The sequence below is a fragment of the Hordeum vulgare genome, chromosome 2H, assembly GCF_904849725.1.
Source record: "Hordeum vulgare subsp. vulgare chromosome 2H, MorexV3_pseudomolecules_assembly, whole genome shotgun sequence".
NCBI classification, from domain to species: Eukaryota; Viridiplantae; Streptophyta; class Magnoliopsida; order Poales; family Poaceae; genus Hordeum; species Hordeum vulgare.
This window is the reverse complement of record NC_058519.1, coordinates 425,078,731-425,150,819: the sequence shown is the minus strand read 5'-3', so window position 1 is coordinate 425,150,819 and position 72,089 is coordinate 425,078,731. Positions and strand designations below refer to the sequence as shown.

Sequence of the window (72,089 nt, the reverse complement as noted above, 5' to 3'; positions counted from 1 at the left end):
CACGGAAAAAAAAGGAACTGGCACTTGGCACTGAGTTAATAAGTTAGTCCCAAAAAAGATATAAAAGGCATACAAAACATCCAAAGTTTGACAAGATGATAGCATGGAATCATCAAAAATTATAGATATGTTGGAGACGTATCAAGCATCCCCAAGCTTAACTCCTGCTCGTCCTCGAGTAAGGAAGTGATAAAGACTGAATTTTTGATGTGCAATGCTACCTAGCATAATTGTCCTTTGTAACTTATTTCATGTGACATGAATGTTCAGATCCGTAAGATTCAAAACAATAGTTTGCTATTAACATGAAAACAATAATACTTCAAGCAAACTAGCAAGGTAATCCTGAACTTTTGAAATAACAAGGCCAAAGAAAGTTATCCCTACAAAATCATATAGTATGGCTATGCTCTATCATCCCCACACAACTAATTTAGATCATGCAGAACCCCGGTATTGGCCAAGTAATTTTTTTCGCACTCTTACTTTCTCAAACCTTTTTCAACTCTCATGCAATACATGAGCGTGAGCCATGGACATAGCACTACAGGTGGAATAGAGTGTGGTGGAGGTAGTGAGGCAAAAAGGAGGAGATGGTCACATTGACTCGGCATATCAAAGGGCTATGGAGACGCCCATTAATAGATATCAATGTGAATGAGTAGGGATTGCCATACAACGGATGCACTAGAGCTATAATTATGTGAAAGCTTAAAAGGAGAACTAGTGGGTGTGCATCCAACTTGCTTGCTCAGGAACACCTAGGGCAATTTTGAGGAAGCCCGTCATTGGAATATACAAGCCAAGTTATATAATAAAGATTCCCACTAGCATATGGTGGTGACAAAATGAGAGGCTCTCAATCATGAAGAACATGGTGCTATTATGAAGCACAAGTGTGGAAAAGATAGTAGCATTGTCCCTTCTCTCTTTTTCTCTCTTTTTTCTTTGGGCTCTTTGGACTCTTTCCATATCTCTCTCTCTTTTTTTGTGGGAAACTTTGGACTCTTTTTTTATATTTCCTCGCATGGGACAATGCTCTAATAATGATGATCATCACACTTTTATTTACTCACGTCTCAAACCTTTAAACGATGATGACTCTATAGGAAATGCCTCCGGCAGTGTACCGGGATGTGCAACGATCTAGCTTGGCGTATGACGTTCAAACATCTCGCTAGCTATCTTACGATCATGCAATGGCAATATGAGGGTGACGGCACAAGTAATGAGATGGAACGGTGGGAGTTGCATGGCAATATATCTCGGAATGGCTATGAAAATGCCATAGTAGGTAGGTATGGTGGCTGTTTTGAGTAAGGCATATGGTGGGTTTCTGCACCGGCGAAAATTGCACGGTACTAGAGAGGCTAGCAATGGTGGAAGGTGAAAGTGCATCTATACCATGGACTCACATTAGTCATGAAGAACTCACATACTTATTGCGAAAGTTTTTATTAGTAATCGAAACAAAGTGCTAAACGCATACTCCTAGGGGAAGGGTTGGTAGGTGTTAACCATTGTGCGATCCCGACCGCAACACAAAGGATGACAATCAATAGATCAATTATGCTCCAACTTCCTAACATAGCGGTTCACCATGCATGCATGTTACGGGAATCACTAACTTCAACACAAGTATTTCTAGATTCACAACACCCTACTAACATAACTCTTAATATTACCGAGTCCACGTCTCAAAACTAATTGAGAGGAATCAAACTTCTCTTTCTAATCAATGCACATGAAGATGGAAGTTTTATTGTATCCTCTTTGGGTGCCTATCACCTTTGGGACTACTTTCATAGCACAAGCCAACTACCAAGTTACGCACCGCCATGCTCTAAAAGATGTAAGTGAACCACATAGAGCAAAATTGTCTAGCTCAAAAGATATAAGTGAAGCACAATGAGTATTCTAGCAAATTCACGATGAGTGCATGTCTCTCTCAAAAGGTGTGCAGCAAGGATGATTGTGACACAACAAAAAGAAAAGACTCCTACGATACAAGACTCTCCAAGCAAAACACATATCATGTGGTGAATAAAAATATAGCTCCAAGTAATGTTAGTGACGAATTGAAGACGAAAGAGGGGATGCCTTCCCGGGGCATCCCCAAGCTTAGGCTTTTCGGTGTCCTTGAATTTGGCTTGGGATGCCTTGGGCATCCCCAAGCTTGAGCTCTTTCCACTCTTTATCCCTTTGTCCATGAGAACATCACCCAAAACTTGAAAACTTCACAACACAAAACTTAAACAGAAACTCGTGATATCATTAGCACAAGAAGACAAACTACCACCTCTTGAGGTACTATAGCAATCTTGATTTCTATTTATAATGGTGTTAGATTACTGTATTCTCACTTTTCCATGGCTAGTACCCCCCCGATACTATCCATAGTTTCATCAAAACAAGCAACCAACACAACAAAAACAGAATCTGTCAAAAACAGACCAGTCTGTAGAAATCTGTATACTTCGTATACTTTTGGTACCTCAAAAATTCTGAAAAAATACGACAGCCTGGGAAAAGGCATATCAACCAGCATCAAAAAGAATCAACTCAAAATCTCTTTCTGGATAAAAACGAAAAAATATTTCATGAGCGAAAAGTTTCTGTCTTTTTCCAGCAGGATCAAACAACCAACACCAAATTAGTCATAAAGGTTTTGCTTGGCTCAAACACAAAAAGAAACTCAAAAGACACAATCATAACATAATTATGATGGTGTGGACACAACAAAACAGAAATAAAAAGATAAATTCATTGTGTTGCCTCCCAACAAGCGCTATTGTTTAACGCCCTTAGCTAGGCATAAGGTGATGGAATCACGTATCGTCGTCTTTGGTACTCAAACCATAAGTAGCCCTCATCATGGATTCATAAGGCAATCTTATTTTCTTTCTAGGAAAATGCTCCATGCCCTTCTTTAAAGGAAATTGAAACCTAATATTCCCTTCCTTCATATCGATGATAGCAGCAATAGTCCTTAGGAAAGGTCTACCAAGAATGATAGGGCATGTAGGATTGCAATCAATATCAAGCACAATGAAATCCACGGGTACATAGTTCCTATTTGCAATAATAAGAACATCATTGATCCTTCCCATGGGTTTCTTGAGAGTAGAATCCGCAATATGCAAATTAAGAGAGAACTCCTCAATCTCATTAAAGCCTAGAACATCACATAAATACTTTGGAATCGCGGAAACAATAGCACCCAAATCACACAAAGCATTGCATTCATAGTTTTCGATTTTGATTTTGATAGTAGGTTCCCACTCATCATGAAGCTTTCTCGGAATAGAAACTTCCAACTCAAGTTTCTCTTCAAGAGATTTTATCATAGCATCGACTATATGATCGGTAAAGGCCTTGTTTTGGCTATAAGCGTGTGGAGAGTTTAGCATGGATTGCATCAAGGAAATGCATTCAATCAAGGAGCAACTATCATAATTGAATTCCTTGAAATCCAAAGTAGTAGTTTCATTACTACTCAAAGTTTTGATATCTTCTACCCCACTTTGAATGCTTTTAGCATCAAGATAGATGGACTCCGAATCATTGGGGCGTTTTTCAACCAAAGTGGATTCATACCCAGCCCCATCATCATTAGGTTTGACACTATAAAACAAGGATTCAATGGGAGTCACACCAAGCACTTTAATATCTTCATGATTCTTATCACGAGAACACGCCTGTTTAAGCCATTCATGTCTAGCACGAATTTGGGCAGTTCTTTCTTTGCTCTCACTCATGGAAACACGCATAGCTTTCAAAGTTTTATCCATATTGATCTTGGGAGGAGCACATCTAACTTTCAAAGCATCAATATCAATAGACATTCTATCAACGCTCCTAGCCAAATCATCAATTTTGAGTAGTTTTTCTCTATGGATGCATTGAAAATCTTTTGCGAGTTGATAAACTCTTTGATATTACTCTCTAGATCAGAGGGTAATTTATTGCAATTTCCATGAGTATTGTTGTAGGAGTTGCCAAAGTTATTAGAGGGATTACTAGGAAAAGGCCTAGGAACATAGTTTCCTCTAAAACCATTGTTGTTGCCAAAATTATTCCTACCAACAAAATTAACGTCGAAGCTCGCATTGCTACTCTCAATCAAGGAAGACAAGGTCATATCATTAGGATCTAAAGGAGCACCTTTACTAGCAACCAATTTCATTAACTCATCCATCTTAGCACTCAACGAGTTAATTTCTTCTATAGCATGTACCTTTTTACTAGTAGGTGACCTTTCAGTGTGCCACTGAGAGTAGTTTGTCATGATATTGTCTAGGAATTTTGTGGCTTCTCCTAATGTGATTTCCATGAACGTTCCACCTCAGGCAAAGTCAAAGATATTTCTAGAAGCAAAATTCAAACCAGCGTAGAAGATTTGTATAATCATCCAAAGACTCAAGCCATGAGCGGGACAATTTCTAATCATCAATTTCATTCTCTTCCAAGATTGTGCAACATGTTCATGATCAAGTTGCTTAAATTTCATGCTATCATTACGGAGAGAGATAATCTTAGCCGGCGGAAAATACTTGGATATATAAGCATCTTTGCACTTGTTCCAAGAATCAATACTATTTCTGGGCAAATATGAAAACTAAGTTTTTGCTTGATCTCGCAACGAGAACGACAAAAGCTTCAATTTAATCACACCATTATCCACATCTTTCTTCTTTTGCATATCACAAAGCTCAATGAAGGTATTAAGATGGGATGCGGCATCTTCACTAGGAAGTCCGGAGAATGGCTCTTTCATAACAAGATTCAGCAAAGCAGCATTGATTTTGTATGATTCTGCACAAGTGGCGGGAGCAATCGGAGTACTAATAAAATCATTATTATTAGTATTCAAGAAGTCACAAAGTTTGGTGTTGTCAGTCATGGTGACTTCAGCAAGCAAACAAGCACACAAGCGAACAGAATGCAAGCGAGAGAAAAGGGTGAACGAAAAAGGCAAATATTTTTGTAAATTTTTGTTTTTCAGAAGTGGGGGAGAGGAAAACGAGAGGCAAAAAAGTAAATGCAAGAGATGAGTTTGCGACACTTACTTGGATGAGCTTCACCTAGAATAATCCCCGGTGCCAGAAATTGACACGTTGACGGGAGACTATTCTTGACTTGATCCTCCCCGGCAACGGTGCCAGAAATCCTTCTTGCTACCTCTTGAGCTTGCGTTGGTTTTCCCTTGAAGAGGAAAGGGTAATGCAGCACAGTAACAGTAAGTATTTCCCTCAATTTTGAGAACCAAAGTATCAATCCAGTAGGAGAATCAAGTCAAGTGTCCAGAGTACCTGCGCGGACACAAACAAGCTTGCACCCAACGCTATAAAGGGGTTGTCAAGATTGATTGCAAAGTGAGATCTGATAGCGGAAAGTGCAACAAAGTAAAAGTGTAAGGCTGAAAATAAGATGTGAAGTAGACCCGGGGGGCATAGTGTTCACTAGAGGCTTCTCTCAAAATAGCAAATATTACGGTGGGTGAACAAATTACTGTCGAGCAATTGATAGAACCGCGCAAAGTCATGACGATATCTAAGGCAATGATCATACATGTAGGCATCACATCCGAGACAAGTATACCGGTACTTTTTGCATCTACTACTATTACTCCACACATCGACCGCTATCCAGCATGCATCTAGTGTATTGAGTTCATGACGAACAGAGTAACGCCTTAAGCAAGATGACATGTTGTAGAGGGATAAACTCAAACCAATGATGTAAACCCCATCTTTTTACCCTTGATGTCAACAACATGATGCGTGCCTCGCTACCCCTTCTGTCACTGGGTCAGGTCACCGCACGGTATGAACCCAAAACCAAGCACTTCTCCCATTGCAAGAATCATAGATCAAGTTGGCCAAACAAAACCCACAAATCAAAGAGAATTACAAGGATATGAAATCATGCATATAAGAGATCAGAAGAAACTCAAATAAGATTCATAGATAATCTGATCATAAATCCACAATTCATCAGATCTCGACAAACACACCGCAAAAGAAGATTACATCGGATAGACCTCCATGAAGATCATGGAGAACTTTGTCTTGACGATCCAAGAGAGAGAAGAAGCCATCTAGCTACTAGCTATGGACCCGAAGGTCTATGGTGAACTACTCACGCATCATCGGAGAGGCCATGGTGTTGATGAAGAAGCCCTCTGTATCCGAATCCCCCTTCGGCAGGGCACCAGAACGTGCCCCAGATGGGATCTTGCGGAGACAGAAACTTGCGGCAGCGGAAAAGTATTTTCGTGGATCTCTCGCGTAGTTTTGGATTTTTCGGGAATTTCTAGGCGGAAGAGGTAGGGCAGACGAGCCATAGGGGGCCCACAAGCCTGCTAGGCGCCCCCTTGGCCACGCCTAGGGGGCTTGTGGCCTCCCCTGGTGGCCTCTACCTTGGTTCTCACATCCCCTGCGTATCTTCTGTTCCGGAAAAAATCTTTTCGGAAGTTTTATTCCGTTTGGACACCGTTTAATATTCTCCCGTGAAAAGGGCCAAAAACACGGAAAAAACAGGAACTGGCACTTGGCACTGAGTTAATAAGCTAGTCCCAAAAAAGATATAGAAGGCATACAAAACATCCAAAGTTTGACAAGCTAATAGCATGCAAGCATCAAAAATTATAGATACGTTGGAGACGTATCAAGTCTCCATCTTCTCTTATAAGCACCAACTATGGAACACTATGATCGTACTTGAGCATTGGGCATAGCTAATATTTGAGTGTATTTCATGAATGGATCAATGATGGAGCATGATGGGCTAGGGATAACTTTCTTTAATGTTGATATTTTGAAAGACATGGTTGCTTGTTGACATGCTTGAGTATTCAAGTCATTATGTTAAAACTAGACTATTGCTTTGAATCACTTACAAGTCCAAATGTCCATGCTATACAAAGAAGAAAAGAATTTGATGAACATGTTACGCAGCATTCCACATCGAAAATTCTATTTTTATCATTTACCTACTCGAGGACGAGCAGGAATTAAGCTTGGGGATGCTGATACGTCTCTAACGTATCTATATTTTTTGCTTGTTTCATGTTGTTATATTATCATTCTTGGATGTTTTACAATAATTTTACTACAACTTTACATTTTTTGGGGGTACTAACCTATTAATGGTTGCAAAATTGCACAAGTTCTTGTTCCACACTTTGAGTTGTAGGAATTAATTACAAATTGTAAAAAAACCGCAAAAGGAGCCTTGTTGGAGGAGAACTCTCACTCTCCTGAAATCTGTCCACAAATAGTTTTTAGAGATCGTCAGTTTGACCCCCGAAGACAGCATCAAATGGAAAATTCTAAAACTAGTAAAGTGTGGGGAATCTTATGTCAATGATTCTGTACTACAAATTCGTCCAAAACGGAGTTCGTATGCGATATGAAGACCTGTTTTACTGAAGTAAAATATATGATTACGGGATCACGAGAATTGTTGGCGTGATTGAGTCCAAGTCTTAACATATCTGATATATTCGTCCAAGACACGACTTTGGAGACTCATGAGGACTGTGAGGAGCCCCTAGGAAGGTTCTAGAGGTTCCCGAGAGTCATTGGATCAAGGGTTCATCCATCGGAGGGCCATAGAGCACCACAGAGGCACATATAAGGAGAGAGAATTCCTAATTCTGATGGAGACACCAAGAGCCACGAATTTGCCTCTCCCTTGGCAGCCGCCAAGAAGGGGAGAGGCTCCTCCATTGAAGCATCAAGACCAAGGAATAAGGAGGGGGCAAGGGGCCGCCGCCCGTCGCCACCACCGCCACCCGTCACTGGTGTCGTGGCCGCCATCGCCTCCATCTCTTCGGGGTTGCACCTCTCCATCAACAAATCTCTCTTTCTCACCATGATAATGTGTGAGTAATCCTTCTCGGGGTTGAGGGTATGTACTAGTAGATATGTGTTCAATATCTCTCTCTCTCGTGTTCTTGAGATGGCACGATCTTGATGTACCGCGAGCTTTATTAATATAGATGAATCATATGGAGTTTTCCCCTCTCTATCTTCTTGTGATGAATTCAGTTTTCCCTTTGAAGTTTTCTTATCGGATTGAGTCTTTAAGGATTTGAGAACACTTGATGTATGTCTTGCGATGGGATATCTGTGGTGACAATGGGATGTTCTATTGATCCACTTGATCTATGTTTTGGCGATCAACTTGCGGGTTCCGTGACCTTGGGAATGTATGCATCGGGGTTGGCACATGTTTTCGTCTTGACTTTCTGGTAGAAACTTTGGGGCACTCTTTGAAGTTCATTATGTTGGATTGAACATGATGAATCTGAAATTATGTGATGCATGTCGTATAATCATGCCCATGGGTAATTGTGGTAACATTGGGGTATCTAGGTGACATTAGGGTTTTGGTTGATGTGTATCTTAAGGTGATATTTTAGTACGAACTCTAGGGCTGTTCGTGACACTTATAGGGATAGCTCATAAGATTGATCAGAAAAGATAACTTTGAGGTGGTTTCGTACCCTAAAATAATTTATTCGTTTGTTCTCCGCTATTTGTGACTTTGGAGTGAACTCTTTGTCGCACGTGAGGGGTTTATATATGATTCAACTATGTTAGTATTGTTGGGAGAAGTTGCACTAGTGAAAGTATGGACCCTAGGCATTGTTTCCAAGAATTTATACAACATTTTTCTCGATGTTTACTATTTTTTACCTTTTTGTTTTCATATTTTCAGATTACAAAAACCTATATCTACCATCCATATTACACTTGTATCACCATATCTTCGCCGAACTAGTGCACCTATACAATTAACCATTGTATTGGGTGTGTTGGGGACACAAGAGACTCTTTGTTATTTGATTGCAGGGTTGCTTGAGAGAGACCATCTTCATCCTACGCCTCCCACGGATTGATAAACCTTAGGTCATCCACTTGAGGGAAACTTGATATTGTCCTACAAAACTCTGCGCTTGGAGGCCCAACACGAGTCTACAAGAAGAAGGTTGTGTAGTAGACATCACCCCCCCCTCTAGTCGATATAACGCACTTTCAAACTCCATGCATAATAGAGGACATGTTAACCTCACTAAGGAGGACAAACAAGTTGATCAAAAGGTTTATCGATTAATGATCGGTTCGTTGCTATACTTATGTGCCTCCCATCCCGATATCATGTTGAGTGTTTGCATGCGTGCCTATATCAAGCGGCACCTAAGGAGTGTCATCTAAAGGCTGTGAAAATAATTGTTATATACTTGATACATACACCAAACTTTGGCATATCGTATCCCAAGGGATCTTCTTTTAATCTTGTTGGCTACTCCGACTAGGACTATGTCGGAGACAAGGTTGATAGACAAACCACCTCAGGTACATGTCAATTTGTTGGCTCTTGTGTCTTGGTTATTTAAGAAACAAAACTCAGTATCTTTATCTACCGCCGAAGCGGAATACGTTGTCATCGGATCATGTTGTACGAAATTACTATGGATGACGCAAACTCTTAAGGATTATGGCATTCATGTGAAATATGTTCCGTTGTTGTGTGACAATGAAAGTGCTATTTAAATTGCTCATGATCTCGTGCAACATTCTCGAACTAAACATATTCAAGTGCGACGTCATTTCATTTCTGATCATGTTGGTAAAGGAGATATTAATCTCAAGCATGTTCGTGCCGACAAACAATTGGGTGATATCTTTACCAAGCCACTTGATGAGAAAGTATTTTGTCATTTGAGGAGTGAGTTGAACATGATTGATGCTTCAAACTTGAGCTAGACTCACTCAGATGCATGCAAGGGCATGAGCTTACTTGATTATTCCATGATGCTATTGATATGACACTATCTTATATCTTGGAAAACTATGCTCCCTTGTATTGCATCTAACCTTTTGTAGGTATTTGGAAGAACTACACTCCACAAGATTGACATCAACTCATATCAAAAGCAATCTTGTCATGGCCATGTATCAAGAACCCCTTCTTGAGAGATGAAGGAAGAAGATAATGAGATCATATCATTGACAACTATCTGATGATAAATTCACTCTTGACATTTGGATATATCATGTTCTTCCTTGCATGACTAACCAATGTAGGTTAAGAGTGAACCAAAACAACTAGGATAGCTCCCAACACAAGATGATCTTCATCAACATTGAGCATCCACAACAAGTTCACCTACATGCCATGTCATCAACATCATTCGAAGGCACGTACTCATATCCTTGATAAAGATTTACACCAGGTCATGAGGTAAAGCAACTCAAGTGATATGAAGACATTAAAATGCTTAATCGAAAAAGGGTAACCCCATTTTGCGTTAAACGATGAGTATGACCTATGATCAAGCATTCTTGCTTGACTCCTCAAGTTAATATACTCTAATACATGTGACCTAGTCACCTCCCAACATCTAGATGAAGATTCATGTATGGTCCATATTTTTGGTTGCAAGATTTCTTGGAACCATTCAAATCTCCATCTTCTCTTATAAGCACCAACTATGGAACACTATGATCGTACTTGACATTGGGCATAGCTAATATTTGAGTGTATTTCATGAATGTATCAATGATTGAGCATGATGGGCTAGGGATAACTTTCTTTAATGTTGATATTTTGAAAGACATGGTTGCTTGTTGACATGCTTGAGTATTGAAGTCATTATGTTAAAATTAGACTATTGCTTTGAATCATTTACAAGTCCAAATGTCCATGCTATACAAAGAAGAAAAGAATTTTATGAACATGTTACGCAACATTCCATATCGAAAATTCTGTTTTTATCATTTAGCTACTCGGGGACGAGCAGGAATTAAGCTTGGGCATGTTGATACGTCTCTAACGTATCTATAAGTTTTGCTTGTTTCATGATGTTATATTATCATTCTTGGATGTTTTACAATAATTTTACTACAACTTAATATTTTTTGGGGGGACTAACCTATTAATGGTTGCAAAATTGCACAAGTTCTTGTTCCACAATTTGAGTTGTAGGAATTAATTACAAATTGTCAAGAAAACGCAAAAGGAGCCTTGTTGGAGGAGGACTCTAACTCTCCTGAAATCTGTCTGCAAACAGTTTTCAGAGATCGTCAGTTTGACCCCCTTAGACGGCTTCAAATAGAAAATTGTAAAACTAGTAAAGTGTGGGGAATCTTATGTCAATGATTATGTACTACAAATTCGTCCAAAACGGAGTTCGTATGCGATATGAAGACCCGTTTTATTGAAGTAAAATATCTGATTACGGGATCACGAGAATTGTTGGCATGATTGAGTCCAAGTCTTAACATATGTGATATATTCGTCCAAGCCACGACTTTGGAGACTCATGAGGACTGTGAGGAGCCCCTAGGAAGGTTCTAGAGGTTCCTGAGAGTCATTGGATCAAGGGTTCATCCATCGGAGGGCCATAGAGCAACACAGAGGCACATATACGGAGAGAAAATTCCTAATTTTGATAGAGACACCAAGAGCCACGAATTGCCTCTCCCTTGGCAGCTGCCAAGAAGGGGAGAGGCTCCTCCATTTAAGCATCAAGACCAAGGAAGAAGGAGGGGCAAGGGGTCGTCGCCCGTCGCCACCACCGCCACCCGTCGCTGGTGTCGTGGCCGCCATCGCCTCCATCTCTTCGGGGTTGCACCTCTCCATCAACAAATCTCTCTTTCTCACCATGATAATGTGTGAGTAATCCTTATCGGGGTTGAGGGTATGTACTAGTAGCTATGTGTTCAATATTTCTCTCTCTCTCGTGTTCTTGAGATGGCACGATCTTGATGTATCGCGAGCTTTATTAATATAGATGAATCATATGAAGTTTTCCCCTCTCTATCTTCTTGTGATGAATTGAGTTTTCCCTTTGATGTTTTCTTATCGGATTGAGTCTTTAAGGATTTGAGAACACTTGATGTATGTCTTGCGATGGGATATCTGTGGTGACAATGGGATGTTCTATTGATCCATTTGATGTATGTTTTGGCGATCAACTTGCGGGTTCCGTGACCTTGGGAATGTATGCATCGGGGTTGGCACATGTTTTCGTCTTGACTTTCCGGTAGAAACTTTGGGGCACTCTTTGAAGTTCTTTGTGTTGGATTGAACATGATGAATCTGAAATTATGTGATGCATGTCGTATAATCATGCCCATGGGTAATTGTGGGGACATTGGGGTATCTAGGTGACATTAGGGTTTTGGTTGATGTGTATCTTAAGGTGTTATTTTAGTACGAACTCTAGGGCTGTTCGTGACACTTATAGGGATAGCTCATAAGATTGATCAGAAAAGATAACTTTGAGGTGGTTTCGTACCCTAAAATAATTTCTTCGTTTGTTCTCCGCTATTTGTGACTTTGGAGTGAACTCTTTGTCGTGCCCGAGGGGCATCGGCGGATCTACTTCGTGTTCGTCGGGCCGGGGCCGTGTCCACCGCCTCCACCGGTGCAAGGCAGACGGCTACGCTGCCCCTAGAGGTGACTGATCCACCGGCAGAGGAGCAGGCGGCTCCACTGCCGCTGGAGATGGCGGATCCACCGGCAGAGGAGCAGGCGGCTCCACTGCCGCTGGACCAGGCGCCTCCGACGCAGGAGGAGGCGCCGCCAGTATCCAACAGCGACGAGGAGTACGCGATGGCGGCGACGGGCGCGTCGGCAAGGCGGCAAGGCGACGATGGGAGCGGCGGTCAAACTAGTATAGGGATCGCGTTTTGTTTATATATAGCGTAGGGTCGCGCTATTACAATGCATTGTAATTTTACATTCCGCAAATTTTGCCTTATTTCATATGTAAAAAGAGACCGTAAAAAAATATAATCAACATAAAAATATTTTATGTCACGTAAAATTACGAACATACAAAAAAAGTGCAAAAAATACAATAAATTCAATTTTTTTCTGATCTTGTGACCTATGTTATTGTTTTTCTTTTGTCAAATTTTACGTAGTGATTCAATATAAATGTAACTATTTGTGTTTCAAATGTAATTTATTTGTAAATTGATCGTAAGATTATCTCGGGTGAAAAATAAACTATTCTGCACCCTGGGTGATAAATAGAGTTTATATATATATACGTTGTTTATTTTGGTTTTAATCGAACTTTCTGTGAATCGAAATGAAGTTAGTTAAATGCGTACGTTGTTTCTATATATTTGTACGTTTTTTTACCTTCGTACTAGTTAAAATCCCTATTTTTGAGCTTCTTAACTATATTTCAACAAAGTTTATTTGTTTAGTGTCAAAATCCCTATTTTTTGAGCTTTTTAACTATATTGCATGCATTATATGAGTTTAATAGTATTTACCAAAATGCCCATTGTGGAGGAAATCAAGCTTCTTAGTAATCTACGTAAAATAAATTTACTCATGTTCTTCATACCCAAAATATTGTTAGTGATTATTTGGCTAAGTTTGCTAGAACTGAGAGTAGAACTATCGTATTGCTTAACTCTCGCTTGTGAGAGGCTATTGATCTTTGTAATACGAACCGTGGTTGTACCACTTGAGTAATACAAATTTCATTCGCAAAATTTTAGCATTTACTGACAGTAATGAAATGATTTTCTATTCTTTTACAAGTTAAATAGGAGGGTTAACCAGATAAAGGATGTCTACTCGGCATTGTGCACGATCGACTCAAGAAAACTATGGTCATTTCGGTCCGAGACAAAGAGAGTGTATGAAGCCAAGAAAAATAGGCCCCAAAAAACGAGGGAAATACACTCGCATTAATTAGGCCATGTTTGGATACTCTAACTCGATTAGAGGTTAGAGTTAGATTCTTGGGTGAGTTAGTTACATCTAATAACAATACTTAGCATATGATCCATCACATTAAGCTTACATGGATTAAGCTACACAAATAATTGATCCATCACATTAGTCACAATAAGTTACATTTAATAATCTCTAATGACTTATGATAAGAAAGTAAACAAATCCTAGAGGAACTATACACAAATAAAATGTTGCAGCTACCAGATTAGCCTGCTTCGTCAGATCATTCATCTGCCTTAAGTGATTGTTCAACTTCTTCAGTTCCCCTTTGAGTTCTGCATCCCCCATCGTCCGAGTGACGCTGTCATAGAGCAAAATCTCAGCAGCCCATGTCGTCTTCCGAGCTAACCGCGGATCGAGCACCATCTTTGCTGCCCCTGTCGAATCAATTAAGCCCTCCATTTGAAGCATCTCAATGTATTCATCCATCCACTCAAAATGGTTGAATGGAGGCAGGTCCTAAAAAGGTAAACATGAATCCTAAATCCCAAATATGAGCAACAGAAACAAATCTGGACAAATCTGGAGAGATCTTACCTTCCCCACCTCTGGCATGCTCTCGCATGTCACAAACTCGCGCCCTTTGTTCCCATTCTCCTTTTTCCGAGTAACACGACGTACCAGTGGCCTGATGCGTGGGCAATCCGTACATCACGTCAGCGTCACTTCACCATACCATGGCCATGAGGGGTTGGAGGTTGATGTAGAGCTCGAGATCTCTCATTGGCCGGCGTTTCTGCACACTGCGTAGCTCGAGAAGAAGAAGAAGAATGGGTGGGGGGAAGGGGAGGAAATGGTGAGCGAGCACCGGGAGAAGAAGAAGAATGAGTGCTCTGTTTGTTGGGGGAAAGAAGAGGCAATGGTGAGCGAGCTTATGGACCCACGTGTCATTGGGGCAGCCGGACCCACTAGTCAGCGGCAGCGCTTGGACACGGAATTTCCTTCAGCACCGCTAGGGTATGATCGAACGGCTATAGTTCGGCGCTAGGGTATGATCGAACGGCATTACTTCGGCGCTAGGGTATGATCGAATGGATGTAGTTCGGCGCTAGGGTATGATCGAACGAATGTAGTTCAATGCTAGGGTTAGCGTGGTTTTGAGACGATCAATGGGGTTTTCTGAGGTTTGACCAACATTCAAATTAGCATAACTAATTAAAAAAATTGAAAAAATACAATGCATGCACGAATTGTCGTTTTATGTGATATAGTAACCTTCCTTCAGCTCCATCTGGAAGAGTGCGGCTTGCTTCCGCGTACGCCTATCTTCACGATAGGCGGCTTGCTCTGCCCTCCTCTTTGTTGGAAATATGCCCTAGAGGCAATAATAAAATGGTTATTATCATATTTCCTTGTTCATGATATTCGTCTATTTTTCATGCTATAATTGTATTGACAGGAAACAGTAATACATGTGTGAATAAATAGATCACAATATGTCCCTAGCAAGCCTCTAGATTGGCTAGCTCGTTGATCAATAGATGATCATGGTTTCCTGATCATGGACATTGGATGTCATTGATAATGGGATCACATCATTGGGAGAATGATGTGATGGACAAGACCCATTCCTAAGCATAGCACTAGATCGTATTGTTTGTATCTTTTCCTTCGACCGTGAGATTGTGCAACTCCCGGATACCGTAGGAGTGCTTTGGGTGTATCAAACGTCACAACATAACTGGGTGACTATAAAGGTGCACTACGGGTATCTCCAAAAGTGTCTGTTGGGTTGGTACGAATCGAGATCGGGATTTGTCACTCCGTGTGACGGAGAGGTATCTCTGGGCCCACTCGGTAGAACATCATCATAATGAGCTCAGTGTGACTAAGGAGTTAGTCACGGGATGATGTGCTATGGAACGACTAAAGAGACTTACCAGTAACGAGATTGAACAAGGTATAGGTATACCGACGATCGAATCTCGGGCAAGTTCTATACATACAAACAAAGGGAATTGTATACGGGATTGACTGAATCCTTGACATCCTGGTTCGTCCCATGAGATAATCATGGAACATGTGGGAGCCACTATGGGTATCCAGATCCCGCTGATGGTTATTGGCCGGAGAGTGTCTCGGTCATGTCTGCATGATTCCCGAACGCGTAGGGTCCACACACTTAAGGTTCGATGATGCTAGGGTTATAGGGAATTGTTATACAAGGTTACCGAAGGTTGTTCGGAGTCCCGGATGAGATCTCGGACGTCACGAGGAGCTCCGGAATGGTCCGGAGATAAAGATTGATATATAGGATGGATGGGTTTGGACGCCGGAAATGTTTTGGGCACCACCGGCAAAGTGTTGGGACCATCGGAAGGGTTCCGGAGGCCCACCGGGAGGGGCCACAAGCCCTGGAAGTCTACATGGGCCAAGTGCGGGAGGGAACCAGCCCCTAGGTGGGCTGGTGCGCCCCCCTTCCTCCCCCCCCCACACTCAGCCCAGGCGCACCAGAGAGGGAGGGAGGGGAAACCCTAGGCGCTGGTGGGCCTAAGGCCCACCTAGGGGTGCGCCACCCCCTCTCCTCCCTGGCCGCCGCCCCCCTCTCCCATCTAGGGCTGCCCCCCCCCCCCCCTCAAGGGGGGAAACCCTAAAGGGGGCGCCACCCCTCCCTTCCCCCTATATATACTGGGGTTTTGGCCTTTGGAGATACAGTTTTCCATCTCTCTCTTGGCGCAGCCCTGCTCTTCTTATTCCTCCTCTCCCACGGTGCTTGGCGAAGCCCTGCCGGGAGACCTCGTCTCTCCATCGACACCACGCCGTCGTGCTGCCGGAGATCTTCCCCAACTTCTCACTCGTCCTTGCTGGATCAAGGTGCGGGAGACGTCACCGGGCTGCACCTGTGTTGAACGCGGAGGTGCCGTGGTTCGGCACTAGATCGGAATTACACCGCGATCTGAATCGCCGCGAGTACGACTCCATCAACCGCGTTCTAGCAGCGCTTCCGCTTAGCGATCTTAAAAGGTATGAAGATGCACTCACCCCTCTCTCGTTTCTGGTCTCTCCATAGGAAGGTCTGAATATGGCGTAGGAAAATTTTGAATTTATGCTACGTTACCCAACGGTGGCATCCGAGCCAGGTTTTCTATGCGTAGATTCTATGCACGAGTAGAACACAAAAGGTTGTGGGCACTGATTTGTCAATTGCTTGCTGCTACTAGTCTTATTCTTTTCCGGCGGTATTGTGGGATGAAGCGGCTCGGACCGACCTTACACGTACGCTTACGTGAGACAGGTTCCACCGGCCAACATGCACACCGTGCATAAAGGTGGCTAGCGGGTGTCTGTCTCTCCCACTCTAGTCGGATTGGATTTGATGAAAAGGGTCCTTATGAAGGGTAAATAGCTTTGGCATATCATCGTTGTGGTTGTCACGTACGTAAGAAGGCGTTCTTGCTAGAAACCCAAATCAGCCACGTAAAACTTGCAACAACAATTAGAGTACGTCTAACTTGTTTTTGAAGGGTTTGACGTGTGATGTGATATGGCCAAAGTTGTGATGTTACATGTGTGATGTATGAGATGATCAAGTTATTTTAATAGGATTCACGAGTTGCATGTCGTTGAGTATGACAACCGACAGGAGCCATAGGAGTTGTGTTAATTTATTGTATGAGATGCAACGCCATGTGTTTACTACTTTTACTTCATTGCTAACGGTTAGTGTAGTAGTAGTAGTAGTAGTAGTAGTAGTAGTAGTAGTAGTAGTAGTAGTAGTAGTAGTAGTAGTAGTAGTAGTAGTTGGCGTGACGACTTCGTGGAGACACGATGATGGAGATCATGGTGTCACGCCGGTGAAAATGATGATCATGCGATGACCGAAGATGGAGATCGAAAGAGCAAAGATGATAATGGCCATATCATGTCACTATATGATTGCATGTGATGTTTATCATGTTTTTCATCTTATTGCTTAGAACGACGGTAGCATAATAAGACGATCCCTAATAAAATTTCGAGAATGTATTCCCCTAAGTGTACACCGTTGCGAAGGATCGTTGTCTCGAAGCACCACGTGATGATCGGGTGTGATAGATTCTAACGTTTGCATAGAACGGGTGTAAGCCAGATTTACACACGCGAAACACTTAGGTTGACTCGACAAGCTTAGCATGTACATACATGACCTCGAATACAAGAGACCGAAAGGTCGAACATGAGTCGTATGATTGAATACGATCAGGATGTAGTTGCTCACCATGACGACTAGTCCGTCTCACGTGATGATCGGACACGGGTTAATCAACATGGATCATGTATCACTTAGATGACTAGAGGGATGTCGATTTAAGTGGGAGTTCACACTTAATTTGATTAAATGGACTTAATTGTCATGAACTTAGCCTAAATGTTGTCTTTACAAATATTGTAGATCCAATGGCCAACGCACCTGTCAACCTCAATTTCAACGCATTCCTAGAGAAGAACAAGCTGAAAGATGATGGTAGCAACTATGAGGACTGGGTCCGCAACTTGAAGCTCATCCTCGAAGCAGCTAAAAAGGCTTATGTCCTTAATGCACCACTAGGTGACCCTCCTGCTCCCGCAGCGGCCCAGGACATTCAGAACGTCTCGCAGACGCGGAGTGATGACTACTCTCTGGTTAGGTGTGGCATGTTATACAGTTTGGAAACGGGGCTCCAATGGCGTTTTGAGCAACACGGAGCATATGAGATGTTCTAGGAGCTGAAACTAGTTTTTCAAGCTCATGCATGTGTCGAGAGATATGAAGTTTCCGACAAGTTCTTTAGCTGTAAGATGGAGGAGAACAGTTCTGTTAGTGAGCATATACTCAAAATGTCTGGGTTACACGGTCGTCTAACTTCGCTTGGAGTCGAACTTCTGGATGACGCTATAATTGACAGAATCCTCCAGTCTCTCCCACCAAGCTACAAGGATTTTGTGCTGAACTACAACATGTAAGGGATGGAAAAGACCATTCCCGAGTTGTACTCGATGCTGATATCTGCAGAAGTAGAAATCAAGAAAGAGCATCAAGTGTTGATGGTCAATAAGACCACCAGTTTTAAGAAGGGCAAGGGTAAGAAGAACTTCAAGAAAGACGACAAAGCCGATGCCGCGCCCGGTAAGCCAGATACCGGGAAGAAAAAAAGAATGGACCCAAGCCTGAGACTGAGTGCTTCTATTGCAAGGGAAAAGGTCACTGGAAGCGGAACTGCCCCAAATACTTAGTGGACAAGAAGGCCGGCAACGTTAAAGGTATATGTGATATACATGTTATCGATGTGTACCTTACCAGCGCTCGTAGTAGCTCCTGGGTATTTGATACTGGTGTTGTTGCTCACATTTGCAACTCAAAGAAGGAACTGCGGAATAAGCGGAGAGTGGCCAAGGACGAGGTGACGATGCGCGTCGGGAATGGCTCCAAGGTCGATGTGATCGCCGTCGGCACGCTGCCTCTACATCTACCGTCGGGATTAGTTTTAAACCTTAATAATTGTTATTTAGTACCATCTTTGAGCATGAATATTGTATCAGAGTCTTGCTTAATGCAAGACGGCTACTCATTTATGTGAGAGAATAATGGTTGTTCTATTTATATGAGTGATATGTTTTATGGTCATGCTCCGCTTGTGAATGGTTTATTCTTGATGAATCTCGATCGTGACGTTACACATATTCATAGTGTGAGTACCAAAAGATGTAAAGTTGATAATGATAGTCCCACATACTTGTGGCACTGCCGCCTTGGTCATATCGATGTTAAGCGCATGAAGAAGCTCCATACTGATGGACTATTAGAGTCTCTTGACTTTGAATCATTTGACACATGCGAACTGTGCCTCATGGGCAAGATGACTAAGACTCCATTCTCAGGAATAATGGAGAGAGTGACCGACTTATTGGAAATAATACATACTCATGTGTGTGGTCCAATGAACGTTGAAGCTCGCGGTGGCTACCGTTATGTTCTCACTCTCACCGATGATTTGAGTAGGTATGGGTATATCTACTTGAAGAAGCACAAATCTGAGACGTTTGAAAAGTTCAAGGAATTTCAGAGTGAGGTGGAGAATCAACGTGACAGAAAAATTAAGTGTCTACGATCTGATCGTGGAGGAGAATATTTGAGTCACGAGTTTGGCACACACCTAAGGAAGTGTGGAATTGTTACACAACTGACGCCGCCTGGCACACCGCACCGCAACAGAGTGTCTGAACGTCGTAATCGCACTTTATTAGATATGGTACGATCTATGATGTCTCTTACCGACTTACCGCTATCATTTTGGGGATACGCATTAGAAACTGCAGCATTCTCTTTAAATAGGGCACCATCTAAATCCGTTGAGACGACGCCGTATGAGTTATGGTTTGGCAAGAAACCTAAGCTGTCATTTCTCAAAGTTTGGGGCTGCGATGCTTATGTGAAGAAACTTCAACCAGAAAATCTCGAACCCAAAGCGGAGAAATGCATATTCATAGGATACCCTAAGGAAACTATTGGGTATACCTTCTATATTAGATCCGAAGGTAAAACCTTTGTTGCCAAGAAAGGATCCTTTCTAGAGAAAGAGTTTCTCTCGAAAGAAGTAAGTGGGAGGAAAGTAGAACTTGATGAGTTAATTACACCCCCTCTCGAAACGGAGAGTAGCACGGCGCGGGAAATTGTTCCTGTGGCCCCTACGCCAACTGAAGAGGAAGATAATGATGATGATCATGAAGCTTCGGATCAAGTTACTACTGAACCACGAAGGTCCACAAGGGTACGATCCGCACCAGAGTGGTATGGCAACCCTGTGATGAAAATCATGTTGTTAGACAACGGTGAATCTTCAAACTATGAAGAAGCAATGGCGGGCCCGGATTCCAACAAATGGCTTGAGGCTATGAAATCCGAGATAGGATCCATGTATGAGAACAAAGTATGGGCTTTGGTGGACTTGCCCCATGATCGGCAAGCCATACAAAATAAATCGATCTTTAAGAAGAAGACTGATGCAAACCGTAATGTGACCGTTTACAAAGCTCGACTTGTCGCAAAGGGTTTTCAACAAATTCAAGGAGTTGACTACGATGAGACTTTCTCTCCCGTAGAGAAGTTGAAGTCAGTCCGAATCATGTTAGCAATTGCCGCTTTTCATGATTATGAAATTTGGCAAATGGACGTCAAACCAGCGTTCCTTAACGGGTATCTTAAGGAAGAGTTGTATATGATGCAACCAGAAGGTTTTGTTGACCCTAAGAGTGCTAACAAGGTATGCAAGCTCCAGCGCTCCATCTATGGGTTGGTGCAAGCATCTCGGAGTTTGAACATTCGCTTTAATGAGGTGATTAAAGCGTTTGGGTTCATACAGGTTTATGGAGAAGCCTGTCTGTACAAGAAAGTGAGTGGGAGCTCTGTAGCTTTCCTCATACTATATGTGGATGACATATTATTGATGGGGAATAATATAGAGTTGTTGGAGAGCATAAAGGCCTATTTGAACAAGAGTTTTTCAATGAAGGGCCTTGGAGAAGCTGCATACATATTAGGCATCAAGATCTATAGAGATAGATCGAGACGCCTCATAGGTCTTTCGCAAAGTACATACCTTGACAAGATATTGAAGAAGTTCAATATGGAAAACTCAAAGAAGGGGTTCTTGCCAGTTTTGCAAGGTATGAGATTGAGTAAGGCTCAGTCACCGACCACGGCAGTAGATAGAAAGAAGATGAGTAATGTCCCCTATGCTTCAGCCGTAGGCTCTCTAATGTATGCCATGTTGTGTACCAGACCTGATATAAACCTTGCCATAAGTTTGGTAGGGAGGTACCAAAGTGATCCCGGTATGGAACACTGGACAGCGGTCAAGAATATCCTTAAGTACCTGAAGAGGACTAAGGAGATGTTTCTCGTTTATGGAGGTGATGAAGAGCTCGTCGTAAAGGGTTACGTCGATGCTAGCTTCAACACATATCCGGATGACTCTAAGTCACAGACCGGATACGTGTATGTTTTGAATGGCGGGGCAATGAGCTGGTGCAGCAGCAAGCAAGAAGTCGTGGCAGCATCTACATGTGAAGCGGAGTACATAGCTGCTTCAGAAGCGGCTCATGAAGGGATTTGGATGAAGGAGCTCATCACCGATCTTGGAGTGGTCCCAAGCGCGTCGGGTCCGATGACACTCTTCTGTGATAACACTGGGGCCATTGCCATAGCCAAGGAGCCCAGGTTTCACCGGAAGACCAAGCACATCAAACGCCGCTACAACTCCATCCAAGACCATGTCCAGAGTGGAGTAATAGATACTTGTAAAGTTCACACAGATCTGAATATTGCAGACCCGTTGACTAAACCTCTTCCTCGAGCAAAACATGATCAACACCACAATACTATGGGTGTTCGATACATCACAATGTAACTAGATTATTGACTCTAGTGCAAGTGGGAGACTGTTGGAAATATGCCCTAGAGGCAATAATAAAATGGTTATTATCATATTTCCTTGTTCATGATAATCGTCTATTGTTCATGCTATAATTGTATTAACACGAAACAGTAATACATGTGTGAATAAATAGATCACAATGTGTCCCTAGCAAGCATCTAGATTGGCTAGCTCGTTGATCAATAGATGATCATGGTTTCCTGATCATGGACATTCGATGTCATTGATAACGGGATCACATCATTGGAAGAATGATGTGATGGACAAGACCCATTCCTAAGCATAGCACTAGATCGTATTGTTCGTATCTTAAAGCTTTTCTAATGTCAAGTATCTTTTCCTTCGACCGTGAGATTGTGTAACTCCCGGATACCGCAGGAGTGCTTTGGGTGTGTCAAACGTCACAACGTAACTGGGTGACTATAAAGGTGCACTACGGGTATCTCCGAAAGTGTCTATTGGGCTGGTACAAATCGAGATCGGGATTTGTCACTCCGTGTGACGGAGAGGTATCTCTGGGCCCACTCGGTAGAACATCATCATAATGAGCTCAGTGTGACTAAGGAGTTAGTCGAGGGATGATGTGCTACGGAACGAGTAAAGAGACTTACCGGTAACGAGATTGAACAAGGTATAGGTATACCGACGATCGAATCTCGGGCAAGTTCTATACCGACAGACAAAGGGAATTGTATACGGGATTGATTGAATCCTTGACATCGTGGTTCATCCGATGAGATCATCATGGAACATGTGGGAGACACCATGGGTATCCAGATCTCGCTGATGGTTATTGGTCGGAGAGTGTCTCGGTCATGCCTGCATGATTCCCGAACCCGTAGGGTCTACACACTTAAGGTTCGATGACGGTAGGGTTATAGGGAATTGTTATACAAGGTTACCGAAGGTTGTTCGGAGTCCCGAATGAGATCCCGGACATCAAGAGGAGCTCCGGAATGGTCCGGAGGTAAAGATTGATATATAGGATGGATGGGTTTGGACGCCAGAAATGTTTCGGGCACCACCGACAAAGTGTCGGGACCACCGGAAGGGTTCCGGAGGCCCACCGGGAGGGGCCACAAGCCCCGGAAGGCTACATGGGCCAAGTGCGGGAGGGAACCAACCCCTAGGTGGGCTGGTGCCCCCCCCCCACACACACACACTCAGCCCAGGCGCACCAGAGAGGGAGGGAGGGGAAACCCTAGGCGCTGGTGGGCCTAAGGCCCACCTAGGGGTGTGCCACCCCCCCTCCTCCCTGGCCGCTGCCCCCCTCTCCCATCTAGGGCAGCCGACCCCCCCCCCCTCAAGGGGGGAAACCCTAAAGGGGGCGCCAACCCTCCCTTCCCCCTATATATAGTGGGGGTTTTGGCCTTTGGAGATACGGTTTTCCATCTCTCTCTCTCTCGGCGCAGCCCTGCTCTTTTTCTTCCTCCTCTCCCACGGTGCTTGGCGAAGCCCTGCCGGGAGACCTCGTCTCTCGATCGACAACACGCCATCGTGCTGCCGGAGATCTTCCCCAACCTCTCCCTCCTCCTTGCTGGATCAAGGTGCGGGAGACGTCACCGGGCTGCACGTGTGTTGAACGCGGAGGTGCCGTGGTTCGGCACTAGATCGGAATTACACCGCGATCTGAATCGCCGTGAGTACGACTCCATCAACCGTGTTCTAGCAACATTTCCGCTTAGCGATCTTCAAAGGTATGAAGATGCACTCACCCCTCTCTCGTTGCTGGTCTCTCCATAGGAAGATCTGAATATGGCGTAGGAAAATTTTGAATTTATACTACGTTAGCCAACACTCTCCACCCTCTCCGCCTTCCTTTGCGCGAAGAATTCGCGCTCGTTGAGGATGCCATGCGGTAACTATCGGCGCCACTCCGCCATGGCATGCTCGTCCATCTCAGCAATGCTGAGGTGGCGCTCCCGCCTCCGGTTCCGATGACGTTCCTCTTTGGTGACAACTCGTGGACGAGGCGCAACACTCTGCGCCCACTCCATCGTCATCACCACGGGGAAATTCATCTCCCATCGAGGCCTCTTGAAGCGCCACGCCGCCACCGCCGCATCGTACGCACGGGCGGCCTCGTGGGCGGTCTCGAACATGCCGAGGCCGAGGCGCATGTCGCCGAATCGGATCTCGGTGTAGAACGTGCCAGAGGGGCACGCGCGGACGTCGCGGTAGCCCAAAGTTCCCCGGCGACGAGGCCAGAAAAGAGGCAGACGGGCGCGTGGCGAGGCGAGGGAGGGCGTGTGGCAAGACGAGGGGGCGACTAATTCGGTGGAAGGGCGCGTGGCGGGCGCTGCATTTTATAGGCGCGCTGGACGCCGCGCCCCAAATCTAGCGTGCGCTCGCCGCTTTTTCACCGCACGCGCATCCATTTTCCGTGCGCCTGACTTTCCCGTTTTCGCTGGAGCGCGCGAAACACTCCTGCGCACGCTAAAACGGCGTTTTAGCACGCGGGCCTGTTTTTGATGTGACTGTTGGAGATGCTCTTAACCCCTTCCAAAAAGGTGAGTCATTCAGTTGTGTCGTTACTTCGGAGAGGCTCTTGAAGTGTAGGTATTTGTTACGCAATAACTATATCCAAACGTCCTCGTCCTCTAGAGAAAGTCTCGTCCTCTAATCTGTATAACCATTTGTTAAGTAAGCATGTGTTTTTTATCTCAACGTTTTTTATACCCAAACCCTTTTGTCCCTTCGGTGTGCAGATTATGTGCCACCTTGCTAGCTTATATTTTGATTTAGTCTCATCGGTCTGTCATAAGAGGCGTGAAACGAAGAAATCAGACATGATTCTTTCGGTTTGGCAAGTTTCAACGGACAAAAATTAAGAGTTAAAGCGGTATAAAATAGAAAATAAGAAAAACAAGTATCATACAATGTAACTTAAGAAAACAAGATCTAATAATTTATGAGTAAGAATATAATCAAATGAAAGAAGACAATGCGGGTGGAAGAATTTAATTGCAGTGGTATATGTAACTATAAAAGGTTAAAATAGAACGACGATTACGTGCAAGATGGCATAATGTGTCATACCACAATAAGGAAGTGGAATAAAGAGTCAATGAATTTGCAATCTGGAGAATCATGGCAAGAATTTAGAATGTGAGAGAACAGGAGGACAATGATAGTTGGACGGATATAAAGTGAATTGACGAACAATAACATGAAAGGAGTGGAAGGGCAAAAACATATGATGGGACAAACAAAAGTATTGGAACATGACACAGCAACACATCAAATGGCGAAGAAGAAGGTGGACATGAATCTTTACCTACTAATAAAGCAATTAGTGCTTCTGTCGTCCGTCATTAACATTGCCCATAAAGTTGATGAAAATTACCCACAATTACCACTTATAAGTCATTGAAAACGTTTCAAACAGAAAAATCTCCGGACTGGGCAGACCCATGTAGGCACCTCCTATATTACGCCCTCCGCATTGCAAAAAGATGCAGCACACCTATTTGGGCCGGCCCATGCGTGGCCGCCTGTTCTTTTGGTTTAGCTTTTTTTTTACTTTTCAGTTCCATTTTTTCTACTTTAAATAATTTAGAACTTCAAATAACTTTTCTTAAATTTAAGAAACTGAGAACTTTGAAATAAAATATTAAAAAAACATTTTTTTGAGAATTCAAAAAACTAATCACGAGTTTTAAAAAATGTTTGCATATACAAAAAATGCTTAAATTTTTAGAAAATGTCTGTAAAATGAAAAAGTCGATAATTTTAAACAAAAGTCCGTGTAAAAATCTTAAAAACATTTCGTGCCTCTCTTTTTAGTCTCATTTTTTATTTTCATTTTCTGTTCCATTTTTTTAAATTTAAATAATATCGACTTTTGAAAAACTTTTGCAACTTATAAAACTGAGAATTTTGAAATAGAATTTTGAAGAAAACATAAAATATTTGTGAATTCAAAAAATGCTCGGGATATTTGTAAAAGCATTCCCATATTCAGAAAAATGTTCATAATTTTGAGAACAATGTTGGTGAAAACAATAAAAGTCCATGATTTTGAGAAAAAAGTTTGTGTATTATTTTTTGAGTGCAATTGAAAAAATGTTTGCTAATTCAAAAAATGTTCATGCATTTCAAGAAATGTCCTAAAATTTTAAGGACGTAATATGATCAGCATCCTTGAAGATTATAATTATTTTTCTCCCGTTGCAACGTACGGGCCCTTTTGCTAGTCTATACCTAATAATAAAGCAAATAGTGCTTCTTCCGTACGTCATTCAAATTACCCTTAAAGTTGACTAAAATTACCCACCAATGTCACCTATAAGTCATAAAAAACGTTTCAAACAGAAAAATCTCCAAACTGGGCCGGCCCATGTAGGCACCTCCTATATTACGCTCTCGGTGTTGGAAAAAGATGCAGCACACCTGTTTGGCCGGGCCATGCGTGGGCGCCTGTTCTTTTGTTTAGTTTTTTATTTTTATTTTCAGTTCCATTTTGTTTTTCTACTTTAAATAATTTAGAACTTCAAACAACTTTTCTCAATTTTAAGAAACTGAGAATTATGAAATAAAATATTCAAAAAAACATATTTTTTTGTGAATTCAAAAACTACTCGGGAGTTTTGAAAAATGTTTGCATATAAAAAATGTTAATACTTTGAGAAAATGTCCATAAAATAAAAAAGTCAACGATTTTAAACAAAAGTCCGTGTAAAAATCTTAAAAACAGTTCGTGCCTCTGTTTTTATTCTCATTTTTGATTTTCATTTTTCTGTTGCATTTTTAGTTTAAATAATTTAGAACTTTGAAAAACTTTTGCAATTTATAAAACTGGGAATTTTGAAATAAAAATGTGAAGAAAATATAAAACGTTTGTGAATTCAAAAAATGCTCAGGATTTTTGTAAAAATATTCGCATATTCAGAAAAATGTTCATAATTTTGAGAACAATGTTGGCGAAAACAATAAAAGTCCATAATTTTGAAAAAAATTGTGTGTTATTTTTTGAGTTCAATTGAAAAAAAGTGTTTGCTAATTTAAAAAATGTTCATGCATTTTAAGAAATGTCCTAAAATTTTAAAGACATAATATGAGCAGCACCATTGGAGATTATAATTGTTTTTCTTTCGTTGCAACGCACGGGTCCTTTTGCTAGTCTATACCTAATAATAAAGCGGCTATTGCTTCCGTCGAAAAACCCACCACGATATTTTTTTTAAAAAGCCCGTGTAATTTTTGTTATTCAACCCGCACTCCATCATTTATCTGCAACGCAAAAGGAAAAAACGATTCGCTGCAAAAATTATACCCGTACGCATCGTCTCCTCCCGTCGACCCTAGGCCACCCTGGCCTGTGCCCAGGCCGCCGCCACACCACTCGCCGCCGCGGCCGACCTCAACCTCCACCGCTGCCGATCTCAACCCACCCGCCTCCGCGGCTGTACCTCTCCCCGCTCACTGCCCCCGTTGCGACGCTCGAGCGCATCGCGTCGACCCTGGTCCACCCTGGCCTGTGCCCAGGCCGCTGCCACACCACTCGCCGCCGCGGCCGACCTCAACCACCACTGCTGTCGATCTCAACCCACCCGCCTCCGCGGTCGTACCTCTCCCTGCTTGCTGCCCCCGTTTCGGCGCTCGGGCACAGCTTCTGGATCAAATCAATACGATAGCTACAGCGACTTGGGATGATGCGTCCGCTAGATGCAGAACGGCGGTGGCGCGCGGATAAGGCACGACGGAGCGAAGTACTTGCAGGTGGAGGCGGGCCTCCATGGCTCACACGGGGAACTCCGAGGTTATGGCGCGTCAACGACGACTCCTTATGGCCAGATAGAGGCGTCTAACCCTTGCTCCCCTCAATGTATCCCCTCCTCTGGCAGGAACTCATCATCTGGTGAGATCCCCTCCCCATGCCTCCAACCGTGTGCCAAGCACCGGCAAGAAAAAAAATTTGTGGGAATTTGTTTGCTGATGAATGAATGTATTTAATGTAAGATTGCATTGTTGTAGAGAGAGAGAATGGAACACCACCTTCAGTTTGTCATCTGATTCCACATTCTCTACCCCATGAGTGAAATAAGATAACAGTCCATTGATCAATTCAGGTGGCCTCTTTGTTTTCTTTGCTTGTCCCGCTCAATTTCTCATCATGATGGAATTGACAATGGACGGGTTGATTTTTCAACAAAATAAGATAGGACTTACTACATTAGTTAGTTAGCTTATTATTTTAATAAATCAAAATGATTACAAAAACTAAAAGCGTGTGATATTTTTTTTCCGTTGCAATGCACGGGCCTTTTGCTAGTAATGTATAAAACCCGAACGAAGTGAAGCACGGACCGAGAAAAAGGGAACGAAGATTGGATGGAAAGTACAAAAAAATTGACGTACAAAAATGGTAGGATAAAGTATTACAACACTCCCCTTCTATATCATATCTTTTTTCGCATGAGTTAATTACAGAAAACATCAACATTGAAGGTTAGGATTGCAGAAATCACAAATCTACGAAATTGTGTCCAAAAACACTAATTCTGAGGCTAATTTTTTTGCAAAAAACACTAGTTGATGACTTAGACCATTTTAAGCGTGATTATGACAGGTGGGTCCCGCTGAACAGGGTGATGTGGCAAAAACAAAAGCCAATTACATCCGGTCACGATTTTATTTTGCAAAAATACATGTGGAAAAAAGCAATCGGGTCCTTAATCCTAGAAAAAAAAACAATCGGGTCCTTCTCCCATCGGTCTGGTGGGATTCCTCCGGTGAGCGTCGGACGACACCAGCACGCGCCCTCTGCCGCGACAACTCGAGCCCGCCGCCACACGCTCGCACACGCCGTTGTGCATGCTCCCGCGCGCTTGCGCCCGCCTGTTGCTGCGGCTGGTTGCGCCTGTCGCCACGCGCTCGTGCCTGCCGCCGTGCCTGTCGCCGCGCGCTCATGCCTGCCGCCACTGTTCGAGACCGCCGCCGCCGCTGTTGCCGTGCATGTCGCCACACCTTCTCGCGCCCGTCGTTGCTCCTTCCTCGCCCGGCGATGGGCCTAAGGAGCACGAGCAGTCGAGCACGGACGTTTACCGTCGCGAGTGCCGCCGCCGCGCCTGCTCGTGTCTGCCGCCGCTCCTTCTCTGGTCACCGACGCGCCTGGGGAGCACGAGCACGGACGACCACCGCCATGCCCAGCATCTCGGCCGGACGGCCAAGTCAACGACGAGGGTGCCGCTGGTTCTTCCTCGAGGCAGCCGGCGACAAGTGGTCTTTTTACACTTTGGTCTTTGTTATTTTGTCTATTTTGTGATTCATTATGTCATGCCACTAGACCCTGTTCAACGGGACCCGACTGTCATAATCGTGCTTAAAATGGTCTAAGTCATCGACAAGTGTTTTTTGCAACAAAAAAAAAAGCCTGAAAATTAATGTTTTTAGCAACAATTCCGTAAACTTGTGGTTTCTACAACCTTAATCTTTAATGTTGATGTTTCAATTAACTCGTTTTCGCCCCCAATTACAATATAAGACAATCATGTATCCAGGATGATCACCCGCCTTGGTCTGGCATGCGTGCATGATCGCACGCCTTACATATTTTCGTACGGACGTACGGACGTGCACAATCAAAGTCAAGTCGCCAGCAGCGGCGCATCCACATGATCCCCGTCTTTTATTTGCCATTCGCGGTCGACCTTCTGATCTCTTGGCTTAAACAGTATCCATTCATACGTGTATATAGTCGCACCAGGTCGGAAGATTCTATGGTGTGTGCGCGTGCGTTTCTACCGGACGACAAAATGGTCATCGGCAGCTTTGTTTGGAGCATATCCAACAAGAGTCCAACGCGTGCCGCATAAGAGCATGGTTAATAGTATAGCCAACTGCTGTGTATAAGCCATCTTATAGCTAACTTGTACAATAGTTAGATATAAAAAAGTACTACTTTTATCATAAATGGCCCACCATACATTCTCACAAAGCATCTAGGAGCACGTGCTAGAGCTGGCTCTTCACGAAGAGTCCGCTTCCCTTCTCTCTCCTCTTCTCTCTCATCCAACTCATTAAAAATATAGTATTTTAATTCTTACAGCCTGCTGACTGTACCTTATTATACTTGCTCTAAGAGCAAGTACAATAAAGTTGAGTCAGCTGGCTATAAGGAATAAACTAATATATTTTTATTTAGTTAGAGGAAAGAGAAGAGGAGAGAGAAGGTAAGCGGGCTCTTAGCTAAGAGCCAGCTCTATCACGTGCTCCTACGCATTTTGTGAGTATGAAAGGTGGACCATATAATAAAGAAGTAGTACACTTTTGCAATGAACTATTGTACATGTTGGCTATAAGATGGTTATAGATGACATGACAATGGCTTATAGCCAGCAGCTGGTTATACAATTGTACTTGTTCTAGAAATTTAGTTTAGAGCGTGCACCAAGCAAAATTTAGCGCATAGAATATTTTAAAAGATACATAACATAATTGCACAGATAGCCTAGATAGATAAAAAAACTACATAACATAGATAAAAAAGGATAAAAAACTACTCTTCATCGTCGTCGTCGGACTCCGACGCGCCGGTGTCCGGTTCCTCTGTCGTGATGAAGCCGTCAGCACAACGTTCATCATGGGAGGACCAAGTCGACGCTTCCTTCAGCTCCATCTGAAAGAGTGCGGCTTGCTTCCACGTACGCCTATCTTCACGATAGGTGGCTTGCTCCGCCCTCCTTCGCGCGAAGAATTCGCGCTCGTCGAGGATGTCCTGCGAAAACTGTCGGCGCCACTCCGCTATGGCATGCTCCTCCATCTCAGCAATGCTGAGGCGGCGCCCCCGCCTTCGGTTTCTGCAACGGTCCTCGTCGGTGACAACCCGTGGACGAGACGTGACGTTCTGCGCCCACTCCATCGTCATCATCTCGAAGAAATTCATCTTCCTTCGATGCCTGTTGAGGCGACATGCCGCCGCGTCGTACGCACGGGCGGCCTCGTTGACGGTCTCGAACATGTCGATGCCGAGGCGTGTGTCACCGGATCGGATCTCGACGTAGAACGTCCCAGAGGGGCGCGCGCGGACGGCGAGTAGCCCAAAGTTATCCGGCGGCGCGGTGGCATGGTGACGTGACGGCGGCGAGGCGAAAAAAGAGGCAGAGGGGCGCGTGACGAGGCAAGGGAGGGCGCGTGACGAGACGAGGGGGCGACTGATTCGGTAGAAGGACGCGTGGCAGGTGCTGCATTTTCTAGGCACGCGCGCCCGTCCGCTTTTTCCCGCACGTGCATCCATCTTTCGCGTGCCTGACTTTTTTATTTTTGCTGGAGCACGCGAAACCGTTCTGTACTTGTTAAAATGGCGTTTTTTGATATGTTCGTTGGAGATACTCTTAGATGAGAGTTATTATTCTGACTAGCTACTTGGTGATACTCTTAGATGAGAGTTATTATTCTGACTAGCTACTTGGTCGAGCACAAGGGTTTGCACATACTCCAGTAGCATTTTCTTTTCTTCATTCAGTCTAGAACCGGACCAAACTGGTGTATGCTGACCGTATTTCCAAGCTTTGAACGACCGACCCTACATGTTCATATCAAAGCATCCACCCAAGTCAGCTGCCATGAGGTATGCCACGCTTCTTTCGATCGTGGGTACGTCCTAGGAGCCGATTCATCGTACAGGGATACTTTATGCTTTATGCTACCTCCGTTTTCATAATTGTTGGTTGCTGTCATGGTCTTAGTTCAAAGTGGTTCCCTAGATCAGGATAGTTTATACTGTGAGAAAACCGACGTTGATCCAACCCTTTCAGTTTGCAAAGAGGCAGCAAGATATTAAACTTGCGAGTGTTTTTGACTGGTCAAAATCATCCAAAACAATTTTTGTCTTAAGAAAATTATATGTTCCCCTCCCTGCAAAAAAAAAAAGTCAGTATCACCCAGGTTTTTGTTTGACGTGGCAATCTTTGTTTGCATTGTTTACCGGGGCTTCATTTCTCTCGTCTTCATAATCAAGTCATTAACTCCGTCAGCATCATCCTTTGTCTCAAAATGGTTGAGGCCGTTGGAGCCGGCGAATCCGCGATTATCAATCCGTCATGCTCATCCATAGGATGTCCGACATTTTGTATGAAAGCTCGTGGCCAACTGCTTTACTCCACGAGAGTCAGACTGATTTCACCAAAAGATGGGACATTCTACCAACTCAGCATACAAGCATTTCCTCGGAAGAGCCGTGCGCCCTCTGGTCCGCGCCGCCTTTTCCGCAACAACATGCCTCCGCTCGTCGCCTCTTTGCCCATCCGCCGGGTGTCTGCCCCTCCAAAGAGTCGTGCGCCCTCTGTGCCATCACGACACAGCGCTCGACATGTGGCCAATGCATCCACCGTTTCGGTGGCACAGCGCGCGTCCCTCCGCATCGTCAAGGAGCTGGGCCTGCTTGGCCCACGGGAGAAGATGACTACAGAGGTTGCCAAAGCTCTCCTGTGCCGTTTCGACGAGCCATTGACTGATAGCGACATTGCGGTTATTGCGAAGCTCACGCGCCTCGACAACGAGGCCCTGTGGATCATGGCACGCATGGCCGGACCCGATGAGATGCGAGGAGGCCGTAGTTTAGTCATGTTAGCTATTTTCAGTTTCCCCCTCCGGTGGCGGCCGACGATGAATCGGTCTGAGTTAGGTTTGTTTCCAATGTGTAGTAGTAGGATGTGTTTAGCTAGACGTCGGCATGTCTTGGGGCTTGTTGGTGGACGCCGGCGTGCCCCTGTTAAGATGGAGGTGTACCTCATGGGCCTGAGGCCAATTAGTATTTTCAGTCAACAGAGCTACATATGTTTTCTTCATGTGTGACAAACTGCCTACAATCATGTGTTGGAACGTCCGTGGCCTCAACCACCCTGCCAAACGAGCCTCCGTCTGCGAGATAGCCACAACGCACCGCGTAGCTGTCCTGTGCTTGCAGGGGACGAAAATTGTTGATTGGTCTCCTAGCCTAGTTTGTGAGATTGGGGGCGCGTCCCTCATTGACTGCATTGCACTGCCGGCAATCGGCGCCAGTGGCGGGGCAGCGATCCTCTGGAACATAAACCTCACCACTGTTGCCTCCCATGTCGTTGGCGTTTTCGCAATCACGGCAAGGGTCACCCTGCTTGGGCGGCCCCAAAGTTTCTGGCTCTCCTCTGTTTACGGGCCTGCTGACGACGCCAGAAAGGAAAATTTCCTCCTGGAATTGTCTCGCTCGGCTCCGCCTACAGCAGAACCATGGTTATTCAACGGAGACTTCAACCTCATCTAGGAAGCGCGCGACAAAAACAACCTCAACCTAAAACGTAGACTTACGGGTAGGCTTAGAACAGCCATCGACGCGGCTGGCTTGAATGACATTAAATGCAAAAACCGCCGATACACTTGGAGCAACGAGTGTCAAGATCCCACCCTAGTCAGCATAGATAAATTCTTCTGTAACCAAGCCTGGGAATCCAACTTCCCCTCTGCTTCACTAATGGCGGCCTCCACGGCTACGTCCGATCACTGCCCGCCGGTCCTTGCCGACACCAGCGCTGCACCTCGCCCTGCACTCTTCAAGTTCGAGAGCTTATGGCCTAGCTTCTCTCGCTTCCACGACACAATAGAAAATGCCTGGAACAGACCGGTGCAATCCACATGCGCCTTTCAGCATCTCCATACAAAAATGATGCGCACGGCGCGAGACCTGAAAATTTGAAGCAAATCCTTTTTCCGCAGTGCAAAGCTACAATTTTATATAGCTACTGAAATTGTGCTTCACATAGATGTAGCGCAGGAGACCCGTCGGCTGACTGATGCAGAATACAACCTTAGGAAGCTGCTAAAGCTTCGCCTTGTGGGCCTCGCGGCGGTCGAGCGTGCCCGCACGAGCCAAGCTTATCGCCTCACTTGGCTACGAGTAGGAGATGCGGGAACAAAATTCTTTCATGCAAAAATGAGATCGCGTAGGCGAAAGAACTACATCCACAACCTCCAGTTGGGCAATGCGATCGCCACGGCGCACGAGGAAAAAGAAGCGGCCATATATCAACATTTCAACGACAGTTTGGGGTCCAAGGCTATTCGTCCGCTAGGCATCAACTAGCGACTCTTGGACATGCCCTCGGTTCAAGGAAGAGGCCTCGACAACCCTTTCTCTGAAGATGAAATCTGGGAGGCGATCAAGGCTTCCCCATCAGAGAAGGCCCCGGGCCCCGACGGCTTCACTCGGACTTTCTTCAGAAGTTGTTGGCCGCTGATCAAGACAGATGTACTACAAGCTTTCAACAAGTTCTACCACATGGCAGGAGGTGGCTTCAGCAAACTAAACACTGCCATGGTGGTTCTCCTTCCCAAAAAAGATGGCGCTACAAAGGTCCAAGACTTCAGGCCAGTCAGTCTGATACACTCATTTGCAAAGCTTATAGCCAAGGTGTTCTCCATGCGGCTAACTACGGTGATCCACAACATCATCTCGCGTGTGCAATTGGCCTTCTTGCGCTCCAAGTGTACGCAGGATAGTTTCCTGTATGTACAGAATGCGGTCAGATCTCTCCACCGAAAAAAGACACTCGCACTGTTGTTTAAGTTAGACATCGCCCGAGCCTTCGACAACGTCTCTTGGGAATACCTACTGGAGCTCCTACAAATGCTTGGTTTTCCGGCACGCTGGCGAGATTGGATTGCGCTTCTTCTCAGCACGGCGTCGTCATCCTTTCTGCTAAATGGGACTGTAGGACAGCAGATTCGCCACCGTAAGGACCTGCGACGGGGAGACCCGCTCTCGACCCTCCTCTTCATCATCGCCATCGACCCCCTCCACAGGCTGCTACAGAAAGCGACATAATTAGACATGCTTGCCCCCCTACCTGGCAGAGACATCTCTCTTTGAGTTAGCCTTTATTCTGATGACGCGGTAATTTTTGCCAAGCCTGATAGAGCGGAGGTCAACGGCCTACTCGACATCCTCCGCGACTTTGGACAGGCAACTGGACTGTAGGTGAACCCCTCAAAATCAACTGTCTCCGCTATCCGTTGTGAGGCGATCAACCTGCACGAGGTTCTACTCAATTTTGGTGGGGAGACAGTGGGTTTTCCGGTGAAATATCTGGGCCTCCTGCTAACCCTATCTAGATTGTGCCTGGTCCACATCCAATTCATATGGGACTGGATTAGGGCAAGACTTGCGGGGTGGAAGGGCAAACTCATGACTATCACTGACAGACGGGTTTTGGTCCGCAGTGTACTAACCGCGTTGCCGACCTTTGCCTTATCTGTGCTCCGAGTGTCGAAGAAGTTTTTAGGTGAAGTAGACACGGTTAGACGGCGTTTTCTATGGGCACAAGAAGAGGAACTCAATGGAGGAAAGTGCAAAGTCAGCTGGCCTGTAGTCTGCTCCCCAATTGAAAATGGAGGCGTGGGAATATTGGACATGAACCGCTTGAGTAGAGCACTCCGGCTACGCTGGCTTTGGCTTTCCCGGACAAGTCCGGACACGCCATGGAATGGTATGCAACTGCCATGCGACGACGGCGACATGGCCTTGTTCAGCGCCTCCACCTTGGTCACACTGGGCAATGGTGCAACGGCCTCCTTCTAGCACTGCTCGTGGACCGGCTCAGGGAACCTAAAGACAGCTTTCCCAACGCTTTTTAGGCACTCTCGAAGAAAGAACAGATCGGTCACTAGCAAACAATACTTGGATAACAGATCTCACTCACGGGGACACACAACATTTGTGGGATGAGGCGATTAGACTGCACAGGTGGATTTAAACAAGAAATATTCAGATGCAAGACCAAGTAAGAGACACCATTAAGTGGACACACGAGACATCAGGAGTGTACACAGCCACTTCTGCATACAAGGCCCAGTTTTAGGGCTTCATGAAATCAGATTTCAGGAATCTAATTTCGAGCACTTGGGCACCTGCTAGGCTGAAGATTTTCACATGGTTGCTTCTTAAGAACAGACTATGGTGCAACGACCGGCTACACAGAAGGGGGTGGCCGAACAGATACTTCTGCCAATTATGCCTCCGAAATTTGGAATCCTCTGTACATTTGTTTTGGCAGTGCGCGGTATCACTGGCAGTGTGGACTACCGTTGCAGCAGGCAACAGTTGTAGCTCCCTCCACCCAAGCAAGTGGCAAAGTAAGACCAAGCTGGCAACCATCATGGCTGAAATGATAAGTACTGCAAGATCTGAACACAAAAAAGCCATCAAAACCATGATCATCCTGATTATATCCGAGCTTTGGAGGGAGAGGAATGAATGTACCTTCAGAAACAAGGTAGTGGCACTCACAAACATTAACACATCCATCAGAAGAACTCTTGAGTTTTGGCGCCAAGCAGGAGCAGTTTTTCTGGAGCACCCCTTTGGGGACCCTCCGTGAAAATATTACTTAGCAAGGATGTTGTATCTCCTTTTTAGTCTTCTTTTTATTTCCTTGATCCTCTGATCAAAAACCACCTTTTGTATTCCCATTTGCTATCTGCTATAAATCAATACAAGCCAGCCAGCAGCTGGATCTTTCAAAAAAATGGAACCTACTCCAACTTCTCAACAAAAAATATATGAAAAGCACTCCTAGAGATCCGAATCGCACTCTTTTGATGCTCTGCATGCACATAATTCTTGCAACAGATCATCTAGGCACCCCTTTCACCTCCAAGGCCCGGCAACTCGCTCAGTTGGGGGATGATGACCATCCATTGGTGGTGCCTTCGCACAATTCATGTGTGGCCCAATGTTGCGTTCGGGTATATGGCTAAAGGGCAAAGTTACTACAAGCATAGCTTCATCTACACCATGTGATTTTTTTAGCAACCGGCAAGAGCTCTGTCTTTTCATATAAAAAAAGAGAATTGGCCAGTTTTTAAGAAAACTTGGCCAAAAGCCAACATATGAGATGTTTAGAAAGAACAGGTCGTCACACTTCAATGGCACAAGAATGACTTATGATGAGGTTGCACACCTCGCCTTTGAAAACATATGGACAAAGTGTAAAAGGACATGGCCTTCAATTTAGATCCTCAAGAGTGTTGTTTAAATCAACAGGGTGTTTTGGCCTTACACGGCTGACACCAATTCTAAATGAAACGATGAGAGAATGGTGGTGCTCCATGGATAGAAGAATCAATCAGATGAAAGAAAAGGTTGTTGGCCTTCAAAAACTATGCCTGGAAAGAAATGCCCGAGTCTGACAACAAATCATCGTCGGTGCAGTGGGTGGTGGACGAGCACAAGTTGTGGATCAGAGCAAAGCAGCAACAGGAAGCTCACCATGAGGAGTAGGCGTAAGTGTTGGTATGTGTGGCGGTGTTAGTGTCTCTGTTGGGGTAACAAGAGCATGTTCTTGTGGTTTATCTGTAAGTGCATCTAGTACCTTCTTAGTGGTTTTAAAGTATTAAAGATAAATGGGTTAAGGGACTAATATGTTTGTGAGTGTACACAGGTAATATAGACCGTGAGGAATTTGATTTAACCGACGAAAGACAACCCCTAAAAATGTATGCCCTCATTTGAAGACTTTGACGCTCTTATTGAAGACTTTGAAAGTGAGGAATTTTGCGTGACCTTGAAGATATTGATGCGAGGACTTTGAAACTTGAAGACTTTGTTTCATAATTTCTTTTTCTTTTATTGAGTCATAGGAAATATTGTACTGTTAAAGAAGGTTGAGGTAATACTAAGGAAAAAAATAACTGATGCTCATCTCAAAACCTATACATATCCAATCCTTCGAGTGAAGTCTTTGGAAATCTCTAACAGTGCAGTCAAATTCTTCAGTAACACAAACGAAGTTCTTCTGGTCTTTGAGGAAATTGGTCTCACTGAAGAGTTAGGATTTTTTTTCCAGTGCGAATTGTCTACCATGAGGAAATTGATGGCCCTGAAGAATTCAATAAATTAATGATCGTTATTGTGTTTAGCGTCAGCTGTCCAAAGGATCTTATCCTTACAACGGCCATATCATTAGGGGTATTTATGTCTTATCATGTCGGGTTACACCCTAGCTGTAAATAGTGTTCCCTACAACCACTAGTTGGTTGGCTGCTCCTAGACAGATTGATAAATGTCATTTAGAGCAACCCTTCCTCCGACGACTTTGAAAGAATTATATGCGAGGAAAAACCCCAACACCCAAAGCCACAGTGCTTGAGCATCACTGAAGAGATTGTTCTGTGTGGTACTGATGCTTCTTACCTTTAAAGATTGTGCATCTTCTAGACGGTTAGGCGTCATGACCTAGAGCATTCAAGAGTGATTGTTGATCGCCGGTCGAACTGATGCTTGTTATTTTTGAAGATTGTGCATCTTCCAGACGGTTAGGCGTCATGGTCAGAGTATCTAAGAATGATTGTGGATCGTCGGGTGACCAAGTTTATGAATGTTTGGAAATCTACCTTGAAGACTTATCACGAGTGATTGAACGAAGTATGTGTGACTAGCTTAAGGAGAATACGGTAAGGACTATGAGGGTGCTTGGATACGTTTTAGTCCCATGACTAAAAGTAGTGAGACTAAAACTTGCTAGCCTCACCCATGCTTGGATGCAAATACTAAAGAGACTAAATTAAATTAATGAGCATTTATTATCCTGCAAACCATCCAATCCAGAACTCGTCTGAGGGGTTAAATGAGGAGAGAGAGGACTAATGCACATTTTAGTAGGGGTACCCCTGACTAAAAAAAAATTAGCCTCAAGACTAGTTTTAGCCTCTCTTTAGTCAGGGGTGCTTGGAACTTTAGCCTCTTAAAGAGACTAGTTTTAGTCAGACTAATTTTAGTCCCTTGGATCCAAGCACCCTCTATGTGTCCTGGGGTTGTGTGTCCTTTGATTTAAATACCAAGTCGCTCGAATCCAGACGTATTACTGTCACAACAGTTGAAACTGATAGACCAAATCATTATCTTCACCGAGCAACTGATTCAATTTCTTCAACCCTTTCATTTCCTCATTTATTTGTTGATGAATTTGATCCATACTGTTGGAAGACTTTGACTTAAAACTTTTTCAATTTACTCAATCCAAATTTTTCAGTTACCTTGTCTTTCGCCTGTTTATCCTGATTACTCGCTACTTGTACTTTGTGTATACTTCACTTCATCATGAACTTTTCTACTCCCATGTTTCGCATGCATTTGAGTATTTTATCCAATGTTTCATTTTCGTCACTATGATAATTCTTCATCTAGTAATTTCTCAATGACGAATTTATAAAAATCGCCCAATCACACACCCTCACCCCTCCCCTCTCCGATCGATATAACGCACTTCCAATATCATTGGATGAACTACATTTCTGATATTGATTCCAAGATAAATATAAGTCTTTTAAGCGATTTCACTAAGGGTCTACATACGAAACAAAATGATTGAATCTATATTCTAAAGTATGTCTATATACATCCGTATGTAGTCTACTAATGAAATCTCTACAAAGACTTATATTTAGGAACGAAGGGAGTAGTAGGCACACCTAGTCCATGAATAGCAGCCATCGCTCCAAAAAAATAGGATAGGGATCTATGGTCTTGAGGGCCTCCTATTGTTACCTTAGCTTGTAAGTATATGAAACTCTTTTCTTCTTCTTTTTTGAATTTTGAAACTCTCTTCTTAATTGAAACGACACGCAACAATTGTTGCTTTATAAAAGAACAAAAAAAACAGATCAGGAGTCAGCGTGGGGGTTTTCTGTGGGTTTGGGCATTTTCCGTCACAAAGCATCACTATAGGTTTGTCTTGATGAAATGGTCGCTCCTGCCAGCTCATTAAAAAATTATTTCGACTTTCTAAACTGAGCCTATCTTCTCCAAGTTGGCAGCAGCTTGGTTTAACTTTGTCGTGGGGGAACCGAGCTTGCGGTCCCTAGCGTCGTCATTTTCAATAGACCTAAACCAAAATGCGAGATCCCTCTTCTCTTGTTCACAGGAGTGTTCTGGCAACATGATCCGCTCCCCCCGATTCTTTTCATTAGTCATTGACCGGTCTAAGGGAGGCCATTGTCTTTGATTTCTGGCCCACTATGCTGATCCGCCTTTGGGGTATAATAATAAAGAAAACAAATTGCAATTCATCATGCTTGGAAAAGATAGATTCCACATACACTGCATCCTCTGCAATACGGAAGCCCGCACCTACTGGCTACCTCATCCTCTGCGGATTCTTCGTATCAGAGCGCCTGGAGTAATGGATGGTGCCTCACAACACAGAAGCCTATACTACTGCAGCCTCTGCAAATTCTTCATATCTGATTCCACGTCCACCGAGAATTTCAGCATAGCGTTCAGTTTAGTTGCAGCCTCATCATGGCGATCGACTTCCAGGTATCTTTTGCTTGGGGACGCAAACAGAACTTCGTTCACATCTTCTTCGAGTTGCAGTGAGTATAGGGTTTCAAATACCTAGATAAAAAAGAAAACCGTTAAATCTAATAGGTGTACTTACACTTATCCAGTTAGGAACACATGCGTGCCCTATACCCATCTTACCGCTTTCAGCCGTGAAATGACCATTTCCCTGACTGCAGATGATCGTGCGACTAGATTGATGATGAGTAGGCCCCCAGCTGAAAGGAACTTTTTTGCTGACATAAGGAAAGCATCTTCGACGAAGTTTGCTGGGGGGCAAGACAACCCAGAACTGTAACCAGGACTTTGAGTTAGAGTCTATTGATGTGAACTGTTTGGCAGAAAGAACAGCAATTCAACGGCGGATGACAACATGGAAAAGTTAAGAGACTGCACCTTAGATCAGATGAATCAACATCAACAATAAGAATTCTAACTGCATCGCTGTCTTTGCCACTTGGTTCAGAATGGGCATTTTCCTCAATGAATTTGATTCCATCGCCCAAATGCACCTAATACAAGGAAAATGTAATGAGGCCCATTGCTACAAATAGCTCATTATCATGCTTAGTAGTTAGCACAGGTACTACTAAACTCCTAAACATGAATTCCTAGAGGAGGAATGCAGTATTACATTACTTTGAGTACAAGAAAAACGAGCGTCCATCATGCTTTATCAATAGGGAAATGCTGCTTCCGAAAATCATCATAGAGAACGTACGATCAGCTTTCACACATTAACAGTTGCAATAGACCTTGCTACGCTTTTATGGTCGTATCAATAATAAGAACATCACTAAGAACACTATGTATGTTTCAAAGAAAAGAAAGTGTCTGAAATGTAACGTGTACTTATTTCGCATAGTTCAAAATACACCTTCAGTTGCTCATCCATTGAAAAGCCAAAATATTTCGTTGCTACCTCCTCCATCATGGGGTCCAACTCAACAACCTGTAAATTTTGGGAAGCATGATCGTCCAGTTCAATCAATCGACCAAGAATAGGAAATGTTTCTCTTTACCTCAATATTAAGATGAGGGAGGCATCCACGAAGAAACATTGGTAAACTCCCGGCCCCAAGGCCTACAATAGTGGTACTGACCTACAAAATGAATTGCAGGAGTCATAAAAGCTATATTCTTCATGCATAATGATATCATATTACTTACCCTTTCTCCAGATGATGCCGCAGCACTCAGAGCAGATGCAACTAAAGAAAGCCCGCATATGATACTACTGTGATAAGAGCTACCAAGATAGCTATGGTCGACCCTCAGACTGTCCTTGGATCCTACATATTACAAAAGACCAACCAATTGTGGACTTACAGTAAGATAAGCATTAAAGTCGTGCCTAATTTTGATTGTCTTATTGCATAGGTGAAGACCAATAATGTCAGTAGGTGTAAAAATATAAAAATGAGGTAACGACAGTTATGCAACCAGGGTTTGAAATTCTAGATTCACAAACAGTCCAATACCACAGACGCTATCAATTCTGGACAGTTACAGCAGAAACTAGTTTTTCCCAGGCAGTTTGATTTCAAAAGAATAAAGGTCAAATTAGAATACGAATGGTTCCAAAAACAATTTTCACTTATTTGAATCAAAAATCTGACAAAATGTTTGCAATTCATGATTTGTTTCCCAGGCAACCTCTAGGAAAAACAGATACCTGTGGTAACCTTTTTTACTCTCAGGGTTTTGAACCCTGCTTCCAACAGCAAAACAGAATGCTAGGGAACCGGTCAGTTTTTTCTCTCATTGACAGAAAAAAGGAGAGGATAGGCACATCAATCATGCATCTCAGTTGAGAACAACTAGTAGGATCAACAAGCATTATAAGAGAAAATGGAATGGAGTAAAATCATAAAGAATTCGGAGTTATGCCATTTTTGAAAGGTTCAGAACTACTTTGTCAAAAAAAAAAACTCCGCAAGTACCCAGATCAACATGCATCAACTAGTATCAGATGAATAACTAGACCAATATTCCCAAAGTAAACATGTAGAACAAAAAAGTTACAGCAACTGGAAAGAATTCAGAGCGCAACTTATACAGAATAATGCCATGCGTGAAATGCTCTCTTCATTGATCTTCTCCCTTTGTACCTAAATACTTGTAGTTGGGGAGAACTAATCAGGGGAGAACTAGATTAGTTCTCCCCAACTACCTACTTGTAGTTGGGGAGAACTACTACAAGTATTTAGGTACAGAGGGAGTAGAAATTAACTGTATTTAAAATGCGAAAAGGTTGTCAACAAATATAAGTGTTTTGATTGGAAACCTATTGTACATGTTAAGAAAATCAAAAATCCGCAACAACACTATCAGAATACATAGACATAACACCAAGAAGAGACCTAATGCCGAGAAAAGTAAGCTCAAACCAAAGCCATCAAGGGCATGGATTATTCCTGCCAACAAGGAAAGCAAACAACCACACCATAGCAGTAACATTGGACATCTAGGTTAACATTAAATAGGAATATACCAGTGAATCCCTTTTTCTGGCTCTTCTTTTTTGATGATGCAGATGAGTTCTTGGTCTTACTGTCCGTCTCGTCACTTGGTGATTCTCTGATTAACAATGCTTCAGATTGCACTAAGCCAGAACTTCTTTTAAAAATAAGTCGTCGGAACATTTTTTCAGACAAGCAGCTTTGGTCTCCATCAACATTTTCATAAAGAACATCTTCCACAACCATAGGACCTGTTATTTCTGATGTTACCTTCAAATGGACACAAGGAGGTCAGCCAAGGTATTGGATGTGTGTGATCCAACATTACAGCAAATTAGAGAATCAAGCGGCTTTGAAAATTCAAATAAAAGCATATAGACGTATTAGTCCAGTTTCAGTTGCCTCCCTAACTATTACAGTCCTATCTATACAGAATCAAATACATGTCAAACTCTCCAAGGCCAGCTAGGACGAGGTTGATTCTTCATAGGAGGCAGAGACACTTGCTCCAGACCCCAAACTGAATCAAGCCATCCACAAACAGATTATATCCACACAGCTTTCCGAATCAGTGCAGGAACAGTCAAGATAGGGAACCTAATGTATGTTTCCAGGGAATCAGCATCTGGTTCTTAGGATATATACTCCAAGAAAATTCATTAGATAGGTCCTCCCAAGCAATTACACAAGTTTACAAATATCTGACAGTAAATTTAATCCAGCCAAATGATGACAATCTCATTCTGTGTTAACTCGATCCAGTGTCCTGGGAAGATCAGTTGGATAAAATCACCGAAAGAAATTGAACAACGCACCAAGCACTATATATATATATTGTACATATAAGATACCATCTATGGAAGGAAGCATGTCTGTTCAACTTTTTGGAGAGGGTAACATAAACCTTGGTTTCTGGGAGTAGTTATTTTTTTGATAGGTTTCTGATAGTAGTTACCATGCAATAACAGCTTGAAGGGAGGGACAATAGGTGAGAATGAATTCGAGCTGGCTAATTCATCATTTTTGGGTTGCATGTGACACTTTTACTATGCTCGTGCTCAAAGAGGATATAATAGCAGTCAACCAAACCATATCTTAAGAAACTAAGTGATATTACAAATAACCAATCCATAGCCTGGTAAACCAATCAAATGTTTAGGAAACCTCGATTCATGAGGTAAGGCCTTCTGAATCCTGGAGCTACAATACTGATCCTGTGCACGACAGCATGGCACTGTTCATACAGCATCAAGGCAGTGGTCACCATGACCAATATGTACGAGACTTCATCGTCAGTCTTCTAGTTTCCAAAACATCTGATGAGTTTTCCTAGGATACAATCCAGTTATTTGGAGTATCAATTATTAATTGCTAAAGATAGAGCTATTTTCCTATTAATTTCCTACTCAACCTTGGTACAAGTACAAAAAAATTCTCTCAATGCATCCTGGGCCCTTCGAGTTTTGCCATCCGGCCTCTCTCAAGCCAGTATTTACCCCTATGAACTGAAGTTCATAACAATGTGAGCTACTATGATCAGTGAGAGTCCAGCGCAGGAGGTATACTAGTCATCAACGGTAAACTGCAACCAAAGTAGTCCAGAAGACAATATGACAAGCCGACGAATAAAGGTGAAACCAAAGGTTCTTATCAAGCAACAACTGAACAAGATGTTCAGAACTAGACGTTAGACGACAACACTAGAACAAAAAAGCTTTAGCATGACAAGCACCTAAACTGGTCCTGGACTTCTGGTTAAACGCGAAATCTTATCAGCTCACAGCTTGAAACAGTTTGCTCAAGTGACATACTTCAACTTCAAAGGTCTAAACCCCACATGGAATTGTACGCTTGCACCAATTTATTTGACAATTGTAATCATGTAAAGACATTCACTATGTGCCCGTGAATCTATAAAGGATAAGGCTGCAGCTGAACATATGTTGGATGAGTTGAAGTGGTTTTGACTGTTACGATCTAGCAGTAATGAACTTGATGGGAGAATATTAGAACGGTACAATCATTAGTAAAAAACCAATTTATCGAGAAACAAATCCAATTCGGACCATGAAATATATCTAGAAACAAATCCAATCCAATTCTAGATCTTCAGGTTTCAAGGCCAAATAACTTCAAATGTCAATGTGATGTCGAGGCATATGCCGGTTTCGTGAAAGTGGCACATCCTAACAATGTGGATTATTATATGATTTCCAATGATTTAATCTAAAAGTTCAGCTTACTAAAAAATTCAAACTAAACATGACAGGACACTCACCCACCCCCAAACGCGGATTTCTGAAGAAAAATATCTGATTGGGCCTCCAAAAATTTATCGTCAAATTTTCCAACAGTTTTTCAGTTGTTCAGCCATTCTCTGAACTCAAAATTAGTGGAATCATTATAATAATCTACACTGTTAGCCATCTTTGCACCACTTTGGCCAAACCATCTACATCATACATCACAGCAATGGCATAACCCTCAAAACCATGTTAGGATTCAAAATGGTCAGGTTATGAAACTGAGGGTAAAAAACACTTGGTATATTGTGTAGTTGGGGGTTCAGCTGTCCAAGATAGACCTTTCCACCAAACTTAAGCTAATTTGGTAATGTTGACCCTAAGAAGAAAGGGCAAGAGTCATTGCCACTGGACTAGATTTCCTGATAAAATTGAACAGTTTTTTTCGAGGTAGAGTTTTTTGTAGACATTAACAATACCTCCTGCAGAATATCTCTTTGTTTCACACCATCACTAGCCATCATGAATCTGCATAGGTTTGATGCACCAACACCCCAAGATAAAAAAAATTAAGTAACAAAAATAGTTAGAACAAAGCCAATTGAATAAGGTGTTACAATACATAGTTAGAAAAGAGCCAAATGAGAGAAGTTCAGTAGTGATCAATGCACAATGGGATATTCGGTTGTCATGTGTCAGTGCATTAATTGTAGACCACACACTTACAAGCTTGCTTGCACATATTACTATCAAATGTAACAAGAAACCAAACATAATAGTGCAGATTTTGCTGAATTTCAGGTCAATGTTCAGAACAAAGACGAACATAATTGAGAGACTGCATCATAATGTACATCTGCAACTATAATATACTCCCTCCATTCCTAAATATAAGTCTTTTAAGATATTTCATTAGGAGTCTACATACGAAGCAAAATGAGTGAATCTACATTCTAAAGTATGTCTATATACATCCGTATGTAATCCACTAGTGAAACCTCTTTAAAGACTTATATTTAGGAACGGAGGGAGTAACTAGTTACAGAGAGTTACCCATTTGATAAAAAAAATAAAAACCAGAACAGGGACAACCACATCATTTACTCCGTGTTATTTTTGAGCATTGACAAATATAAAATTAATCTAACCTATGGTAGCTAGAATGCACACGGCTGAGCAAAAGAAAAGGGTGTGCCGGTAATTAAGGGATCCAATTGGTGTGGGTTGTCATAAGCAAAAAAGCATGGAATCTCTACCTAAATACCTAATATATATATATATATATATATATATCCCTAATAATAAAGCAAATAGGGTTTCTGGTCGTCCGTCGTGGCAATTTTGCGAAAAAGCCCCTCCGTTTTCGAGGATTCAACCCGCAGTCCTTCTGTAAGTCAAGTCGAACCGTTATTTTACGTTTTGCACAAAAAACCCTATATTTTATCCGAACTAACCCGTCCCTCCTTTTCCCCCTCTCTCCCCACAACCCCTCCGCCGCTGCTGGCTCCTCCCGTGCTCCCGGCGGCTGTTGGCCACGGCCCCCGCGGGCCGCCGCGCCCACCACACGCGGCTCCCGGGCCACCAAACCACCCACGCCGGCAATGGTGACGCGCGCCGCCCTCGACCTGGATCTGAAGACCCCAGCCACCGTCGCCTCCCGGATCCGCCGCCTCCTCCCCAACAACCGTCGCCTCCCGCCGCCGCCTCCTCCCCAACCACCTTCGCCTCCCAGATCCGCCGCCTCCTCCCCAACCACCTTCGACTCCCAGATCCGCCGCCACCAGCTCGCCCTCAAGGAGCTGACACCCGTCAAGGAGCGGTCCTCGCCGGCCACAGCTCGCTGTCCGTCGGGGAGAGCACCAGCCGGAGCTTCATCGCCGACCGGGGTGACCCTCTTCCTCCTCCCATCGAGATCTCCCCCATACTACTGCAGGTCAACTACGCTTCCACATGATGTTCATCGGTCAGAGCTATAGCCAAATCCCTTACTTTTTCTCGGCATGGAGTGAACCTGTAATCTTAAATCATGATTAGGAAATTATTTCAAGGTTTTATGTGTTGATCGACATACTGTTTGTTACAGGAGCACCATAACTCGTGAAAAATTTGAAGAGCTTTGTGAAGATTTATGGGAGCAGGCTCTCACTCCAATTAAAGATGTGCTTGCGCAGTCAGGCATGAAAATTAGTGACATCTATGCTGTAGAGCTAATAGGAGGAGCTACCAGGGTACCGAAACTGCAGGTGATTATTACTCTCTCATTCAAGACTTACACTTAACTTGCCATTGAAGGGCTGTAATGAAATGCAGGACTGTTGCATTGTTGAATTTTGTAAACTTTTGTTGTATATCCTCGTACAAACTAAACTGATTTTATAACCTGGGTGCATGCGGTTGCCTGCTTCTTATTTCACCTTTTTACCTCTTAAGAAGGTTTCATCGTGAATGGAATTCAGTATTTGGCACGTCTCACATTTGTATTCTCCTGTTCCAGGCTAAGCTGCAGGAATTCCTGGGACGGAGTGAGCGTGAGACTAGCAAGGTTATATATGTAATAACAATACTGGTTTAAGTTGACAATGTGATTTATATGCAACTTGCACTCAGTTTGCAAATTGTTTTTTCTTTCCCAGATTTGGGTTCTGCCAGAAAGCCCGAAGCTACTGAGGCCTGTGCTCAGCAAACTGCAACATGTGATTCTGGACAAACTTCCTGAAGAATGTGATTTAGCTTGGACAATGTTTATTCTTGAAGCTGCACCGTCCCTCAAAGAGTTGTGCATCACAGTATGGGATCATTCGTGCCACATGTTGATGAGAGACAAAGAGTTTCGGAAGAGAAATGGCTACTGTAAAAAGGCAGACATGGAGTGGAAGCCACATGCCCCTGATTTCAAGCACAAGAATCTGGTTAAGCTCACCATCTATGGCTTCCAACCTGACGACATCTTTGTGCGATTCATCAGGTGTGTCATGGAACATGCGGTTAATATGGCAGAGATATTTCTGCACGACAGGAAGGTATGTCTGTGCTGTGATGACTTGGATCCCAAGGTGAAGTCCCCATCGAGATATCCATCGAACGCTGATGAGCGCAAGCAGATCATCTTTTGACATTTGTGAATGCTTCCTTTGGGATAAGTTCACTGCTACGTGGCTCTGTTTAGAGGTTAAAACCGAGTGCTCTTGATGTGTTGGAAGAAGCTGCCATGCTCACTTCATCTTTATCCATATCACTGTAGAAATTATAGTGGGATAATGCATTGCAATGATTTGCGCTGTGATGTCTAAATCCCATCTTTTAGGAGCAATATCAGATATTTGTGTTTTACAATGTTTTGCGCTTTGACTAATAAAGTACTATATCAAAACATATGGATTGTGGCCAAGGAGAGAATATTTGAGCATGGTGGTGATGTCGCGGGGATCCCTGCGGCGCCCAGGGGAGGCGAGAGGGTCCGGGTGGTCTGACGACGCGCGGGAGGGTGGGGATGAGGCGATGCGTGCGGGGATCTGCTGGCGGCGATGGATGCACACGACGGCAGCGGCGTCTGTGAATGTGCTCATGGAAATCGAGAAGCTCTGGATGGATAACTTGTAGCTTTCTTGCGATGGATAACTTCTAGAATGTGCGAACGTGTTAGCTAGCTACATGAAGATGGCAGCCACGTGTTGTCATTTCTAAAAAAAATCAGCCGACGTAGCTAGCTCTCGTGCACGCTTGTTTAGATTTTTTTTATTTCTACTATATAAGGGTTCGCTCTCAGTTTAGGTGTTTGTTTATTCTCCGCCGCCGCCTTCCAGATCAACACCTCGAAGGATCTGTGACGATGCACGCCTCAGATCACCGTTCAATTCGGATGCCAACAGCTTAGCAAGACCCGGCTACCGTTAGATCTGATGGACTAGCCGTGACCAAACAATACTAGGGCAAGACTCCTGACCTGGCCCGAGGCACACGCACGATTAACCGACCGATCTACCAGAATGCCGCCACGAGCGTCTGGGTCACCAGATGAAAGCGAACAGGAACATCAACGCGTGGAGGACAGGAGGTGCCACGAGATCAAGTGAAAAGGGAACCAGCAGCAAAAGGAAGGAACGCCATTGAGCATACTAGGAAGCGACTAGGAAGCCGCCGATGGCAGCGGCAAGGGGATGAGCGCGCGTGGAGCATACTCCCTGTCACGGCGGTCCGGAGTCGTCCAGTGAGTCATGACTTATAAATTTTTTGGGCCGGCCCACGTCCGGGCGGCCTTTATTTTTCGTTTTCCTTTTCCATCTTCGTTTTTTCTACTTTAAATAATTGGAGAATACAAAAAAGATCTAAATAAATAAATGAGAATTTTGAAATAAAATGTTCAACAATTCATAAATGTCTGTGGATTCAGAAAATGTTCGCTATTTTTAGAAAATATTCGCACATTCAAAAAAATCGCAATTTTGAAAACAAATATTCCAGAAGTCAAAAAACGTTCATGATTTTTGTAAAAGTTTGGATATTACAAAATATTAATGAAATTGAACAAAATTTTGCCAATTCAAAAAATGTTCATGAATTGAAAAAAAAAATGTCCGTAACTTACAAAATAGTTTATTAATTTATAAAATATTCACTTATTCAAAAAAAATCATGAATTTTAAAAATTGTTCGCCGATTCAAGAAAAATGGTTTAAGAAATGTTCATGATTTAAAAGAAAATGTTTGCAAATAGTATAAAATGTTCATCATTTCAGAAAAATTCAAAAATCTGTAAAAATGTTCGCAAATTTAAAAAACAACCACGATTTTAAATATGTTCACCGATTCAAGAAAAATGGTTTAGGAAATATTCACAATTTAAAAAAAATGTTTGCAAATAGTATAAAATGTTCTTCATTTCAGAAAAAAATCAAAAAATCTGTAAAAAAGTTTGTGAATTTGAAAAACAACCACTATTTCAAATATATTCATGAGTTATTTTTTTCATGATTTTCAAAAATTGTTCACGATTTCAGAAAAATGAGCCAATGACAGGAAACTCTTTCGCCCGAATATATGATTTTCATGATTTTGCTGTATCTTGGTGATGCAGCAAAATATGGCCATGGCAATTGAAGATTATGATTTTTTTTCTCCCGTTGCAACGCACGGGCCGTGTTGCTAGTAATAATAACGATGATATATCTTTTCCTAAATAGGGTAATGAGCAGAATAAACATATCAAAGTTATTTGGCATCAGCATAATATTTTTAAAATAAAATCAATTTTTCTATGGGCCAATGACAGGAAACTCTTTCGCCCGAATACATAATGCAATGTTTGACTTAGTTATTTGATTTGATGTATTAATTATTTTCTGCACACGATAAAGGCCTACTTGTAGTAGAAAGTACTGACAGAATTTAAAAAAGAAAGCATTGACACATACGGCATAGGGTCTGTCTCTTCAGGATATTCAGGTTCTATATCCATAACAAGAGGAGATAAATCCTTCTGCGAATAGCAAAAATATTATGTTACAACCTGACATATAAAAATAGGAGCCTTTGGCAATCGCACAATAATGAGAAACATCACCTTGATAACATCAATGTCAGCACTTGCATGTCTGCTATCAAGGAATACCTAGCACAGCACAAATATAAGCCATGAAAATGAAGCAACATATCCTAGATAGCAAAGAGATAAACACGCAGTCTGCATACCATGATTAGACGAGCAGCCTTTGCACTTTCAACAACAAGCCACTGCCCTTCCTCTGAAGCAAATAACCATTCCTGAGCTCGTGCCTGAAAGAAGGTATTTTCGTTAGCAATCACGAATGGACAGAAGTGATGAACTATTTGAGTACTTCTCTATTTTCTTGGGTACAATATTGAAACATGCGGTGAACATCAAATAAAAGCTACTGTGGTTAAGCAAAGCCTAGTTGTTAAGATTAGTTGACCAACATGCCACTCTCACACAGATAAAAAAACATTTTTTTTTGCGGTGGAAAAACAGCGGCAGCCATGAATCAGAGACTTAATGAGAATGAGGAATAAACTATATTAAAAAAACATACTAGAGTGACAGAAATTTAATTGATTGAAATGGAATCGATGCCAGCACATTTATAGGTTTCATTACAGAGATAAAGCAGGAAATGATGATAAAGAAATTAAAACATATTCAGCAAAGCATTGCTGGGTGTGCATCTGTGGACTACAGGACTTCAACCAAGTTAAGAATATTAAAGATGGAAAATTCTTAATTCTCATTTACTCTCTCTGTAAAGAAATATAAGAGCGTTTAGCTCACTCTTATATTTCTTTACGGAGGGAGTACATGAAATTTTTTGGCATGAATAAGATCCTAATAATGCAGGGGTTAGTCCCATATAATTGTGAGGCCAATCCACTAAGTAAAGTTTGTCTCAGTGATCTGTTCCCAGTCCTGATTGCTCATTGCTTAAGGTCTATTAAAACAATATAAGATTCCTCATGTGAGGAGATAAATTGTAAAACTTACATCAAGAATGAACATTGAAGACCACACAAAGTTCTCCATGCCACTAAACGAACTAACAACTCCTAAAAAAATTAACAGGGCTAGAATTTTATAAATCAGTATCAGTTAGTTTGGTTTGAGGAATAGGACTGGAATGGACCATTCATCAAACCTAGCAACATACTTTGTTTGAGAAATGTAATGGGTTAGTCTGTCAACCACCTCGACCCTCATAAGCACGGAGATAAAAGAAAAATGGGGGATGGGGTCTGCCCCCAAAATCATGGGTTAATTGGTTGATGGACCAACACATCTAGCATAAGGGAGTCCCTCAAATCAAACAACATATACATAAGCATCTGTAGCTCCAACAAATAGCTGCATCCAGCAGATTCATGATTGCAGTATGATAAGAATGACAGCATTAATCTCATTCAAACACTGAATATGCATGTTTAGCCTGCTGACTTATCCACTTCCCAGGCTGGAAAAACTGTCCTCAAGATGGAACTTCGTTCGTCTACATAAACAATACTCTGTCCATTCCATAATGTAGTGCATATAGATTTTATGAGAAGTCAAACTCAGCAGACTTTGACCAAGTGAAAACTATCTATATCTACAATACCAAACATAAACAATATTAAAATTCAATTCACAATGTATCCAATGATATGTGTTTGGTATTCTAATTGTAAATATTTTTCTCTCTAAACATTGTCAAAGTTTGACTTAAAAAAATCTATATGCACCACATTATGCAATGGTGGAATAACTTGCTTCAGTAGTCATTAGTTGCACTATTATTGTTATGCACTCTGTAACTCTTCCAGAATCCTAACCTTATGTCGAACTGCACAAAGAAGCATTAGCTACATGTCCCCATTTCTTCTCTCTTCTAAGCTTTCTCTTGGGATTTAAAGACCAATACACGATTACAGCATCCACATCACATCTACAATGAAATTTGAGTTTGTTGACATATTTCTACGACGATTTCTCATCTCCAGCAATCGGAATTTACAGTGACAGTAGAGAGAGAAATAGAATGGTGTGGCATCGACATGTTAATCGTCCATGTATACTCTAGTTTGAGGCAACTTCGTGTATCGTGTGGACTCTAATTTGAGGCTACTTTGTATGTACCACCATAGCACGTTTCCAGGCTATAATAAGAATATGGACACAAAACTAACACATCAATTAAGATCACATCGATAGTAAGATTGGCATAAAACGCATAGATTAAAGGATTAAATAAGTAACAAAAAAAATAGCCCCAAAGTTGCAAACAGACCCACGTAAATTTTGATCAAAAAAGTTTACATTTCTACTGTCTCTCAGTTTTGAAGGTTTATTGCAAGATAGTGCTAAGGGATTCAGTTAAACAGTAATGGTAATAAAAATACTATAAGGGCACCGGTGCAAATTGACAGTATATAACAAACCTTAGGCACAATAAAAACTCCACAGTGGTATACAAATTTTTCAGTTTGATTCTTGGCATCCATTAAAACAGCTTTGTAGCAAAACAGTGAGCTTCCTTGTTCACCGAGAATTAACTGCCTCCTTCGTCCTGGGACAATAACCTTTAGATCTCCAATAGCACCCAGCTGAAGATCTCGCAACGAGAGAAGTATATCAACACCAGAATTGTGTGACTCCCGGATTTTGTTCTCATTTTGCAGAGCATGAATTACAGCATTTGCCTGTAGCACCAACATAGAACATCAAGTAAAATGTAAGTCCTGACAAGTACTTAATTATTTATATTTCATAATACTGACCCCCTCCATTCGCATATAGATTTTTTGAAAAGTCAAACCTCACAAACTTTGACCAAGTTTTTGGAGAAAAACATTTCATCTAGAATGCCAAGCATATATCATTAGATTCATTATAAGTAGTTTCATATTCTATATATTTGGTATTGTAGATATAAATAGTTTTCCCTATAAACTTGGTCAAAGTTTGACTTCTCAAAATATTTAGACGCACTGCATTATGGAACAGAGGGAGTATATCAGAAGAACATAACAGTACCTGCTGCATGTTACAGTATTCAGCAGACTGGTCCACTAGTGATTTTATTGTGTGTACAACACCCATCTTCCCTTTTACCATGACCACCATGAAGGTCTGGAAGGCAGACTTGCTAGAGGGTTCACTAGCTATAGCTTGAATAGTCATATCCCATCCAAACCTGAACTCAGACAAAAGTAGGTCTACAAGAGAGAAAGTAGAAAAAAGAGTCTGAACAAAGTGTTTCAATATTAACCGGTTGATTACATAGAAAGTGGTCCATCTGTACTTTATAATTGGTAATTTACAATTCATGGAACTTCGTGAAATTGGAGTGACAATATCTTCAGAAGTATCTATGTTGGCTGCAGATACATCATACATTGTAATATATCCTAGATTTGCTGGTAAAGGCATTTTCAAAATCCCATGACCTTTTTATTTGTACTAATACAGAGCTTAAACCCTATGGTCACTCACAGAATAACACAGTAAAAGGAGTGTAAATGCCAAATTGGAACCATGTCAAATTCAAAATCACGCATACGCATATGTCAAGTTAAAAGCCAAAAAAATAAAGAGTAGGTACAAGGTGGCAATTGTGAAACATCCTGTTCTCGGTAAGTGATTGAAGTTCACCTAAAACATGGGATTCTGCTAGAGTAAAGCACGCAAATTTCCCGCCTGACTTCAAAACCCTCTTGGCCTGCAAAAGGTGTTTGCTTAGTCAGGCATGACATGAAGAAAATGATATTTCCATCAATCCTACTAGATTACAGCAAGTAAATGGGAGTAAATTTAAACGAACTCAAAACCGAAATACCTCGTCTAGATATTTCATCCCCAGTTTTGTGCCAACCTCCGGCTCCATAAGAGCATCCAATCCTCCCTTATCAAGTATGAAATCAAAAGAACCATCTGGAAACTGCGAATTTGGGATGTGAGGCGGTTTCCACGAGAATGTTTGTTAAATAAAGCATAAGCCGACAAAATCCCTTACAAACGGCACGGGAAATGAGAAGAATAAAGCAATTGGAATTTAATAAAAGTACAATTGGAAATAGCATTAGTGACTTCAGTTCACATGTTAAGAGGAATCACAAATGTTGCCCAGCGGATGTAATACCAAGGTCATTCTGAATCTCAACAGGGTAAATATTTCCATTTTGTTTTTAGTTTAATCCGTCATGTTGCAAAACTTCAAACTAAAACCATAAGTATCTTCTGGAAGCTATCTCAGAGAGACAACATATCAGTTCAGTTCCAAGACTATGCACTGACAACCCACGGATACTCTTCCATGGAACCTAAACCAACTGGTTCAATGGGCATGAAATCTAATTCTAGTTATGGTACCGATGTTCATAACATAAAACAAAAGTGTATCCATTCTTCATTCAGTAACTAATATAGTATTCTATTACAACATCAAGTCCAATCGAGCATTAAAAACTTTGATACTAGCTCCAGCACAATCAGTGTTCAGAGTGCAAACCTAGCAATTTTGAATGCCAGTAAACAAACTGAGCGCAGATGTTTCAACTATAAAAAAAGCTCACCCCGTGAGCCCCCCCCCCCCCCCACCAATCCAGCACCGATGAACAGAAAACTCTAAATTGGCACGGCACAACAGCAATTCATGGACGCAGGAGACCGTACCTGCATGTTGGTCATGTCCATGACGCGCCATCGCATCTGAGGGCGCACACGGGCGTGTCGGCGGAGCATGTCGGCCACGATGACACGGGAGAAGTCGACGTTGGTGATGCGGCGGAACCCCAGGTCGTACAGCTGCTCCGAGAGCGACGAGCTTCCGCACCCCGGGACAAGGATCTCCGTCCCCTCTTCCCCAAGGAGGAGCGACAGGAGCGGGGCCTTGATTTGCGGCCACTCCGCGTACCACTCGAAGCTGTCGCCATCGCCGCGGAGGGCAAAGAACTTGTCCCAGTTCTCCCGCGAAGTAAAGTCGAGCAGCGCGTCGTGGAGCGCCGGCGTGGTAGACATGGGATGCGCAAACCCTAGCTACGATAGCAGGGGTTTAGAAGTGGTGGGAGAAACGGCGAGGTTTTCTCGGTTGGTGGGAGCGAGAACACCAACGCTTCGAGGGGGGGATTTGATCGTTTGCGCCAGTTATTAGGCTCTAATCATTTATTTAAAAAATGTCCTGCTAGATTTGCCATCTCTATATCTATGTTTATGTCTTTTTTTCAATATAAAACTTATACTCTCTTTTTTATTTACTTAGTATATTAGTTTTGACTGAAGTCAAACTTTATAAAGTTTAATCAAATATATGAAAAAAACATTTACAATAATAAATTTATACTACACAAATGTTCGTGCGTTGCAACGAAAGAAAATAATAACTTTCATTACCATGTAGAATGCTTGCGAAATAACATATGTTATGGATCAAGCTTTCTACAACATATGCAAAAACACAATGCACATATTCAGTCATCTTATCAAGTGGATGAATTCATGTATAATAATATTATTTTTAAATGTCTCTGCGTTGCAACGGAAGAAAACAAATGACTACTTCCATATGAGCATGAACATGATTATAATGTTTTGTACTTGTAACAGTTGAGTTTTGTCCTCAATCACTATTGTAAATTTTGTTTTGTTTTATTTTGTTTTTGCATTTGCATTTCATTATTCCATTAAATATTTCACACCAAATTCAAATGCATTTGAAGTAAATTCAAATGAATTTGAGTTTAACTTATTGAATTCGTGTAAAGCTTTTCATTTGGTCCCTCCATAATCATTATTATAATGTTGTTTTATTTTATTTTTTCATTTGCATTTCCTCATGCCATTAAATATTCCCCATCAAATTAAATCTATGAACATTTCATAAAATCATTTGAGCCTTTCTTGTATTTTACTCCCTCCGTTTCTAGATATAAGTCTTTTTTTACAAAGTTTAATAAGGACTACATACGGATGTATAGATACGTATTTTAGAGTGTAGATTCATTTCATTTGTTTCGTATGCGGTTCATATTGAAATATTTAAGAAAAAATATATTTAAGACCGGAGGGAATATTTAATTGCTTTTCCAATTCCCATTCCAACCTTCTTCAAAATCCCTTGCCTTTCCCATTTCAAGTTTGCCCCAAAAAAATGTCCAAAATTATTTTTCACTTTCTCAAGATCCACCAAAAAGACTCCTAAAGGCTACACAAACTTCTTCTGCGGGCCTAAGTATAAATCATGGACAAATAATGGGAAAGAGAAATTAGTCGGGCCAACCAACCCACTAAGGCACAACCGCATCACAGCCAACACCTATCTCAAACCTAAATCTACCCCATGCTTTTAATTATTATTTTTCAAATTTCAAATCTTGTTCACTATTCCAAACACCGTTTGCATTTTTTTAGATTTATTTTACAGTCTACCAACAAATGGTTGAAATTTTTTGATTTTTTAAATCTGTCGTTGTATTTGGTTCATATATGGTTCACAATGGTCTAAAAAGATTCTCTCGTATACACTTTCAGTTTTGCATAAGAAAGTCTATATACAGGGACCATGACTGGTGGGTCGCCGCTGGAGATAGAAAGAAATCATGGATGCAGTTGAGTTTGGACGACACCTTCAAATCGTCCAGGTGTGGACATTGTCGAGGTCGATTTAGAGAATGTGTATGTTTGGACGATCATGTAGACAAGCTGCTAGACGTTTGTTTTGGCCTCACATCATGAAAAACGAACGAACGACGTATGAATAGTTTTTTGCATGCAGACAACGTACGGAGTTTCTTTTTTAGTACCACCTCGTAGGAACTCGGGCAAAGAGACCACGTACGGGAGAAGTGAAAAAAAAGAGGACGACGGAAGCAATTTTCACTTTATTATTAGGATTAGGAAAATATGATGTAAAAATATATGTAGTGATGGATCCAACGGTATAGATTTCGTGTTGTATATGTTAATGTATTTTTCTACAAACTTGTTAAAGTATATAAAGTTTGACTTTAGACAAATCTAATATGCAAAATAAATAAAAAACGAAGGGAGTACTATAATTCTTGAGGAGTGTCATATTACAATCTTTTTACACAAATCGAGATCCAAACCAAACAATTATTCTACTTTTTCGACTCTAGCAAACTTAGCTAAGAATTTACTAATCATATTTTGACTACGAGAAACATGAGTAATAAAAGTCGAATGAAAAAAATCATCAATCAGAGAAGCAAAGACAAGTCTATCCATGTCTTTATCTTTAATCATGTTCAGTACTGACATTGAATCCATCTCAATGTGTATAGGTAGATCAGTGTGCTCGAGAGTGAGAAAGAGAGTCCCTCCATGCAAGCACTTAATTCAGCTTTCAACACGTCCTGGCGCGAGAACAACTCTCTACAAGAAGAAAATAATGTCGCGCATGTTGTCGCGGAGAATCATACCCGCACCAGCACGGCCATCATCAATACAGGAGTCGTTTGTACTTAGCTTCGTCTAGCCCGCACGAGGTAGACTCCACTTTTCTGAAACATCCGTTGTCATTATCGCATGTAAGGGTTTGCACGCTGGGCCATAGGAGATAATGGTCTTCCCTTTCATTGGATCACCGGAAGAATTTTGCTCAAGTGCAAGCAAAGAGTCCATGTAGCTACAAGGGAACCTTTTCGAGACCTCCATTGGCGGAAGTGTCTTATCATGAACTACCTCATTCTTATTGTGGCATGCCCTCCAAAGTGTCATGAGTAACATGCGACATGTAGATCTCTTAAGGGGTATAACACTTGAAGGAGCCATTCAGTGCCTAAATTGTGGGTCTCCTTCAGGTAGGGTAAAAATCATACCGAGGTCATGCACTTCCAGAGTTGAACATTATTTGGACACCTCCTCAAATCATGAAAATCATCTAGGTTTGAACTAGATGAGTAGCAATTTGGTTACAGGATTACTCAAAGGCAAAATCATAAGCAGATTTTATATGCCCAACTTTTTTGGATCCCGAGCGTGGACAAAATCACCCAATCGTGGGGAAACCTGTATTTTACAATTTCCAAGATGTCGAGGGACAAAAAATATTGATTTAACAAGTCACGTTTCGAGGAACCATTATCATTCAAAAGTTGGGACACAATGTGGGTCCGACACCTCCCCTATTGTGAAATTGGCTTGTATGAAAATATCTCGGGATCCAATTGTCACCAAATGACACGTCAAACTCAGGTATTCTTCTCATTATCAACCCTCTAAATCGGTCTCTTTTTAAGGAGATCAAGCTTGTGTGAGAACACAATCCAATAAGATTAAGCATTGCTCAGGAACAAAAGTGTCCTCCAACTTGCTAATGGAATAATATCTAGCATTTAAAACTTGAGCACACATGTTATTAGGTTTTGTCAACAACCTCCACGCTTGTCGTGCTAAAAACATCTTGATTGAATATGTGATGATCATGAAACCCAACACGCTCTTTGCTCTTTGGTTGTTTCATATTTTGCTACGTTTACCTTAAGCAGCTCCGCAATAATAATTTCTGGCCATGCTAGTTAAATCATTATACACGGAGAATGGCAATCTAAAAACTCACATGATGTAAGTGGGAAGGGTCGGTGCAACTGATTTGACTAGGACCTCTCTACCAGGTTGTGTTAGCTGGCCATCTCCCAACTAAATGAGCCTTTTAAAGAGTTGAGCTTGTAAATTTTGGAATCTACCTTTGGACATCCGTCCATTAGGGGTTGGTAAAACCAAGTGTTTCTCGTTGAAGACCATGTTTGGAATGTTCAGAGTATCATGTACCTCATCTTGAATATTGTTTGAGCATGCCTCTCCAAACATAAGGGGACACTTGTTGAAATTCAACAACTACTCATTTGCACTAGAATAAAGGTCAAGGCAGGATTTCACCTATTCTGCTTGGGCACCATTGGCTTCAAAAAACAGGATGGTGCCATCGGAAAAATGTAAATGAGAAATCCTTGGAGCACATCAACAAACTCTAACTAACACAATATCCTCACACTGTAGCATGTGTGTTGACATTGCAAATAGACCATAAAAAACGAACATAAACGGAAATGGGGAAAATGGATCACCTTGTTGTAGCCCATGCGATGGTGCAAATGAATCCAAATGGGTTCCATTAATTTTCACGGAATACCCCACCGGTGTGACACACGTCATATTCCAGTCAATCTATCAATGAGCGAAACCCAACATTTGCATCACTTGCCCCAAGAAGTTGCAGTTAACCCCATCACACGCTTTGAGAGGTCTAATTTGTATGCACGAAAACTCTTTGAAGGGTACTTCTCTTGCTAGATATGGTGAGTGCATTCGAATGCACTCACGATGTTGTTTGTGATCATTCTCCCATAGATGAATGCATTTTGTTTAACAAAGATAATATCATCTAGTAGTTGATGCAATCTATTCACGAAACACTTCAAGACCACCTTACACACCACATTTCAAATTCTTAAGAAGTTGGTCCCAATTCTCTCAACATACAAAGTGTCCACCTTAACGTCCCACTAAGCAATGCATTTAAGTCTTCTCTCCCACTAAGCCTACATACATACCGTCCACGTCAACATGATGTCACATCAATATTCCAGTTTCCACTACCACTAATTATCTCAACACGCAACATTCCACATCACTAAATGTGCATGTCAGCAAAAAAATAGTTAATTAATTCTGCAGTTGCAATCTGTGTGGCTGAAAGCACAATTGCTCCCTAGGGTAGTTTTGATAATTGATCACAACATATGCATCATTGGACTAATGATCTTATCCTAGTATAATTTAGAAAAGTTCAAAAGATGTTTTGGCTAAGGCTTATGTGGAGATGCCCCTTGATGCAAGAAAGGATTAGGATTGTCTCAAGCTTCAATCTAGAAGACTCTTCATTTTCTATTTGTGAGAAACCACATTTGAGTCCATAGGAAAGCCAATACTATTAAACGGGGGTGAGGTATTAAAATGAACTGGTTGCTCAAGTGCTCAAAGTTAGCCACCAATATACTTAGTCATTTTTCCCACATACCATTTTGTCAAATTCCACATACTCAAATTCGGTGTCACCAACTTTCATATTTCGGACCCACCGAGTTTGACCTCAGACAGAAATCCTAGGCACTGCCACCAAATCGGTGCAACGAAAAAGCAAATCGGTGCTACCGAGTTTGCGTGACCAACTTTCGGTTGCCTCGACACACAAAATAAGAATTTTCGAGTTTGAGTATCGATGTCACCGAGTTTGCTCATCTGACCAGTAGTCACTCTTTCGGTGCCACAGAGTTTCATATATCGGTCTCACCGAGATTCCAAAGTGCAGACCTTTAGTGCTTGTCGGTACCATCGAGTTTCCCACTTTGGTGTCACCGAGTTTCCTACTTTGGGTGTAACGGTTGGATTTTGTGTGCTGCCTATATATACCCTTCACCCACCTCCACTACAAGAAATATCGTCAATTATGACAAAAATCAGTGACGGGGGTTTAGTTGGTCATTGATCCATGACCAAAATTCACAAATTGGTCGTGGGGAGTGTGGAGGGGTCCAAACCCTACAATGTTACGACAATTCAAGGCCAAAAGGTCATTATTTGATTGTATAGAATGGTCATAACGATATGAATGATCCATACTAGCTTATTTCATGTTCATCATGACCAAACTATATCATCATAAAAATTTAATGGGGATGACTAGACGACAAGTCAGCAGTTTTGTGTAGGTGTATGTTGGGGTAACGTAGCATAAATTCAAATTTTTTCCTACGCATATTCAGATCTTCCTATGGAGAAACCAGCAACGAGAGAGGGGTGAGAGCATCTTCATACCTTTGAACGCGGTTGATGGAGTCGTACTCGCGGCGATCAGATCGCGGTGTGATTCCGATCTAGTGCCGAACTACGACACCTCCGCGTTCAACACACGTGCAGCCCGGTGACGTCTCCCGCAACTTGATCCAGCAAGGAGGAGGGAGAGGTTGGGGAAGAACTCCAGCAGCACGACGGCGTGGTGTCGATGGAGAGACGAGGTCTCCCGGCAGGGCTTCACCAAGCACCAGCAAAGAGGAGGAGGAAGAAGGGCACGGCTGCGCCGAGGGAGAGGCAAAAGTCTATCTCCCAATGGCCAAAAGTGCCCATATATATAGGGGAGGGAGGGGCTGCGCCCCCTTGAGGGTTTCCCTCTCCTGGGGGGCGGCAGCCCTAGATGGGGCTGGTGCGGCGGCCAAGGGGGGAGGAAGGGTGGCGCACCCCTCTGGTGGGCCTTAGGCCCACGTGCGCTAGGGTTTCCCCCTCTCCCCTCTTCCCGCGCCATGGGCTGAGTGGGGGGCGCACCAGCCCACCTAGGGGCTGGTTCTCTCCCCCACTTGGCCCATCTAGCCTCCCGAGGTCGTTGCCCCCCTACGGTGGACCCCTGGGGCCACCTCCGGTGGTCCCGGTGGTCCCGGTACGTTACAGGTGATGCCCGAAACACTTCCGGTGTCCGAAACCATACGTCCTATATATCAATCTTTACCTCCGGACCATTCCGGAGCTCCTCGTGACGTCCGAGATCTCATCCGGGAGTCCGAACAACTTTCTATAACCTCGTATAACAATTTCCTATAACCCTAGCGTCATCGAACCTTAAGTGTGTAGATCTGGCCAATAACCATCAGCGGGGTCTGGATACCCATGGTGGCTCCCACTTGCTCCACGATGATCTCATCAGATGAACCACGATGTCAAGGATTCAATCAATCCCGTATAAAATTCCCTTTGTCTATTGGTATAGAACTTGCCCGAGATTCGATCGTCGGTATACCTATACCTTGTTCAATCTCGTTACCGGTAAGTCTCTTTACTCGTTCAGTAGCACGTCATCGTGTGACTAACTCCTTAGTCACATTGAGCTCGTGATGATGTTCTACCGAGTGGGCCTAGAGATACCTCTCCGTCACACGGATTGACAAATCCCGATCTCGATTCGTACCAACCCAACAAACACTTTCAGAGATACCCGTAGTGCACCTTTATACTCACCCAGTTACGTTGTGATGTTTGATACACCCAAAGCACTCCTACGGTATCCGGGAGTTGCACAATCTCACGGTCGAAGGAAAAGACACTTGACATTAGAAAAGCTTTAGCATACGAACAATACGATCTAGTGCTATGCTTAGGATTGGGTCTTGTCCATCACATCATTCTCCCAATGATGTGATCCCGTTATCAATGACATCTAATGCCCATGATCAGGAAACCATGATCATCTATTGACTAACGAGCTAGCCAACTAGAGGCTTGCTAGGGACACATTGTGATCTATTTATTCACACATGTATTACTGTTTCCTGTTAATACAATTATAGCATGAACAATAGACGATTATCATGAACAAGGAAATATGATAATAACCATTTTATTATTGCCTCTAGGGCATATTTCCAACAGTGTATGCCTACTTGTCAGTTTTAACTAGCCACGTAGACGACTATCGTGGAACTAAATGACAAGTGGGTCCCGGAGAGTCCGAGGCCTGTGCTGCATACGGTTGATAAAACTTATAAAAATAGAGCGCCCAACAAGACTCGAACCGTCAACCTCTCGCTCGTTATACAAAGCGCCTACCAGTCGACATTTTGATCGTCCACATGTTATAGCAGCGGCTGGAAAGCATTTTAACTATATGTGCATTCTGAAGTGGGCCAAAACTGGACGGTAAAAACTGGTCAAGTCCGTGACTTAGAAATGAACCCTAGATCACAAGTCCATATCCGACGGCAGCATGACCGACCATTAACTGTGCTGCCGCGGGTGCCGCCGTGAGGGCAACGGGTGCGCAGCGGGTGCCGCCGCGGCCGAGCAACAATTGCTCCGGGCAGGCAGCGGGGAGCGCCGCAACCGACCATCAACTACGCGTGGCAGGCAGCGGGGGTGCCGTGCCTGACCAGCATCTGCATCGAGCGGGGAGTGAGTGTGGCGTCGTGGTGCCGTGCGTGCCTAGAATCTGCAGCCGAAGGTTTATGCTCTGAAGCTACTGTTTTCTTAGGTTTGTTCTATCTATGAATACCACGGATATGCAAATTCAGGAGCTTTCACACAAATGTGAAAAGGATAGCTAGTAAATGCAAATAAGTTGTACTCCCTCCGTTCCTAAATATAAGACCTTTTAGAGATTACGCTATGGGCTACATACGAATGTATATAGACATATTTTAGAGTATAGGTTCATTCATTTTGCTCCGTATGTAGTCCATAGTAGAATTTCTAAAAGGTCTTATATTTAGGAACAGAGGGAGTATATCTTTGTCATAGATTAGAGCCTAGCAATCATGCATCCTTTCTTCAAGAAGTAGCAGTGCATATTCCCTTTCTAGATTGTCTATCAGCTGATATGAGAGAAATATACTCTCTCTAGCATGGGCATGGCAATTTATTCATTAGTCTATCATGATCTAAAAAAATTAGGGCATATGATTTTAGTATTTTCCCATTAGGTTCTTTTTGTGCTAGATACTTTAGGTCTGTGCAATTCAATTGCTAAACTGTAGCCTTTTTTGTTCATTGGGAGATGGACGAAAGTTGGATAAAAGCTATAACTTTTCCGAAGAATACCTCAACGGAGTGAAAGAGTTCATTAATTTCGTTCGTAAAACCTATGCTGGGGATGCTCAAATTATTTGCCCATGCCGCAAATGTCTGAATCGTAAACTAGAACCTCAAGGGAAAGTGGAGGATCATATTCTTATTTATGGAATGTCTATCACATATGATGGGTGGATTCATCATGGAGAACCATTAAATATTGAAGTTGATGCAGATGCAGATGCACACCTTGTGGATGGAGCTACTGATATTATGGTAGATGTTGCTGAAAAGGATGTTTGTTTGGAGGAGGAGGATGTTTATGAAGATGATAAAATTCATGACATGATAGAGGATTTGTATGGATAAGAGGACCCGGGTAGACAAGAGTCAAAGTTTGCAAAAGTGATAGAAGAGGCTGATACGTCCCAAACATATCTATAATTTCTGCTTGTTCCATGATCTTTTGGGTGACATTGTTATATGTTTTGCTACACTTTTATACCTTTTTACACATATTTGGACTAACCTACTAACTCAGTGCACCCAGTGCCCGTTTCTGTGTGCTGATGTCTTTTTTATAGGGACTTTTACCCCAATTTACAGAGTCCCAAAAATCCCGAGAAAAATATATCAAAATCAGCGTGACGGAAGCTTCACGAAGCACCAGGATGGGCCACACGGGAGCCAGGGCCTGCCCAGGCGGCCTCCCTGCGCGGCCTACCCCCTGGTCGCGCCCACAGGTCACCTGGGTGGGTCCCACTTCCTCTGCTGCCCTCCTTCGGCCTATATTTACCTCTTCGATAGGAAACCCTTCCACAATATCGAGAATTGCGAATTTCTCCATCGTTTCGCCGCCGCAACACTTCCGAGATCGGGAGCGTTAGAAGACCTCTTCCCGGCACCCTGCCGGAGGGAGGATTGACCTCCGGGAGCTTCTCCACCGCCAGGGATGCTTCCCGGATGTGTCGTGAGTAGTCCTCCTTGGACCATGAGTCCATGACCAGTAGATATGTGATGGATTCTCTCCAATCTTGTGCTTCAATGATTAGCCCTTGTGAGCTGCCCTACATGATCAAGGCATCTATGTAATTTTCCTGCTATTGCTATGCTTGGTTTGCTGGGATCCGATGGATTATGAGATTATGTTCAAATTGTGATGAGTTATATATTTGGTTATTCTTTTATATTATGTTCTTAGGTAATTCATGCATGTTCTCCGTTGCTTTTTATTGCTTTGGCCGAGTAGTAGATTGTAACTCCAAGAGGGAGCGTTATGCATGATTGTGGGTTCATGCCCCCTCATGTCTAGCTTGAGTGACAGAAACATGAGACTAGGGGATGTGCTGTTGCCACAAGGGAGAAAACAACGGTGCTTGTGACCACGGTTGCAAGTATTGTTTACCTTATGCAAAGTTCGCTAATGCAGTTGCCCGTTGCTTTGAGTTTACACTTTGGGTGGGGCTCGCAACTTAATACCAGCGAGATGTTCTGGATAGATATCTCAAGGTGGATGATTAGTAAGTAGATGTTGATGAATAAACAGTCTACTTGTCTTAGCGTACTGCCCATTACTTTTGAGCCTCTAAATTTCTAGTGGCATGATTGTCATTGCGGTGCGTTAATAATTCTGTTAATTGCCCAGCTGTAATTTGTTTACCCATGCATAGTTGTTTATCGTCTTTTGGGAGAGAGACATCACTAGTGAACATCATGTGACTCCGGTCCATATTACCACCATTATTTACACCTCCACCATTTATTGTTTTTATTTACTTTTCCGTTGCAATCACTATCACTATTACTACTTGTGTTTTGATCCTTTGCAAACTACAAGGCCATAGAGATTGACAACCTCTGTGTACTCATTGGGAGCAAAGTTATTTGTTGTGTGTGAAGGTCCACGTCTTCTGCTAGCGCCAGAGCAGCGGACACCTACTTGTTGATCCTCGGAGTCCTCCTCGTTCGATAAACCTTACAGTCCCCGTGTAAGGGAAATCTGCTGCTGACTACATCTCTACCTTCCACTTGGGGTAACCAACGAGAGGCGAGAAGTATATCCATCAACTCGTCATCACAGGCAAAGTGCTCACTTTATGAAGGGTTTGGAACTTCAAGATTTTCAGTTGTCGTGAAGTTACTCCACATCAAGTCTTTCTATCTGATCTCTAATGTTCATTTACTGCAATACTTGCATTATTGGCCAAGGCATTCCCAAAGTGCTCTATACCCCTCTTCCGTTTGTGGCCCTTATAGAAATCCCCCTCCGGACCATTTCCGTCGGGTCAATGGTCTTTGACCGGTAACTGGGCGTCTGTTGGACATTTTGTCCTCTGGTTCTTACATGTGGGCCCGCATCAAAATGTTATCCACTCGCTCACTCTATTTCTTCTACCTTGCGACCACGCACGGAATGGAGCAAGGTGATTCACTGGGGGCGCATGAACGGCGTTGTTCTGGAGCTCAGACAGTGAGGCCGCATGGATGTGCACCTCACGCATGTCGTCCGGAAGCTCTTCTGTCGCCGTGGAGGTAGGTTATTCTTCTCTGATTTGTGTGCGCCCGCGGATTTCTCGTTAGGGTTTGAGCTAAAATTAGGGATTTGCTCTCTCATAGGTCGATGGGGTCGGCATAGTGTAGTTCTCCTCCGAGTTCTACATGCCGGATCCGAGTTATTGCAGCCTTGAGAAGCTTTCCAAGCATCGATGCCCGGGGCACGGGCTCGTTCCCGCTCGTCGTGTCGCATGGGGAGGAGCAAGCATGGGGAGACGTTTTCTTGGATGCCCACTTGATGTAATTTGGTAGATTGTATCTGCTTTGCAACTAATTGGTGCCAAGATCGCATTTTGACGATATTTTTTATGTTGCAACTTCCCGATGAATGTGAATGGGCTGTTTGGGTTGACCCTACTCCTCCAGATCTTGTTGGGCATGCATTTGAGACACTACATGATGGACTAGAAGCAAGTTGGATCAAAGCTCGTCGTTTAGAGAAGAGGGTGACACATCTAAGAGAGAAAAAGAAGAAGTTGAAGTTACAGTTGTAGAAGAAGAATGATCGGATGGAAACATGGGCATTTCTGATGATAATTGTTGGCATATGCATTCTATCATATTTCTTTGGTTCAAAGAACGCATATTAGTCAGTGAGAATAAGCTAGTTTGGCACTGAGTAGAAATTAGCTTGATGTTGTGAACTTTTCCATGATGTGAGTTGTTCCTGGTTGTGTAACTTTGATGCTATGCATCTTTTGGAAGACAAAGTAATTGAAAAGCATCAGTTGGATCTTGTGATCTCTCTCTGTCTTGTTGTTTTTGTTTGTACCTCTCCAATCCATATTACTCGTCGATCAAATGGTCCCAACGAAACATGATCAACATCCATTTGAGCGACAAGTAATACGTGCCGGATGAAGTGATCGACAACATAAATGATCAATGATAATGCATCATTGTGGTCACTCAAGATACCAACAATGATGAACAACAACAAGTTATGACCAGGATCAATTCCAAATAATACCAACAAAATGCCATGATCAACAAGAAGGTATGACTACCAACAACATCACTTAAGATACTTGTACGTAGGTTGAAAAGTAACATGACAAAACATGATCCATTACATCGTTCACACAGCAACATCAACTAAATAGTTCAAACAAACACATGGTTCAAAGCTTCTGCTACATAGTTCGAACATGACACAAATGACATGATCACAACAAGTTTCCCCTCTTGCTCCTAGTGTTGCATGCAGGATTAGAAGAGAGTCTGGACTTGCTCCTAATGCTCCTAGCATCAGCTGCCACCTTCTTAGGAGAAGCTGACATGCTAAGCTGGTTACTTCCAGTTACAGAACCACCAGTCGTGAGCGTATCGCCTTTCAACTTCTTCTTTGGTGAAAGTGGGTTGTCACCTCTTTCTTCTCACCTTTTGTAATTTTTCCTTGGGCTGAAAAGTAACAACACAAGCTTTTATTAGTTAATCATGAAGTAATTTGATAGATAAATCAATTAGTTGTAGTTATAATAGCAGGTTACCTCACACTAGTTCCTGCAACACTTGCTACAGTTGGTGCATCACTTACAGGAACTGGTGCATCATCTTCAGGATCTGCTTGTGCTTCTGTTTCTTCTACTACATCATCCTCATTTGTTGTTGTAGGTTCATCTGTATCATATAGTACATCATTGTGTTCAGGTGCATTGTCAGCACCCAAGTGCTCATCCTCTTCTCCAAAAGTTGGGTCAATTGACTCTTCGCACTTATTGCCATGGTGACCAAGTCTGCCACATCTAGGGCATTTCTTTCTCCTGCCCCCAAGTCCTTTTCCTTTTGACTTTGCCCTAATCCTAGTCTTTCTAGGTCTACCAGGGGGTCCGTTTTGAACTGGAGCACACAGTTTGAACCCAGTATCAACTACATCCCACTGTTGCTTCCCCTCCATTGCAGGCAAGTTGTGAGCATATGTCAAATTTCTCCATTATGTATTGTCTTATTCTGTCAAGCAGATCAACAATGTGTAGCCCTTTCCACTTTCTAATCTCTGAATTAAAAGACTCTGCAAGATTATTGTTAACATAATCCAACTTGCAAGTTTCATTGAAAAGAACCCTTGCCCATAACTTAGTGTGGTGCTCCTCTATGTGCTCTTGCGCACCTGGCTTGCTGTACAACTGAGTGGGATGGTACTTGTGCTTTTTCAAGTTGTGGGTCAAATAACAGGGCCACAAGTTTTCATCAAAGAATTTTCTTCTAAACTTTTTACTAAAATTAGCTGCAAGATGCCTCATGCATTCCCTGTGCTCTACACCTAGGAACACATCTTCTACAGCTGACTCAAGTCCCTTGCATGCATCAATGTGAATAACCAATCCCTTTGGATGGCCTATTAGGCCTTTCAAGTTTTGGAAAAACCAAGTCCAACTCTCAATATTCTCTGTCTCTAGCACTCCATATGCAACTGGAAAGATCCAGTTGCATGCATCTACAGCACAAGCACTAACAAGCTGTCCTCTAAACCTTCCATTTAATGTTGTTGCATCTACTGCTAGATATGGCCTACAGCCAGCCAGAAAACCTTGCCAAGAGGCCTTAAATGATACAAAACTCTCCTAAAGCACTCTTTGTACCTTTTTTGTCCATGGAGTTTAAACTCTACAATGTGTCTATCAATATTAACCACACTGCCAGGAGATGCCTTTTCTACTTCAGCTTTGAAAGTATACAAGAGTTGGAATGAATCCGTCCATTTACCATAGATGTTATCCAGTGCCATTTGCTTACCATAAAAAACTCTCATGTAAGGGAGCTGCACCCCATACTTCTTTTTCAAGTTTGTCTGCAGAGTTGGCACTGAAATATTAGAGTTCTCCCTCACCCAGTTCTTCACAGCATCTGCCACCCACCTACTCTTTGCAAACGCGAGCCTTTGCCTCCTTGTAACACTTGGGCATATGTGAGCTCTTGTTCACTTTGACCTGCAACAAGTAATAGTCAGCAACAGTCCATACAATTATGAATGCAGAATTATTACTAAGGTAAGTTATTATTTACACTAACTATATTAGTCCTACAGTGTATTACCTGAAAAAGTGTGTTATTTCTCATTCTGGAGGCATGCATCCTCCACTTACACCTTTTGTAAGCACAGTGAACAGTTAGTCTACTGGGCTCACTCTTGTCAATTATAAATTCACTTTGGGTCTTGATTGAAAAGGTGGCAAGTTCATTCCTACAATCTATGACATCTGAAAATATAGTTCCTTTTGCTAAAGAAGGATCATCTCTGTTATATTGCACATCAGGCCTACCCTCATCCTCTATCTCAGAATATCCCATGTCCATGTCCTCCTCTCTTTCATGAGAGTTTGTCTCCTCAAATTGTGGGGGTGGAATGTAATCTTCACCATCATCCTCATTGGGTGGTTTCCTAACAACAAACTCTGGGTGCATTCTTTCATCCTCATCATCTGTGGGCACTTCATCAGGAAATTCCTCTTCTATGATTGGATCTGTTGTTGCTTTGCTATACTCAGGACATGGTTGACTAGGCAAGTTGGCACTTGGGGTTCCTGGTTGTTGTACTATGCTGTGAGTTCCATTTCCTCTTCTAGCCTGACTGCTATCAGGCTCTGAAGTTGCAGCTGCTGATTTCCTTCCTCTAGATTCACACCTTTGAGACTGTGAACTACTAGCTGCTGCTTTCCTTCTACTAGTTGTTGCTTTCTTTCTACTAGTTTGATTGCTTCTAAGGTGTGAAGGATTGGGTGAAGATCTTGCTACTCTGCTCTTTGTTTCCCCTCTTTTCCTTTGTATGACATTAATTTCCAGCTGAACTGAATTGCTCTCAGCATTTGTGGCAAACATAACCCCTAACTCATCATCATTCTGAACTGGCACCCATACAGTATTCTGCATGTCCCAATATCTAAATTCTACAGCATCAAAAATACCCCATGGATATTTATCACTTATAGCACCTCTAAATTGGAGAAATGTTGATGTTTTGTCCACCACAAAAGGAAATGTGAAGCCTGTACCGTCTCCTTTTGTGCCACCATTGCCTATGATAGTGGTCTCCATTCTACAGTTGAAACGAAAAGCTCTCTCTGGTTTCATCCTATGATACAAGCATGTACTAACCACTAAGAGCGCATTCAATCAGGGTAAATCTATGTACAGTAACAGAACACAGATCCAGGTCAAGATTCAAAGAAACTTACCCTGCTGGAATTTGCATTCCTGCCTTCTGCCTAGATGCTTCTTTGGCACCACCGCAATCACCGGCAGCCGCCATCTCTTGTCGACACTGCCTCCTTTAGCGCCATAGTAGAGGGAAATAGACGGTGGATAATCACCTCCACTCCCACCGCATCCCGACGCCCGTAGTCCTACAGATCCGCCGCAGCTAGTAGACCGCCGGTGCGAGATTTAGGGTGACCTAGGTTTAGGGTTTCGGTCGCCAAGAGGGGAACGAGAGAAGAGGTGTGTTGTGAGGGATAAGAGAGTGAGTGAGTGGATAATGTTTTGATTCGGTCCCACATGTAAGAACCAGGGACCAAAATGTCCAACAGATGCCCAGTTACCGGTCAAAGACCATTGACCCGACGGAAACGACCCGGAGGGGGATTTCTGTAAGGGCCACAGACGGAAGAGGGGTATTTTTTAGTATACCTGAAAACTAGGGGCAAATCCCACGTGGTGGATCAAGTTAGGGGGAGAAGTGTAATTGTCCCTTTATATTATGTTCTTAGGTAGTTCATGCATGTTCTCCGTTGCTTTTTATTGCTTTGGCCAAGTAGTAGATTGTAACTCCAAGAGGGAGCGTTATGCATGATTGTGGGTTCATGCCCCCTCATGTCTAGCTTGAGTGACAGAAACATGAGATCAGGGGATGTGTTGTTGCCACCAGGGAGAAAAAAATGGTGCTTGTGACCACGGTTGCAAGTATTGTTTACCTTACGCAAAGTTCGTTAATGCAGTTGTCCGTTGCTTTGAGTTTACACTTTGGGTGGGGCTCACAACTTAATACCAGCGAGATGTTCTGGATAGATATCTCAAGGTGGATGATTAGTAAGTAGATGCTGATGAATAAACGGTCTACTTGTCTTGGCGTACTGCCCATTACTTTTGAGCCTCTAACTTTCTACTAGCATGATTAACATTGTGGTGTGTTTATAATTCTGTCAATTGCCCATCTCTAATTTGTTTACCCATGCATAGTTGTTTATCGTCTTTTGGGAGAGAGACATCACTAGTGAACATCATGTGACTCCGGTCCATATTACCACAATTGTTTACACCTCCACCATTTGTCGTTTTTATTTAGTTTTCCATTGCAATCAC

General features: G+C 42.7%; 1 protein-coding gene across 1 annotated transcript; it reads right to left on the bottom strand.

The window, feature by feature from the left end:
* Positions 1-40,185: 40,185 nt before the first annotated feature.
* Positions 40,186-55,776, bottom strand: LOC123426503 (eEF1A lysine and N-terminal methyltransferase). The gene is made up of 16 exons (XM_045110343.1): positions 55,341-55,776; positions 54,505-54,606; positions 54,321-54,387; positions 53,703-53,884; positions 53,108-53,368; positions 50,876-50,959; positions 50,748-50,795; positions 50,599-50,663; positions 45,667-45,715; positions 42,977-43,214; positions 41,653-41,774; positions 41,505-41,585; positions 41,360-41,434; positions 40,879-40,994; positions 40,624-40,774; positions 40,186-40,536 (listed from the first exon to the last, which is right to left on the bottom strand). The coding sequence occupies exons 1-16, from the start codon at positions 55,683-55,685 to the stop codon at positions 40,354-40,356; spliced, it is 2,169 nt and encodes a 722-aa protein (XP_044966278.1). The 5' UTR covers positions 55,686-55,776; the 3' UTR covers positions 40,186-40,353.
* Positions 55,777-72,089: the final 16,313 nt, after the last annotated feature.

What these genes read in the sequence shown, in the direction of transcription:
- LOC123426503 (XM_045110343.1), bottom strand. Translation starts at nt 55,685, where the DNA reads ATGTCTACCACGCCGGCGCTCCACGACGCGCTGCTCGACTTTACTTCG. An exon ending in AGGCTGCTCGTCTAATCATG is followed by an intron (nt 50,796 to 50,875) that starts GTATGCAGACTG and finishes GTGCTGTGCTAG; the next exon opens with GTATTCCTTGATAGCAGACA. An exon ending in GAAGAGACAGACCCTATGCC is followed by an intron (nt 45,716 to 50,598) that starts GTATGTGTCAAT and finishes AAACCTATGCAG; the next exon opens with ATTCATGATGGCTAGTGATG.